The sequence below is a fragment of the Bufo gargarizans genome, chromosome 9, assembly GCF_014858855.1.
Source record: "Bufo gargarizans isolate SCDJY-AF-19 chromosome 9, ASM1485885v1, whole genome shotgun sequence".
Classification (NCBI taxonomy): Eukaryota; Metazoa; Chordata; class Amphibia; order Anura; family Bufonidae; genus Bufo; species Bufo gargarizans.
Window position 1 is genome coordinate 12307814 of NC_058088.1, and position 71791 is coordinate 12379604.

The following is a 71791-nucleotide window of genomic DNA, read 5'->3' on the forward strand; positions in this document are numbered from 1 at the left end:
ATTCCCAAGACTTTTTTATTTTTCTTTCTTGATTTTTGCAGGACGACTTGTAGTTTTCATTAGTATCATTTTGGAGCAAATGACGCTTTTTGATCCATTGGCAACTAAGTATAAATTAGCAATTTTGTCATTTTTTTTATTTTTCTTTATTTTTACTGGATTTTTTTTAAATTTAATAAATGTGTTTTTGTTTTGTTTTTTACTTTCTTCAACCACTTAATAGTCCCACAAGGGGACTATAACAGACAACATTCTGATTGATTTTCAAATTGCATTTCAATTTAAGTGCTATACTGACATTGACCAGCAGGCTGCGCCAGAAAGGTGCAGCCGGCTGGCAGCTACTCAAGGCTGGTTTGGGGCCTACATCAGACTGTAGCCAGCCTTCACACACATCGGCACACAGCGATCGCATTTGCGGTGTGCCAATGTGAGACAGAGGGAGTCCGCTCACTCTGTCAGCGCTTTACATGCTGCGGGCACCATTGCCCGCCATATGTAAAGCGTTAAACAGCCAGGATCGGCACCACTGCTGGTCTGGGCTATTAGAGCAGGAGCTCTTTAACTGGGCCATTGTAAAAAAGCAGCGGCTCAGACTAAAGCCCCTTAGTTATCGCCGTAAAAAGTCATATGGGTGGTCACAAGGGGTAAAGTGATATAAAAAAATCGGAAGAGTAGCTGATAAACTGAAAGAGGCCAAACATATTATGGGTGCATTCACACAACTGTATTTTTGGTCTGCATCCGATCCACATTTTTTGTAGATAGGATGTGCACCCTTTCATTTCAACGGGTCCGTAAAAAATGCGTACAGCACACCGTGTGCGGTCACACCCGTATGTCCATTCCATAGCCCTGCCATAGAGATAGAACATGTCCTATTCTTGTCCATTTTGGGGACAAGGATAGGCATTGTTAGGGCTCATGCACACGACTGTATGTATTTTGCGGTTTACAAAACACGGATTCACAAAAAAAATAAAAAAATGGATGTCCGTGTTGCACCCTTTTTTTTTTTTTTGCATCCGTACGAACGCTACGTTCTCTTCAAACAGCTGATCGGCGGTGGTGCCTGCAGTCGGAACCCCCGACAATACGATATTGATGACCTATCCTGACAATAGGTCATTAATATAACAACAGCAGACAACCCCTTTAATCTGTATAGCCTACCACGGTCTTTGATTGCCCCTGGGCTGCTTTAGGATGTGCATAATTTATGAGGAGGCGTGCACCTGGAGTAAAATTTTACTCCGCTCCCTTAGTGGAATCGTTTTCGACACCTTTTCCACCTGGAAATTGCATAAATGTTTGTTAATGTGCCAGGCCAATTGACCGGCCCCCACCACTCCTCAGTGGCAAGGACGGCCTAAAAAGAGTCCGGGGACTTGCTGCTTTTTTTAAGATAAGAATTGAGCTATAAGGTGTGTTTATAAGATCACAGATAAGGAGCCGTCAGCTGAGCTGCCTGACGGAACAGAGTGAAAATTCAGATCCTGCTACTAGAGAAACTCAAGGCTGCACAAAGACAGGGGTTCAACATTTTTAATAAAAACCAATAGAAAAAATTATTTTTAGTTCAAAATCAGTAGACTGCAATAATAAAAAAGCATTTAATGTATGTTTAAGTATGTCAAGAAATACTTTTACACAGAGAGTGTAGGTCAGGCTTGGAACAATCTACCAGCAAAAGTGATTGGAAATCGACAGTAAGTAAATTTAACCCCCTCCAGACACTTGACAAACTGCTACGTCACAGCGGGAAGTGACTTCCTGCAAATTGATGTAGCAGTACGTCATGATGAGCGGGCAGGCACCTGAGCTGTGTGCGCGAAATCAATGCAGGGGCCCGTCTGTGACTGACAGCATGGCACCCCGTTGTAACTGCCGGCATCACTGTAAACGGTGGGTTAACCCCTGATATGCCTAAGTACCGACCGCAGAGGAAGGGAGCTCCCTCTGCCTCTCCATCGGCCCCCTGTCTTCGCAGTGAAGGGGGCCAATGGAGAGGCAGATTGAGCCCCCTCCCTTTGTGGTGACTGCCATGGCAACCCCAGGCCTCACAAAGGCTTTGGGGCTGCCATGTATGGAAGCTTTAGAGGCACACTGGCAGTGTATTACACCGACAGTCAATGTAGTGCAATACAGCAAAAAGTGTTTTATAAAAAATAAATATTTAACAGTAAAAAAGTGCACCTTTTCCCTTCATCAAGCGTTTTTTAATTAAAAAATTTGCTACAAATACACATATTAGATATTGCCGTATTCGTAAAATATCCATTACCTACCCCCCCCCCCCCCCCCCCGCCCCTATATGAACAACAGAAATTTTTGGGTCACCTTGACACAAAAAAGGTTTAATATAGAACAATCAAAAAACCATACAGTATATACCCCAAAATGGTACTAATAAAAACATCAATTGTTCCTTCAAAATGAGCCCCTGCACAAGATGATTGGCAGAAAATTAGAAAAAAAATATGGCTTTCAGAAAATGGAGACATAAAAATGATTTTTATTTCAAAAATGTTTTATTATTTAAAACTGAAACAAAAAGAAATACAAATAGACATATTTAGTATCGTCACGTCTGTAACGACCTGCTCTATAAAAATAACACGTGATCTATCCTGTCAGGTGAACGCCGTAAAAATAAAAACTGTGCCAGAACAGCCAGTTCTTTGCCTCACAAAAAGCATAATATCGAGCGTTAAAAAATGATATGTACCCCAAAATAGTACTAATAAAACGGTCACTATATCCTGTACTTTCCAAAATGGGGTCACTTTTTGGGAGTTTCTCCTGTAAGGGTGCATCTGGGGTTTTTCAAATGCGACATAGGAACTTAAAATTATCCCAGTGAAATCTGCCCTCAAAAATCCATATGTTGCTCCTTCCCTTCTGCACCCTGCTGTGTTCCCATACAGCGCTTTATGACCACATGTGAGGGGTTTCTGTAAACTGCAGAATCAGGGTAATAAATATTGAGTTCTGTTTGGTTGTTAACCCTTGCTACCTTCCAGGAAAAAAATGGATTAAAATGGAAAATCTGCAAAAAGAAGTGGCATTTTGAAATGTCTCCTCTATTTGTCTCATTCATCATTTTTTACACCTGTTTTAGGCTTAGTAAATGGTCTAAATGTAAGACAGCAAAGAAGCTGTCTTACATTTAGACTGGTGCTGGATGCGCCAACGTTACGTAGAGGCCAGCGCTTCTTCATAACTTCGGCGGAACCACCTTCACCTGCATCTAAAACGCTGGCCTTAATAAATGTGCCCCCATATCTTTGTGCAATTTTGACTGGCAGTTTCCCCTTTTATTTATTGGAGTGGTTCTTCTCCTCCAGTCCCTTTGTCTACAGACATAAACCAGTCATTAACATTACCCTCATCAGTGGGCTGAGTAGTTGTGTGTAGGCACCATATCTGACCCGCCGTGCACCAGGCATCGGTTTCACCTCTATCTGTACGGCTGGGTAATTGTGCTGTCACTAAACGACGTAGGTGGCAGGCCTACATCACTGAGGCGCTCCAGGTAACTGCATTCACCGGCAGCAGACGGGGTATTTGTGCTTTTACGGGATACTGTACCTGTCAAGCCTGATCAGTACATTACAAAAGAGTTTTCAGCACTTCTATAAAACCATCTTCTTCATTAAATCTTCATAAAAGCAGTACAATGAGGTTTTATAGTACGCGTTTCAAGCTCGCTCTGAGGTCCTGTTCGCTGCATATTATGCTACAAAGCACAAATTCTATTTATGAGACCATAAACCACAAGTGCAAACTTCGCCTCCTCAACAAAACCAGGCGTTTCCTGAAGATCTTAATTATAAAACAGAGTTATTAGACATTAATTCATGCACCACTGCGTCTTCCGTCTATAGTTTCTATTTAATATCGTCCTTTCCTCAAATCATGTACAGGATTTAAATGTATCCTGCCCTTACTGAGCGGGTGAGGGGTGGAGTTTGCAAGTGCACTTGTGGTTTATGGTTTTATAAATGGGGAGGGGGGACATTTATTAAGACAAGCATTTTCTACACTGGTCTTAGGGTCCATTCACACGTCCGTTTTTTCTTTCCTGATCTGTTCCGTTTTTTGCGGAACAGATCAGGACCAGATCAGGACCCATTCATTTTCAATGGGTCCTGGAAAAAATCGGACAGCACAATGTGTGCTGTCCGTTTCCGTTGTTCCGTTCCGCATGTCCGTTTAAATATAAAACATGTCCTATTATGTTCCTGAAAAATCGGATCCTGGTACAATGCAAAGTCAATGGTTCCGCAAAAAACGGAAGACATTTGGATGTCATTCCGTATGTCTTCCGTTTTTTGCGGAATCCGTTCCTGGAAACACATAGCAAATATTTTTTTTTTTTTTTTTTTAAAAGAAATCCAAACAACTTTATTTGATTATTGAAATGTATACATGTTTCCGTTTTTTGCGGAATGACATACGGATGACATACGGATGACATACGGAAACATTTTCAGGAACAACGGATCCGCCTTATTCTGAGCGGCTGGAGGAAGCGCCAAAGTTATGTTGAGACGCAGGCAAGCGCATTTGGCGCTTTCTCCAGTAGGCCGTTCAACAGACTTAAATCTACACCAGTTCCCTTGCGTAGATTTAAAGGCTATGTACACCTTTGGGACAATTTTTTTTATGATTGCATTTTAGTCATTTTGGGCATATTTTTTTTTTTCCAATTGGTCTTTATTAAAAATATTGAGCTGTTCTGTCACAAAGAGTTAACAGTTTTTCTAGCTGTGTGAATGGTACTTTCACTTTGTGACCGTGTGAGGAATATGGATTAATATTTACTGTCAGCCATGTCCTCACACCCACCATTTGCTGAAAGATGGCAGAGGAAATCAAGCTCCACAGGGGGGGCCCTGCTTCAAAGCCGCAGCCAAATTGCATAAAACTCCTAGCAGGCCACATTTGGTTACAATTCACAACTCCACTCAGACAGCACGGATCCTGCAGGAAAACCCCCAGCAGGAGGTATCAGCCCTTGCCAGGATCAATGATACCTCCCAGAAATGTTGTCACCTACATTTCATAAGAAATTATGAATCGCCCGGCCATCGCAGGCGCAAACCAGATACATATTTGTGTCCCGGTGGCCACAATGAACATGCCCATGGTCTTTGTTTGAGGGTGGGATGCCAGGAAAGTGAGATATCCATATCTCCCCACAGAAACACAATAGCGGCACCATGTTTGGACTCTAGTTGTAGCCGGAACCCAGGCGGATCCATTGGTCCCAGAACCATCACCCCGTGACCTTCTGGACTGGAGCTTTAAACCCTAAAGGGTTTTGTGGGTCATTTGCAGCCAGTCCAGCAGAGGGGGGGGTGGACCCCTCCCAAAGGCCGGGAGGGGAGGGGCCGGCTACAGGTTAAAAGGCTTGTGCCAGCAAGCAGGCAGGTCCTCTGAAAGGGGGTCACATCGTGCAATGTGTTTGGAGGAACTTATCACTACCCAAAGGACTCATATATCTGGTAAACTGACTTATTGTTCTGCTTAACCCTGTTGTACCTATATCACCTGTATCTGTAACCTCAGACCACTGTATATATTCTCTGTGTCTATAGCGTTATATCTAGTGTGCCCTTACAGCGATTAAATATATAATTTAATCTTGTATCTTCGATCACGAATCCCCACTTCCGTGTTTCGGCCTAGTTATAAGCTACCGCTAGTTGGTTTCTCACCCTATATAACCCCGTTAGCGGACCGGGCTTATATCAAACGAGAAGCTGGTGGCAGATACCCGGGCTGAGACAGCGCTGTTTTCACTGCGGCAGTGACCAGGCTCTCTCAGCTTGTTGCCTCTCTGTGCCCGTGTGGACAGGAGGTGTCAGTGTAAACTGTACCAAGCTTACCTACCTGCTCCTCTGGAGGGCATAACGTCACGCTTTGGTAACAATTGACCATACTGCATCTCGTGAGCGTGACGTAGGTGACGTCAAGCGGGCACGAGGCGTGGTATTCGTCACAGCTGGTCATCTAATAACCCTTATCTCTAATTTACTAAGAGGTCATAAACACTTATTTAAAGGGACACTGACAGGGCCAATAAGCATATTGAGGTATATATATGTGACTACAGGTCTTATAATGGGTATTACAATCATATAAGTATCCCCCCTGTCCACATTATACATACAGTAAACTTTAAGTTTTATAACCTGCTCCAACGGTCTTCAATCTGCCCAAGGGGCGGCGTTTCACCTCTCTTGCGCCCAGCCAGCCTCCCCAACTGCCGATTTGAAGCGCCGCCCAGCTCATGAATATTCAGTTTGCTGGGCGGCTTCTGCGGTCCCCGCTCTGAAGCGCTGCGCTGAACAGTGCCCTGCGCATGCGCCGGATCTTGTGAAGTCGGGGACAGTAAGCGCCGCCCAGCGAAGTGAATATTGATGAGCTGGGCGGCGCTTACTGTACCGGACTTCACAAGACCCGGCGCATGCGTCGGGCACTGTTAAGCGAAGCGCTTCAGAGCGGGGACCGCAGAAGCCGCCCAGCCAACTGAATATTCATGAGCTGGGGTGCGCTTCAAATCGGCAGTTGGGGAGGCTGGCTGGGCCCAAGAGAGGTGAAACGCCGCCCCTTGGGCAGATTGAAGACCGTTGGAGCAGGTTATAAAACTTAAAGTTTACTGTATGTATAATGTGGACAGGGGGGATACTTATATGATTGTAATACCCATTATAAGACCTGTAGTGCCATATATATACCTCAATATGCTTATTGGCCCTGTCAGTGTCCCTTTAAGCCACATTTTTATCAGTAAGATAAGGATTGAGCTTTAATGAGTGTTTATGAGGTCAGAGATCAGAGATAATTAGCCCGTCAGCTCCCTGCCTTTTCTCAGCACTTTGGAAAAGTGGCGTCAGCATGAAAAAGTTGCACATTTTGCTGCCAAAATTCAGTGCAACAAAATTTGCAACTTTAATACGCCAAAAAGTGGTGTATATGACTTAAAGGGGTTGTCCTCCCAGGAAGCCCCCCTGACTTGAGCATCGGAGCATGAACTGCTCCAATGCTCTCCTTTGCCCTGCGCTGAATCACGCAGGGCAAAGGCATTTTTAGGAGTTCCGGTGACGTACCGGGGCTCTCAGGAAGCCCGGTTATGTCACCGGCAATGATGGGCGGGCTTTAGCGCTGCCCTAGCCAGTAAAACGGCTATGGCAGCGCTAAAGCCTGCCCATCAGAGCCGGTGACGTCACCGAACACACTGCCGGGCAGAAGCTTCCGCGCGGCAGTGTGTTATGATAAACAAAAGAGCCCGTGCCGTGCGCGATCTAGCACAGGGCAAGGGAGCGCACAAGGTGCATGAGATGCTCCAATGCTAGCCTCAGGAGGCCTGCCTGGGTGAAAATAAGGGTATGTCCAGGTTCAGCTCTAAATATCTTCCGGAATTTGTACTTTGTAGTATACTATGCTTATGAACAAGCGTTTAGAAGGAGCGCAAAACACTGCTTTGTAGTCTTTTTATGACAAGTTCATAAGGAGAGAGATGGTTTTATACAAGAGCTGGAGTCTCTCTTTTGAATTTTGATTGCTGTTGGTCAAGGCCCGGAAGGCTGGCGAGTTATGAAGTGGAGCAAAGGTGATGAGCAGCTGTTATTGCTGTCTTTGTTGTTCTAGTATAATCAGTACATTACCTTCTTCTATGGTGGAGTATTTGTGCTGTCGCTGGACCCTGCATGCAACAAGCCATTCATACTTCATTGGTGCACCAGACAATGGCAGTACGTTCTCAACGGGCAGAGTACTGCCCAATCCCCAGATGCCAGGTTTGTCAACCCTACTGTGTTCCAGCATGCAGCGGGAATCACCTTTACGTCTTTCAATGGCATAGTAATTGATCCCTCACTAGATGCAGTGTTTGAAAGGCCTATGCAGTTTCTGATGCAGCAGAGGACCCCAAGGCAAAGTAACAGATACTGATGGTTATGATAAACATTTCTATCCAGCTCTGACGGCAATCCTATGGAGCCATGGATGGAGGCGCGCTCTGCTGCATTCCTATCTCTACCAGTCAACTTGGCAATTATTTCCTCAAGGCTGGACTCTGGTTCCATGCAGGTTCCATTCCTCCTGAGACTCCCACTAGATACTCTTTCAGCAGTTTTCTGTTCATCCGCATGCTCATCTTTGCTGATGCATGGAGCAGTTTCCTGCTACCGTTTTTTCTCTTTCTAGAATTTTAATATTTTTTTTACCAGCATTGGTCCTGGGGCTTTTAACAAATCTGGGCCCCAGAGGTGGATTTCCCCCTTAAGGTCGCTCCCATTTTGGACTCTCCACTAAAGACCTTTTCTGGTTGGTGTCCTTACTGTTTGGTCTTTTCCGTTCAGCACATACCTGTGCAGGCAGGCCGTTTGACTCTTAGGCTACTTTCCCACTCGCGTTTGGTGCGGATCCGTCATGGATCTGCACAGACGGATCAGTTTAGATAATACAAACGTCTGCATCCGTTCAGAACGGATCCGTTTGTATTATCTTTAACATAGCCAAGACGGATCCGTCTTGAACACCATTGAAAATCAATAGAGGACGGATACGTTTTCTATTGTGTCATAGAAAACTGATCCGTCCCCATTGACTTACATTGTGTGTCAGAATAGGTACGTTTGGCTCAGTTTCATCAGGCGGACACCAAAATGCTGCAAACAGCATTTTGGTGTCCGCCTCCAAAGCGGAACGGAGGCAAACTGATGCATTCTGAGCGGATCTTTTTCCATTCAGAATGCATTAGGGCAAAACTGATTGGATCTCACAAACAGTGAGCCAAAACGCCAGTGTGAAAGTAGCCTAACTCAGCCTGGTGCTTGATCAGAGTTCGGGTCATTCTCTGCCCTGATATCTTGGTCTCGCAACCTTCGTCAGACAGACTGACTTGTCTTTCCTCCTTTTATGCATGGTCCTGGGCCGCTTTTCTGGTATGTCGGACCACTGTTTCCCCTTCTTTTCTGGCCTGCTTCTCTTGGCATCCATATATGCACCCCGGTTTCTGCAAATAGCTTTATCGGTTGTGCTATAGTTTTTTTGTATCCCCTTCCTCTGAAGCTGCTTCGGAACCTCCCATGGTCTTCTGTGTCCCCCAATGAAAAAAGAAAATAGGATTTTTGTGACCTGTAAAATCCTTTTCTCGCTGAGCTCATTGGATGACACGGCTCCCACAGCTGTTCTTGGATGGGTCTCTCAGTTTGTGGTTCTGACCCATCTGCAGTTTTTATATTCTGTTGGCTGTTGGTTGCGTACAAACTGATTTGCTCAGTGTCTGCAGAAGGGATATAGCTGGTGGGAGAAGCTAGCATTTTTTCACTTAGTGTCGCCTCCTAATGGCAGCAGCAATAACCACAGTCTCCTGTGTCCCCAATAAACTCAGGGAGAAAAGGGGTTTTATAGGCGAGTCACACAAACTCTTCACACAGCTGTTTGGTGGGGGTCCTAAGGATAGGTCATCAATATCTAACCACTGCATACAGCCTGTGCCAGAGAAACAGTTTAATGTTTTATACAGGAGTATATGAATATATTTGCTTTGGGAGTAACTAAGTGTAATAAAAAGTGTAAAACAAAAAAGCATCGTCCATTCCAGCACCTGGGTACCCAAATTCTGGATAGAGTCACTTACTCCACTGCAGGAAATGACTGGCCTCAGTGGTGACACGTCCTGAAGTGGCATCTGAATGAGCAGTGACGTGCTACTTGTGGACATGTCACCACCGAGGCCAGTACTTGGCTGCCGCTGAACACGTGAGCCTGTGCATACACAAGTTTACGGGACGGGGACTGGAGGATGCTGACCACAGCCAGGGACAGCACAGAGAGCAAGAGTATGATTTTTTTTTTTTTTTTACAGGTCCAACATGCACTGAAAGAAACAGGAAAAAAATATGCCCAAAAACTGGACAACCACTTTAAGGCCCGAAACAATGTCAGGGAAACCTTATAGGCTATGTACACCTTTGGTGTCAATTTTTTCTAATTATTGCATTTAACTTTTTTTGAGCTAAAGTTATTTTTTTCAATTGGTCTTTATTAAAAATATTGAGCCACTTTCCCTGTACAGCTTTGAGTTTATCTCGTAGCAGGATCTGATTTTTCACTCTGCTCCTTCAGGCAAGGGAGCTGACGGACTCCTTATATCCACTCATTATAGCTCAATTCTTATCTTGCTGATAAAAATGTGGCTTAAATAAAGTGGTTATGATCTTTTAGTAATTTAGAGATAAGGGATATTAGATGACATAAAGTGAAAGTACCATTCACACAACTAGAAACAGTTAACCCATTTGTGACAGAACGGCTCAATAATTTTGTTAATAAAGGCCAATTGCAAAAAAAAAAAATCCCCGAAGGTGTACATAGCCTTTACAAGAGGATGTAAAAAAAAAAACACATAGATTTTTACCTTTGGTTTAAAGATTATTTATTGTACATTTTTATGCGGGTAGCAGCTAGCCCTTGGCTGCATCTGTCACATGACCGATGTCAAACCAAATGTTGACGTCGCGGGACCCAGGATCTGCAGAGCTGGCAGGGCAGCGATAGAACCAGAACCAAGTGACAGGGTTTCAATATAATTACCATGTTTGGGGGGGGGGGGGGGGTTTAGAGAAGGTTCAAAGGGGTGAACAACCCCTTTAAAGTAACATCTAGAGACACACAAATGTGGGGGGGAAATGGCGCAAAAGGTGCAGAAAAAAAATGCCAAAAAATGTCTATGTATATAACCAGTCTTTGGGGCGATTTAGCTGCCCTGTACGAGTATTTTTTTATAGCCCATGATAGGGCAAGCCTCAGGCTGGAGATCACAGCTCTTGAGCTGGTCATATGGCTTGCTAAAACAGATTGCTTTTTGTGGACTTTATTTAGATATTGAACCATGGATTCTAACTCTCATCAGACAAAGGAAAATAGGAAACCAGAATAAAAAATAGCATGTTTATTATGTACAGAAATGCTGCGCACTATATACAGGCGGAGAGCTCACCCTGCGCAATGTGCCAGGGGGTAATGGTGCCAGTACAGGGTCGGGACACAAGATATCTACAGTTATATAAATTAACAGTCCAGAACGTGCAGAGCGTCTTCTTCAGGACGACGTGACCAGTTTGAGTCGCCATCTGTTTGAGTCACCTTTCACTTTCCAGTAAGGAGTTTCTGGGCCTTACGATCCGACAATGGAACCACCTCGAGATGATTAGAGAAATCTAAAAGTGGCCACTGCATAGCTCATAGATCTTCATATGACAATGGCTATAATCATCGATGCCTGCACTCCTACATGGGCAGCTCGGCTTGTACCCGTATCCCATTACAGACCATGCATTACACTGCATCTGACTTATCAAGAACAATGCACTGCAATAATGGATGCACAGGGGTGTATGAAACATCGGCTTGTTCTGAATGCAGCAATTCAAGGCTATATGCACCTTCACAACCAATGTTCGTATATTTTTTCAGTGCATAGAATATAAAAAAGGAAGCAACTTTGCCAAAGCTTGTCATTTTTTTTAAATTTTTACAGCACCTATGCAGAGCCGTTTCCGTGGTAACAGACGACAAACATACTGCGCAGTCAGATTCTGCAGTAATACTCCCTTCTAACTGTCCCCTGCTTCTTAATAACCTGCCAAAGGTAGGTCAACATAAAGCAGGGGTCAAATGGAAGGAAAGAGGGCTGCCGGATTAGACTAGGCAGGGTTCTTTGTTGTCTGTTACCGTGGAAACACACAGTCTGCACAGGAGCTGCAGAAACAAAATTGTACAAAACTGCAAAGCTGCATCATTTTTCATTTCAGAGGCACAAAAAAAGAAAGTGTTGTAAAGGTGTACATGACCTTTAAAGAGGCTGTCCTGATGCCCGCAGCCTGCCTCCGCTACGGATAGATTCAACGTCGCTCCAGTTCTGCGCGCCCCATATGTCCATCTTCTTGTTTGCCTCCTCCCGTACATGGTCTCCTGCTCCATAGGCTGCAGTGCAGGGATTAGTTAACAGTTTGGCATTACTGGACAACCCCTTCAAATCTCTGTGACCAAACTGGGCAGTGACCCTATTAAATTATGAGGAGGAATCAGAAGACAGCCAAATCCTAAAGACTGTGCAACCAAACACTCCAGGTAAAATGTGCGCCCTGTACGATACCTAATGCAGGGCTGAGGAGGCGTAGCATGACAGGAATACAATGACCCCCCACCTCACTATCAATTTTGTTCCTTTAAAAGAGTTTATCAGTGGGATCAGAGTTTTAATATAAAGACTAGAATGGGCTGAAAATGTAAAAAAAAAATATATATATTTCACCAATCTTCCCCATTAAGATTTCAAATGCTGCTCCACTTTTTTTCTATCTTTTCCAAAAATTATTTTATAAGGACATCACAAAGCTCATGGTCTACGGCTGAACAGATTGATTGTGTGTGGATTTAGCTCCTGAACTTGTCACGTGGATCTTGGAGAAGGTGCTTCTACGTGTTATGTGAGTACTCGGGGGTCCACAGTCCTGCAGAATACAACAGACTTCCTTCTTTAAGCCTTCATAAGGAAATTGGTCATGACCCTGTAAAAGCCTCTCCAACATCTTCAATGCGAATTAGAAAAAAGTTGCTACAAAATAACGAATATTACGTAATAAAGGGCATTATGTACACGGACTCAGCGCCTCCGCTTAGCCGGAGGGGGTCCGGAGTCCTGCACCGCAGGGTTTAGCAGATACGCGGTTGGGTTTACTTCTTGTCGCAAGATCCCACTGAGGATAAATTCTGCCGATGTGATCAGAACCGATGCTGGGACTGACTTGCAACGAGCAGCATCTTCAGGACAGGACACAACAACACATTTGTCCTACGAAAACATGGACAGAATATTAACATCATTACATGGTCTGAAGACTCGATATTCAAACTCATGGTGTTTGTGTCCTCCTTTACCTTGAATGAGCGAGGCATTTTAGGGAGGAAGGTTGCTCCACTGCAGCGGATGATATCCTTCATGTGGTCAGGTTCCGGTTTGACATTTGCAGTTACATGAATCTCATAGCCCTACAATGATAAATCCATTGAAGCAGAAAGTAGTAGCTATTTGGTCTAAACCCAAAAACCTTTTTGGAGCTCTACAATTGGCTAAACCCTCTGCCTGGAACATCTCTTAAAGGGGTTGTCTCACTTCAGCAAGTGGCATTTATCATGTAGAAAAAGTTACTACAAGGTCCTTACTAATGTATTGCAATTGTCCATATTGCCTGTACTTGCACAATATAGCAAAAAGTGCTGATCGCTCTGGTGGCTGGGAACACAGCGCCTTTTCCTATAGTGTGCAAGCACGTCCACCGCTGCTGGATTGCAGAGTGGTCATAACCCCCTGGAAACAAGCAGTGTATAATACAATGGAAAAATGAATCAAGTCCGAAAAGGAGAGAATATGGACAATCACAATACATTAGTGATTGGTTCTTGTTCCTCAATCTTTTGGTGCCTAACTTGTTTTCTTCCAACCAGGGCGTGGACACATACGCTGCTGTAGCACAGAACTTATTGCTGCTTTTGCACCAAAAAAAACCTCAATTTTTGCACAGGTAAGCAACCTTGTGAGTCCCCTATACTCCAAAAATGATCGCTCCATGCAAGGATACTTATGGCTGCCTGTGTAAGAGCTGAAAAATAACGGAGGCTGTGTACCTCTAAGAGTGGACGCCTCTTCGCTTTCTGCAGAGATTCTGACAAAGTAAAGTTGAAGTTTTTCTCTTGTTCTTTATCATTTACAAGAAATCCAGTTGGGGACAAGAAGCATCCGCTCTTCTTACACTGGGAAGATAAACTCAAGATTAAAGTTCTGTACAAGAATGCACACCCTTAGAAAATATGGTGGAAAAATATTTAAATCAAGGGTTAATTTAGAAAGAGAAGAAAAAAAGTTTGAGGTCCCATTCATTGCAATGGGTCCGTAAAAAATTCTGACAGCACAAAAAAAAAAGAATGTGTCCTATTCTTGTCCATTTTGCGGACAGGAATAGGCATTGTTACAACGGGTCCGAAAAATAAAAAGGATGCAAAACACATACGGTCATGTGAATGCACCCTAAAATAGTAACACATTTGTACCTTATCTATCCAGTCCAGAGTGACGATAGGGATGCCTCTCGCAAGGGCACAAAGAAACTTCACTGTTCTTCTGACCCGGTCAGTTACCAGGTGGGTACAGTCAAATACAGATTCTGCGATCTCACCACCCAGAGAGCGGATTGTCTCCTCGCCTGCTGTATCCACCACTCCAGTGAACAGAATCTGTGGAGAAGGAAAGTAATTATTCATTATAAAGAAAAAAAAATACTGTGAAGCATAAGACGAAGATCTTGGCCAGATACGAGTCAAGCGTACCTTAGGAGCAGATCCCGACTGAGCAACGTAAGGACTGGTGGCTGAAGTGGACATTCTGTTAGTACGTCGGGGAGTTATGGCCTCTGGTGGGTTACTTAAAGCTAAACTTGGCCTTTGTCGGGTGCTTCGAGATGGGGATGGATCAGGTGTGGAGATTTCCTGGAAAGTAAGATACCACAACAGATATTACTTCCCACTATGCTCTGGCACTTGGATATACTACATATTGGTGATGAGCCCATACATTCTAATACTGTACGAAGATGAATCTCCGTACAGTATTATAACAAATTGTTTAGCAAAGCGGCTTCGGATGTAGCATCTGAAGCCCGCTTCGCTCATCTCTAGTTAGCACTGGTGCCTTGCAGCACTATGTTCTCCCTGTGTTTACATGGGGTTTTCTTCCACACTCCAAAGGCATACTGATAGGGAACATAGATTGTGAGCTCCACTGTGCAAGTCAATATGTCACTGCTATATACGTGAGTAAAATAAATAATGTGATGTGTATAATATGTTATAACCATTTCTTTATCATAATCAGTGTCCCAGCTCCCATGTTTAGGACCAACTTACCTTTCCAGCCCGCGGGCTTTCCGTTGGTGTAACCAGCTTTCTTGGCCTCCCTCTTTTTGGAGTTTCTACCACCTCTAACTCTTCTTGTTCTTCTGCCTCATCTGATTTTTTCCTCTTTATTTCTACTTCTGCCTTTGCTGCTTGCCCTCGCTTTCTTGAAGCAACTGGAGTAGAAACCTCAGGTGTATCTTCTTTTTTAGCAGCTCGTCTGCCTCTCCCAACTGCAGGCTTTAATTTCTCCTCGTGTGGGGACAGTTTTTGACTCTCCTCCACTCCCTTGTTCACACCTTCTTCATGCAACTCTCGATTTTCATCAGATGCCTTTGCTCGTGTTCTTGACGATCTTTCAGACTTAGAATTATCCTCAGTCTGCTTTGACTCTTCATGCAGAATTGTTTTCTCATCATCTTTTACATTTTTTCTAGTTTTTCGATTAGTCTTTCTTCCAACGGTTTCTTCTTTGTTTTCCTCTAGGACACTCTCCTCAACCGGTTCTTCAGTCTTTGCCTCTTCCTTAGAGTCCTTCCTAGTCCTCCTAGACCTTTTAGTTTGGTCTTCTTCTAATTTAATTGAGTCTTCCTTTGAGTGTCTCCTTGTTCTTCTGGGGGTGGTTTCTTTTACGGTTTCTTCTTTTACCACACTGTCTTCTTCTCGATTTTCTTTTCTAGTTCTTCTTGATGTTTGCGTTTCACTGCTGGATGTACCCTGGGTTTCAGTATTATCTTCAGTTTTCTGTTCTTCCTTCAGATTCTTCTGTGTCCTCCTAGATTTTTTTACTACTTCATTTTCTTCTTTCACTTGTTCTGGCTTTGTGGTTTCCCCCTTAGGATTATTTCTCGTTCTTCTGGATATTTTATTACTTGCTGCCAAATCCTCAAGATTTTCTTGTTCTTTGTCTTTAGTTCTTGGTTCAGCATCTTTAACACTTTCACGCCTCACGTTTTTCCCCTTCTTGTCCCTGTCTTGTAGGTTTTCAGATTCTTCTTCAATTTCTTCCTTCAAACTCCTCCGTGTTCTTCTTGGTTTTTCATTCCCAGAAACTGAGTCTGCTGGACAGATTTCTTCAACCTTCTTGTTTTCATCTGTTACGCTGATCGTGGTGTCCTCAACTTTGTCCGACTGTGGTTCTGAAGGCTTAGTGCGAGATTTCCGAGTTGCTTTTCTTCCTTGACTTTGTTCTTGTGTTATCTGCTGTGACTGTGGCGATTCAGAGCTTTGCTTGCTTGTATCGGTCTTCCTAGTTGTCCTCACATTACGTCGTCCTCTACTTTCATCTTTTTCTTTCTCTAGATTATCAGTGAACTCTGTTTTATCTGCATCGTCACTCTTTAGCCTTGTAGCCACTCGTCTTTTGTTTCTTCCTGGCTTCTCATTCACATTGGTGTCACGTGAATCAGACTCCTTATCAGCAGAATTATCATTTGACTCCATAGGGTTATTACTTTCAATAACTGCCGAAGATGTAAAAGCCTCAGTGCTTAAAATATCCTTGTTCTCCAAAGAAGACTGATCACTTGACTCCTTGGATGTCTGCTCTGCTGTGTTACCTTTTTGGTGATCTTCTGCATTCAGGCTTTCAATTTCCTCAGGTGAATTTATCGGTAGGATTTCTGGGGCAGAACCTTCCTTAGCCTCCTCAGTGTTGGAACTGGACTGCTTATTTCTTCTTTGTAAACTTCATCGACCACTTTTACGGCAGTCTTCCTAGAAACTTGCCTCCTGCCACGCTTCTCATTAATTCCTGATGCCGATGGGTCATCCTCAGAGGTTTTACTGGTTGTCTTTCGAGAAGTTGTTGCAACATGAATTTCTTCCTTCACTGTAGTCTTGGTCTGTGATTCTGCAATTCTCCTCCCTCCTCTTCTCAATCCTCTCTCTACTTGCACTTCTTGGATCCCAGGTTCAGATATTTGTGGCTCTCCTGCACCCTTTTCACCTGGTTCCTCCTTTAGAGATCCGGGACCAGCAGGATCTTTGCCTGGACACTCTTCAATTTCTGATGAAGTCTGCTAAACAAAGGCATAGAAGGTTATAATGACAAGAGCTACATGTATCGGATGTATAAATGGAAAGTATAATGTCTGATAATCTGGCACTTGTATGAAGCACCAAACTTTAATATAATGTAGAACTTCACAACTGAAGCAGAAGACCAGGCAGACAGAACCCACGGCTCTAAAAAGTATCATATTGGGAATTCTTCTGAAAAGTCGTTATCTTTACAAGTTACATAATAATCCATAATATCTTATAATCCTGATAGGTTAAAAGCAATGAAACCGAGAAGTCACCAAAGATAAATTGGTTATTGTGAAGGATTAGAATTTACTCACCGGCACATTCTTTGCAGATTCCACTTTTTTCTTACTTCTACTTAGACCTGTGACACATCAAACAATACAACTCTGCTAAAAGGGTTCTTTATAAGATGTGAACAGTAAATGTATAGTTTGAGGCCTGATACAAAAAATTACACTTGAAATGGGGGTTGTTATTCCAAGCAGTCTGCAGGTGACATATGTCTTCACATGACATGTTCCTCCTACAGCAAGTAAGAGGAACTAATATAAAATAGTAAACCTGACATGTCACTACACATCTATCAATATTAAGGAGCATCCCGCAGCTACAGCTATATTGTGCAACAGCCACTTGCACTTGAGTCACTCCTCCCATGTGATAAAGTACAATTAAATATAATGATTTACACTTCAGTAGTTTAAGAGAGTCATTAAACTTCACAGTGCGCTTATATACTTATGAGGAACAGCAAACCTCGGTTCACTGGGCTGCAGGCATCTCCCTCCTACTTCACCAAAAGGAAGTTAGCAATGTCTGCCATGTTACAAATAAAGCGAAGCTGCCGCCCTGTTACAGTCAATATTTCTACAGGCTTTCTAGCTCACATGGCACTCCCCCCCTTGTGAGTACACTTCTATGTACTGCTCAAATCAGTACAGAGGCTGCTGTAATCACAGTACTCTATTACCTATAAAGGTCACTCTACAGACACACAGCTTGTAATCACCTGTTTGGGTGAGATATTCAAGTTACTTTAGTCATATCTTTTTTAAGCTCACAGTCTGCTGCTGCAACTGACATCAGCAGGGAGGAAGTAAAGGGCAACAGCAATTAAAGTCTTCTAACCTAGCCCCATACTGAAATGAGTGTGAAGCCAATGAAGCTAGCAAACTATGCTCTGCACTCCGAGTTTACGTACTGAGGTGCATATCCATAAGACGTTGGAAGGTACTGGAAGTACAATTTAAGTCATTTATCAATACATTAGGACAGACTCCGAAAAAGTCATGAGCTAGTGGATAAATTACAATTTTTGGCTCCCCTAAAATCTCCTGGAACTGCTCAGTACTTTAGTTCCATGATGGACACTAACCTTTCCTTAAAGGCAGCTTCTTTTTGCTTTCAGTAGACTTCTCCGGGGACTACTTCCTCTGCATTTGGAACACTTGGACCTGCCACCTGTGCGTTGTCATCTTCTGTGGCAACTGTATACACGTTGGTAGCCTGAGTGGCATCACCTGTGGTTTCATCAGACAAAACACAAGCTTGTGTACCACTGCCCGAACCTGGGACATCGAGACTGTAAGCCTGAGTGGCATCATTATCTCTGGCCTGTATATCCTCACTCAATGGCTGCTCTGTCGTCTCTGCTGGAACATTGGGTTCCTTATAATCTTTATCCGCAGTGGGTACTGTTGGGGTTTCCTTATCTTTATTTGATGAAGGCATTGTTGGAGTTTCAGCATCATTTGCTGCGGGCAGCTGTTGGGGTCTCCTTATCTTCACCTGCAGCAGGCACTGTTGGGGTCTCCTTATCTTCACCTGCAGCAGGCACTGTTGGGGTCTCCTTATAGTCACCTGCAGCAGGCACTGTTGGGGTCTCCTTATAGTCACCTGCAGCAGGCACTGTTGGGGTCTCCTTATCTTCACCTGCAGCAGGCACTGTTGGGGTCTTCTCATCTTCACCTGCAGCAGGCACTGTTGGGGTCTCCTTATCTTCACCTGCAGCAGGCACTGTTGGGGTCTCCTTATCTTCCCCTGCAGCAGGCACTGTTGGGGTCTCCCTATCTTCACCTGCAGCAGGCACTGTTGGGGTCTCCTCATCCTCACCTGCAGCAGGCACTGTTGGGGTCTCCTCATCCTCACCTGCAGCAGGCACTGTTGGGGTCTCCTTATCCTCACCTGCAGCAGGCACTGTTGGGGTCTCCTTATCCTCACCTGCAGCAGGCACTGTTGGGGTCTCCTTATCCTCACCTGCAGCAGGCACTGTTGGGGTCTCCTTATCCTCACCTGCAGCATGCACTGTTGGGGTCTCCTTATCCTCACCTGCAGCATGCACTGTTGGGGTCTCCTTATCTTCACCTGCAGCAGGCACTGTTGGGGTCTCCTTATCCTCACCTGCAGCAGGCACTGTTGGGGTCTCCTTATCCTCACCTGCAGCAGGCTCTGTTGGGGTCTCCTTATCCTCACCTGCAGCAGGCACTGTTGGGGTCTCCTTATCCTCACCTGCAGCAGGCACTCTTGGGGTCTCCTTATCCTCACCTGCAGCAGGCACTGTTGGGGTCTCCTTATCCTCACCTGCTGCAGGCACTGTTGGCGTTTCCTTATCTTCACCTGCAGCGGGCACTAGTTGGATTTCTGTGTGCGCTAGAGGTTTCTGTTCAGATGGACTTTCTACACCATATATCTGTGTGGCTTCAAGCTCCAGATTTAGGGATTGATCTTCAGCTTGGGTTGCATCACTGCCTCCTTCCAGATCTGTAGAGTCTCCTCCCTGCTGGATGCCTCTTATCCAAACTGAAGCTGGGACCTCTCTTTTAAGGTGCATCCATGTACCAGTTTCTTCAGACTGCATTGAGGACAAGCACTGGGAGACTGGTTGTGTAGCATCCGGGGACATGGTCTGATGAGACAACTGCTGGACTTGTTTTCCAGATTCTTTTTCACTAGTTGTAGACTGCATTGATTCATCTAAGCTTCTTTCGACAAGTTCGGGAGTCTCTTGGACACTGGGCCCTACTAGTTCTGCTTCAGTGCAAAAAGACTGAGTTTCAGCCAATGCATTCTCGTCGATTTCCTCCTCAGATGTATTCACTGCTAAAGATAAAAATAATGTCTACATCAAGCAAAATCTACGTTAATAATAGTAGAGACATATACAATGCATCCTGAAAATGAACTTTTTTGTATGTTTGACGAGGGGTCTGGCTTAAAGGGGTTCTGTAGCTTTTTTCTTACTGATGATCTATCCTTTCGATAGATCATCAGCATCTGATCCGTGGTGGTCCAACACCCGGGACCCCAGCCGATTAGTTGTTTAAGAAGGCAGCAGCGCGGGCCCAGTGATGGCACTGGTATCAATGGCCTGGGCGCGCCGACGGTCCTTAGCCATGCCCAGGCCATTGATACTAGTCGTGATGTCAGGGGTGCATGAGGGGAACAGCAAGAAGGCCACAGCGATACTGCCAGCGCCTCTGCCTTCTCAAACAGCTGATCGGCGAGGGTCCTGGGTGTCAGACCGACCCCAACTGATCAGATACGTCTCAGCTACAGAACCCATTTTATAGGAAAGGGGCATGGCCTGCCAGAAAGAAGCAAAGCTCAATGCGCCTAAATTGTGCCTCACAATTATGGTGCAAAGTAAGCCAACTAACAGTGGTGTAACTAGATAGACAGTCCAGAGATGCACCAAAGCATCAGCCACTAAATCTAAATCCCAGACAGCATTAGTAAATCTGACATGGTTTCACAAAAAACATAAAATAAAAACACACTATAGCAGCATATATAGTATTCTAATTTTGCTGCTTTTCTTTGTGTGTCCATTCAGTTTTTGTCAAGCACACTACTGCCTGTAGTAGCACAGACGACCAGCAGAGGGCACACTGTGTTAGAATGCAGCTGCCAGTCCAGAAGCGCAGTTCTCTAGGTTTAGGGTCTGCCATACTGGAGGCAATCTAACATGTCACCTGTACCCCTAGCCCCTTTTGCTGGCATCTTCAGGCAGCCATTCACTAGGTAACTATGGCTAACACAGCGGAGACCCCCTGCCCTCCATACAATTCTATACTTGTGGCTGATCACAAAGCTGGGCCAGCATCCTAGAAAGGAATTATAGCATGCATAAATAACGCCTATGGATACCCAATTTATGAAAAATAAAAGAAATTAAAAAGTGGCCAATATACGAGAAAAATGGAACTGAAATCTCACAAGATGATGTGGTCTAGATCAGGAGTGGTCTTTACTGGTTTCACCGTATTAGCAGATTTCTTTTTCAGAAATCCCACTTATTGGACAGATTTGCATTAGAGGTTCTGTCACAAAATCCATCAGATCTGCAGGGCCAGAAAAGCGCCGCGAGCGCATCGAATCCGACAGACACTACAACGAAATCCGTCATCAACGGGACCATCGTACACCACGATGCAAATTCAAGTGTGAACATAAACCTTAAATGTACTTACAGGTCACTGATGAAATCTGCAGCACGCCTATCGGATCAGCAGGACCTGCATATCAAGAAAGTAAAAAAAAAATAAAAAAAAATCATATCAACCACGACAGCAGAGGGCGCTCTAGAGGCAAAATATACAAATTACCAAACTGTAATATAAAAAACCAAAAGGTAAAAAAAAAAAAATCACCACTTGCATGCGAGAGGACACTCGCTCCTTACTGCAAGTATAAGGACCTAATGTCAGTGTTGTGACATCACATGATCACACTGAAAGCTTCAGGTCCTGCTGCCTACAGTGAGGAGCAAGTGTTCCCGGAAGTGGTTTTTTTTGTGTTAGTCGTGCCGGGGAGCACCAAGGGGGACCGTTAGTCGTGCCGGGGAGCACCAAGGGGGACCGTTAGTCGTGCCGGGGAGCACCAAGGGGGACGTTTGTTATCCAGGGGAAACTATGGGAAGCTTATGTATACTGAGGGCACTGCAGGGGTTGGGATGTAAAAAAAAAATATTAAAAATTCTACAGTTTTTTAAAGAAGACACAGTCGGCACTCCGTGTATCAGAGATGCTGGTGCGCGCGTCCAGGGTAAAAACCTCACGTACTTGTATAAAGAGGACAGGCACTCACTGAAGTAGAATAATTCTTATATTTAATGGTCACATACAGAAGGCAAGTGACGTGTTTCGGCTACTATGAGCTAAAACATTTTTTGAAAAAGGCTCATAGTAGCCGAAACGCGTCACTTACCTTCTGTATGTGACCAATAAATATAAGAATTATTCTACTTCAGCGAGTGCCGGTCCTCTTTATACAAGTTTTTCAGTTTTAACGGTTGTATATATCTGAATTTACCAGGAAACAAGAGACTTACATTTGAATGGATTGGGCTCTGCCCACGTGGAACTGAATATATATGCTTGTGTAGCCTCTTCCTCCTCCTCATCTGAAAAAGCAGATCACAAGAGGACAGATGTATCTTACTATCAACAGGAGGCTCCTCAGCAGGAAACTAACAAGTCAGTAAAATGCTTCAAGGAGTTTCCCCGTCTTATAAATGGAACCTATAATGAGCCTAAGAATTCAAAGAGGCTGCAAAGTCCGTGTAGCACTGCATTCCTGTTACTGCTTTTCACCACATGGTGGCGCTCATGCCACCCACTGTGCAGGGAACTGCCGCTGACCATTTGAAATGAATGGCCAGGAGCAGGAAAAGCGCTGAAGAGGACGGAGCGGTAAATCAGCTCAGCAGCCCCTTCATTTTCAAGATCAGAGGGGCCACACAGATCAATCATAAAGCAACACCACATCCTAAATATATGCCACCACCTCATAAAATGGTAATAACCCTTTAAAGAGCGCCTGTCAGCCAGAGCAATCCTATTGAGCCAGGCAAGCTGCCTGGCAGGGTTGAACCTGCTGATTACAATGATAACTGTTTTTTTATTATGAATTGGTGGACATAACCTTTAACAGGATCTCGTACCTGGTAATTCTGACTCTGCTTCTGGTTCCAGGTAGCACTGTGTGGGCATCATTTCCAAGTCAGCGCCTGTTAAAATAAAGAAATGTAAAGATCTCACATTAAATCATAAGCTGGCCATACATATTAAAAGGGCATCTGTCAGCAGTTTTGTACCTATGACACTGGCTGACCTGTTACATGTGCGCTTGGCAGCTGAAGGCATCTGTGTTGGTCCCATGTTCATATAAGCCCGCATTGCTGAGAAAAATTACATTATAATATATGCAAATGAGCCTCTAGGTGCAACGGAGGCGTTACCATTACACCTAGAGGCTCTGCTCTCTCTGCAATTTCCACATCCTCTCACTTTAAATTGACAGGAACAGGTGTGATCACGCTTACACTTCCTGGCCCTGTCAAAATGCAGAGGGCGCAGCCGCTGCAGAGAGAGCAGAGAATCTAGGAGTAACATCAACTCCCCCCTTGCACCTAGAGGCTCATTTGCATATATTAAATATCATATATTATCATATATCATTTTTCTCAGCAATGCGGCCACGTATGAACATGAGACCAACACAGATGCCAAGTGCACATGCAACAGGTCAGCCAGTGTCATGGGTATAAAACTCCTGACAGATGCTCTTTAATGTCAGGCAAACCTGCTGCTGTTCGGCGGGACCTGCTGGCCATCTCATGTGTATGGTGACCTCCTGGCTGCATATTTCATTGTGACGGATTCTTTTGTTCTCAGGGAGATAAGAAGAATCTGGCAGCAGCTTTCATCAGCGGGGTTTACCCTTTCACAGGTATATATTTAGTCTGTGAACTAGTGGCGCTCTCTGCCACGTGTAGTGCCCTGTACACTGCTGCTGCCAGCCAACCAGAGCTACATTTGTAAGCTCGGAAGTGAGGAAAGCCCTTCCAGCTCTGTGAATCAACACTGCTGTGGGCTCTGTCTGATGTGGAGAACGTCAGATGACAGATTCCCTTGAGCTACTCAGCTAGCTGGCAGAGGCAGCATACACATCCACCCTTCCGCAACTCTAAAATATTGCATCCAATGGTTTACAGACAAGATGAGAAGCTTACTTTCAGAGTCAGATTTCTGAGTCTCGTCCTCATCCATGCTGACTTCTGTAGGAATGTTCTTAGTTTCTTCAGCAGATGATCCAGATACTGCAGCAATTTCATTGACTGAAGATACTGAGGATTTCTGATCTGCTTCCTCCTGAGCGCCAGTGGTGTCCATCTCGTCCTGAGCGCCAGTGGTGTCCATCTCGTCCTGAGCGCCAGTGGTGTCCATCTCGTCTTCTTCTGCCCGTGCATCACTTTCTTCCACATCTGTGTCACTATCCAAGTGCAGGTCAGCAGGCTCTTTAGCAGTTTCTGTGTCCTTCACAGCACTGTCAGAGCTAACTTCAGGTGCTCGTACTATCTCCAAAGGTGGTACAACCGGTAATCGATCATCATTATCATCATCTGTATCACTGTCCACGTGTAATGCAGCTGCCTCTTTGGCTTTCACTACATCAGTATTGTCCTTTGCTCCTTCAGATATCTGCTCATCTTCATCAACATCAGTGTCGCTCTCCACACCTGTGGCCTCTTGGACATTTGTGCTTGCTGTAGAGGAGTCTTGCAGTCCATGTGTCATGTGTCTACTGGAGACATTGTCCTCTTCATCCACGTCTGTGTCACTGTCCAGGTTCAATACACCCTTTGTTTCCTTTGCACTTGTCTTAAGGGGTTCAGGTTTAGCTTCCTTCACTTCAGCAGTGAAAACCTCTTCTTCTACATCTGTGTCACTGTCCATGTGGAATCCTTCTTTCTTCTCGTCAGTGTTACTTCTGGAGTCCTGATCAGCTTTGTTCCCAAGTGGCTTGGGTTCATCTGCATCATCATCATCATCATCATCATCATCATCATCATCATCATCATCATCATCATCATCATCATCGGTATCACTGTCTAAACTGAGTCCAGGGGTCCCTTCGGTTTTACTGGGCTCGCCCATTGTTTTCTTTGCTTCGTCACTATCACTCTTAGACTTTGTAACATTCTGATCATCCTCAACATCAGTATCGCTGTCCGAGTCTCCTTCCTTTCTGCAAGTCACAGGTACACTTGCATTCTTCTCAGATTTCTCAATATATGCAACTTGAAGTGACTTGGACTTCTCCAAATCAGATTCTGCTTCATCTTCATCAACATCAGTGTCACTGTCCATGTGGAAAGCGGCTTCACGTGATCCTGAGGATCTACTATCGCCTTCCTCTTTGCTCTTGTTGGTTTGGATTTCAGATGTCTCTGCTGTATTTACATCTGATCCAGAAGTTGTTGTGTCTTCTTGAATATTTGCTGCAATGTCTAAGCTCACATGATCTACTTTCACATCAACGTTGGGTTTAAGTTCACTTGGGGTCTCCTGAACATTCTCACTTCGGGTCAATGCCACGTTATCTACTTCAACACATGGACTACTTGCTGGCTTATTTTCAGAGCACGGTTCCTTTAATGCCTTGTGTTGGAGCATCCTCTCACTGTCTACTGTACTTACAATCCCTACTTCAGGCTGAGACACGCTACCCCCAGACGTGGACGCCTTTTGTTCTTCTTGGTTTTCCTCAACTGCTGAACTTGTCTTTATTTCGCCATCTTCTGGTTTCCTGGGTATCATTTCTTCCTTGTCTACTGCTGTCCTTCCATCATGTTTGGACTTAGGTAAGGGCGTGGAGATGCTCTGTGAAGAAGGTACAAAAGAGCTTCTTCTTGATGTGTCTGTATCGCTATCACATCGCAGACTTAGTGAAGGAAGACGCATCTCTGACGTGGATGTATCAGTTTCCTCATCACTATGAAAGAAAATATGAGTAGCATCATTATATCTTATTTTCCATGTTCCCCTATATACTGAAAACTTCCCATTAGGCCTCATGCACACAACCATATGTACTTTGTGGTCCGCCAATTACAGATACCGTTCGTGTTGCATCTGCATTTTTTGCGGACCCATTGACTTCAATGGGTCACTGGTCCTCATTTTGCAGTCAAGAATAGGACACATTCTATCTAGGGATCGACTGATTATTGGTTTTACAGATATTATCGTCCGATATTCAGGATTTTCAAAGTTAGCGGTATCGGCATCTAACCTTGCCGATAACGAATTGCGAACATAGATCCGTGTACCCTCAGCAGCACAGGGGAAAAGGAAGCAGTGTCTCCCTCCCCCTGTGCCACTGCTGCTGCCACCAATGAGAGAAGAGAGGAAGAGGAGGGGCTGTGGCCACTGCGCCACCAATGATGTTAACTCACTCATTCATTGAAATTCAACAGGAGGCGGGAGCTGGCTGCAGAATCATATAGCCGCACCCGACCTCTATGGCAAGTAACTGCGATCCGCGGCAGTCAACGCCCGCCGCACCTGAGGTGTTAACTGCCATGGATCGCAGCTACCGCTCATAGAAGTCGGGTGCGGCTATATGATTCTGCAGCCAGCACCCGCCTCCTGTATTTGAATTAGTGGGCGAGTTATATTCAACCCCAGTATTAAAAACATTGGTGGTGCAGTTCGCCCCCCGCCCCCCCCCCCCAACCCCAGTATTAAAAACATTGGTGGCGCAGTGCGCCCCCCCAGTATTAGTCATTGATGGCAGTGGCCACAGGGTCCCCTCTCCCCTCCTCATTGATGGTGCAGTGGCAGCTTCTGATCGGAGCCCCAGCAGTGTAATCCTGGGGTGCCAATCGGTTACCATGGCAGCCAGGACGCTACTGATGCCCTGGCTGCCATAGTCAGCTCCCTGCTGCTGTGTGCACAAAGCACAGGGCAGCAGGGAGAGTGTAAAGTCCTATTCACCCTAATAGAGCTCCATCAGGGTGAATAGGACAAGGGTTCTAGCCCCTAAGAGAGCTAATAGTTAGTCAAAAATAAATAAAAAATTACTGTGTGCGCGCGCGCAGGTGAGCGCTGCAGTTTTTTTCAATTTACTGTGTGAAAATATTAAGTATAAATGAAAAAGAAAGATGGGGGTCACTGCGCCACCAATGAAGATAACTGACCTGTTAATACAAATACAGGAGGCAGGTGCCGGAATCAAATAGTCGGCACCCGACCTCTATGACAGGGAGCTGCGATCAGCGGCAGTTAACCCCTCAGGTACCGCACCTGAAGGGTTAACTGCCGCTGATCGCAGCTCCCTGTCATAGAGGTCGGGTGCCGGCTATTTGATTCCGGCACCTGCCTCCTGTATTTGTATTAACAGGTCAGTTATTGGAGACCATTTTGGACGCCATCTGGAGCCCTGTTATTCCTTGCAAACAAAGCAAAAAAACGTAAGCTGTATTCCTACGGTCCACAAATGGCTCTACCCTGTTAGGGTCAGTTCACACAGAGTTTTTTAGCGCTGATTTTGGAGCATTTCTGCTTCAAAATCAGCTCCAAATACGCTTCAAAACAGCCTCCCATTAATTTCAATGGGAAGCCGGAACACCGTTGCTGAATGTCAAAATAATTATGCTGACAGATGTAGCAGAGCTGAGTTTGTGAGAATTCTTGAAACCTATGTAAATGCAGCATAGCATCATAAACGGCCGATAATATCCAACTCTGATATGTGCATAGCCAAATGATAATTACACGAAAAGTAGGATCAGAGAAAGGGAAGGCTGCCGTCATCCAACTACACCCAAAGCCGCTGGTTCTGCTTTATTGTTGGAGTGTCAAATCTTACCTTTCAGGCACAATGGTGTCTGCATCAGGTGGGAAAGTGGTTCCTGAAGCCGATGTTTTGTGACCATCCCTGACGGATCCAGAACCTGCAGTTATTTAAGCAGAATACAAAGTTTTCATCTCTATGTTCATTTAGGCTAAAAGCACTACAAGTAACAGGCATTCATATGTCTACAATTCCCTGCAGCGGAGTACAAGTATTGATGTATCCCAAGAGGTGCAGGAGAGGCAATCTGTGTCTTCCTTGCACGGGCGGATGGACAGAACGCAGGTAACAGTAACAGAGAGGTAGGTGGCCATTAGATCTGTACACAGGTCCATACACACAGTGCATCTCCCCAGCATTGTCCTACCCATCCCTGATGCATCACTCTCCATGTATTTGTTCCCGGCCTGGCTCAATTCTTTAATCTGGCATCTAACAGACAATATTATGTTGGCACGCTGTAGCATACATATTCAGGATTACTGGGATAAGGGGTTAAAATTAAAGGGGTTATCCAGTAAATAATATTGATGACCTATCCTCAGCATAGGTCACCAATATAAGATGTTCATTGGTCACGTGGGCTAGTTGCGGGTCAGCCCCATAGAAGTGAATGGGACTGAGCTGCAATATCAAACACAGACACTACACAATGTACAGCAGGCGCTGTGCGTGGCAAGATGCTGGGATTCCGCAACTCTCTAAAGCAGATGATCGGCAGCGGTGCCAGGACTCGGACCACCATTTCCTGTATAACCCCTTTACGGTATGGTTACACAGCAGTGTTGGATTACTTGAGATGGGCACAGTGACCCCATTCATTTCTAGGAGATCACCACTACTCAGTGAAGCTGGCCACGACCAGTGTCGCCCCACCCTTAAAGAGGACCTGGCACCTCTCCTGACAGGTCTTCTACTTATAATTGAATTCCTGGTGGAAAAACTGTTCCGGTGAACAGCCTGTCGGATCCGTCCTGCCGCTAGTGACCGTGTGCCTCCGGACTGCCTCCGTCCCCATTGACTATAACGGGGGCGGGGGTGGAGTTCCGACGAGGCACGGCAGCGCACAGCAAGAGGCTGCCGGAATAAATGTCGGACATGTCGTAGTTTTATTCCGGCAGCCTCTCGCCGTGCGCTGCCGTGCCTTGCCACCACTCCGCCCACATTATAGTCAATAGGGACGGAGCGGCAGTCCGGAGGCACGCGGTCACTAGCGGCAGGACGGAACAGCCTGCCGGAGGTCCGTGCCGCTGGTGTGAAAGTAGCCTCAGACTGTGCATGGACACACCACAAACTGGTAACACCCAGCTGAACCTTCATCATGAAAGGGGTTTTCCAAGATGTTAATACTGATGACCTTTCCCCTGGAGAGGTCATCAGAATCTGATTAGTGGGGGTCTGACACTTGGGACCCCCCACCGAACACTGTTCAAGAAGGCAGCAGCGCTCTAAGTAGCACCAGGGCCTTCTCGCTGCTTCTCCTACGCTAGTGACGGCACGTTCAGCACCGGTGCCTTCTCAAACAGCTGATCAGTGGGGGTCCCGGGTGTCGGACCCCCACCGTTCAGATAGTGATGACCTATCCTGAGGTTGACCAGAGGACAGGTCATCAGTATTAGAATCTCAGAAAACTCTTTTAAACATTCTAGAAGCATTACCTGTGTAATGGAACAAAGTATATATATATATATAATATGCAGCACAATGTTTGATATTGATTATACAAAATTATTTCATAAAACAGACTTTAAAGTGGTTGATGGGTTCTTCGCAAAGGGCTTATTAGAGTGAGAGACAGAAAGAAAGAGAAAGAAAAGATATGAAGAGGGATGGAGGGAAAGATATGGAGAGAATGGGAAAGAGGTGGAGAGAAAGCGCGAAACTAGGGTTGCACCAGGTATAAAACTTTTGATACCCACATGATACTGCCCCCGGATTGTTATGATAGATGGCTGCCATGGTAAGCTCCCAGCTGCTGTGTGCACAAAGCACACGTCCGAAAAAGTCCAAACAATATTAGAATATTAAAAAATATCTCCTATGTGGTGAATACCATAACAGAAATAAGCAACACGCGATTCGCCATTTTTTTTGTCACCTTGTCCCCCCAAAAATAGGATAGGCTTTTTTTTTTTTTTTTTTGTGTAAGAAAATCTAGATTAGTACATCCATAGTCACAGGTGCACATCCATAAAGCTAGCATGCAGACAGCAAACAATAGAACTAGGGATTATTCTAGACTAAAGTGGCACAATACCTACTATACATAAAAAAATTGAAGCTTTGTGCACATTTTTGATCAAACGTGTGTCGGGCCCATCTACCAACGTCAAGGTGGCTTCTGCAGATGGGTACCTAACACTAACAGAACTGCCTCTTCTGAGCCTAACCTAAGCCTAAAATGTTCAGGGCAGTGTAGGAACCAGCGATATTTATACTCTGCTCAGAAGCCCTGGGCAGACGGGTAGGTGCTCAATCTAAAGGAGGGGGCTACCCTCCAAACACACTGCAAGAAAATTTAGGCTAGCACTAGTACTATGGATGTGTTAGGGTACTTTCACACTAGCAGCATATAGCCCCATTGACTATAATGGGGACGGGGGGCGGCGAGAGGCCGCCGGACTAAAAGTACTGCATATAGACAATGGGGACGGAGCGGCAGTCCAGCCGCACAACGAAATAGCGGCAGGACGGATCCGACAGGGTGAACAGCCTGTCGAATCCGTCCTGCCGCTAGTGTGAAAGTAGCCTTAGTCTAAATTTTCTTGTAGTATATATTGAAGGTAGCTCCCTCCTTTAGAAGCCCAGGGCTTCTGAGCAGAGTATATATGTAGCTGGTTCCTACACCGCCCTGGACATTGTAGGCTTAGGTTAGGCCCAGGAGAGGCAGTTCTGTTAGTGTTAGGTATCCATCTGCAGAAGCCACCTTAACATTGGTAGATGGGCCTGACACACGTTTGATCAAAAATGTGCGCAAATACTTTTTTTTATGGTATCGAAATTGAATCTAAATTTTTGTATCGTTACAACCCGAAGTGAGACAATACATGAGAGAGAAAAAGAGGAGGAGGGAGGATGGAGGAAAGGAAAAGAGAGAGAGAGAAAAAGAGAGGAGGGAGGATGGAGGAAAGGAAAAGAGAGAAAGAAAAAAAAAGAGAAAGAAAAGTGGTATGGAGAGATGTACATAACAAGACAATACTATTTAGCAATAGTATGGCGAGTATGGTGAGTACCTCCTTCATGCCACCGTGTCCGTCCCTCCTCCTCCTCCTCATTTTCTTCATCCCCAGAGTCTCTAGCCAGCACAATACCCCGGGCTATCCTCCGTATAGCTGCTCCTGGAGTCTTCTCAATCGCCAGAGCTCCCTGGGTAGCGGGCACCAGGACAGAATCATCCTCACTATCTTCCACCTCTGTCGCCTCTGCTTCTACTTTCACTATAGTGTAGCGACAGGCCACATCGGCAAACAGCAAAAAGTCGCCATCCGACAGGGCGTAGTGTACGTTCGGTGCCAGGGCCGTCTTGCCACGCCGCGTCTTGTTTAAGCTGTTGTTGTCACAAATGGTGTGACAGTCCCCTCTCACCTCCAGAACCGCGTGTTTCTTTGACACAGACTGCGCCGGCAGGGTGATATCACAGTTGGCATGACGGCCAATGACGTTCTGGCCGCGGTAGATGGGGAAGTCTGAGGGAAATATCAAGTAATGGACAAAGAGATCTTAAAATATTGTCAAAAACATAAACCAAAAATACAAAATCAATGACATACAAATATTCTGGTCTGAATAAAAGTCGCATGAAGGCGCCTCGCTCACCCTGTGTGCCTCCATGGATGCCAGCAAACATATGCAGATTGCCCACCGGTCTGTCTCTATCAGCCGATGGCTCTTCCTCGTCATCATTATAGTCAAGGCGCTGAGTCTGATCCATCCTGTGAAATACAAAGGTTATAGACTAAATAGAATAAAGCACCACAAGAGACTAAAAGGAACAGATGTATACAGCTCCCACTGGAGAAAGCAATGAATCTGTATGTTGTGAGCTCCCCCTAGTGGTGGCTGCGAGTACTCACACTTTTATTATTGTCTGTCATTTGACAATGCTTATAATAGAAGCGCTATCTGGAGCCCCGGACAACACCGAAGCAGCCAATAGGTGGGTAATGTTTGTTTTTGGGGATTTTTTTTAATACAATTTCCTGCTTAATTGAATCCATTTTATTCAGGATTTTCTATTAAAAAAATATAATGTTCTTAACACATTTAGATGGTTAGATGGCACTATTTTTCGCCCATAGAACTCAATGGGTTGCATGGAAGAGCAGGACCGGGGCAGACTAGATGGGCCAAATGGTTCTTATCTGCCGACACATTCTATGTATGCATAGCTCACAAAAACATTTTTTTAAAATCTTTTCTTATCATCTGTATTTCTGCAATATGAGAAAAACTGCAAGAAAACCAAAAATAACGTACACTAGGAAAACAAAGCCGAACACAGCGCTGGAACAAAATGGAGCAAATTAAGGACAAGTCTGTAACTGATCCGTATGTTCATACACCGGTGTGAACGGGCCTTTAGGATTGCAGTTACCCACGCAGCCGTTGGGTGGCTTCTCTCTCCACTAGGGGGCGCCACTCCACATACAACTACAAACCAGACTCCCTAATGGAATGAACTCATGATGGCAAGGCTTTGCTAACCACATGAGGGAAGTGAGAATCGCTCTGTCGTAAAAAAAAACTGGGGACAGTACCCTGCAAACTAGGACAAGTGTGCAAAGCTAAAAATGTGCACTACACGCCCCAGACACACGGTAGGCAGGATGTACAAGGCCAACCCGTGTGTAGATAGGACTCCTCCAGTCTCATTCCTCACATGGTCTGAGGGTTAATGGTTAGTCACAGAACACTGCAGGCAGACAAAGCATGAACCCGCACTGCCCAAGTATGTGTGGGGGAGGGGAAGGGGGGGGGGTTTAAAACGGACCACCCAATCTTACATACTGGGTGCCCGGTAATGTCAGCCAGAATGGAAAGAGCGCTCGAAGTGTCACAGTATGACATCACTCCAAACAGGGCTGGATTCAGGTTCTGTTCCTGCCGGCGGCCCCCGGACAGACTGCCCACCTATAGCCGTTACCGTGGAGACCTATCCACTGTTTTCACAGAGTGAGCACAGCGCCGTACATTACATAGTGGCCGTGCTTGGTATTGCAGCTTGATCCCATTCACTGGGACTTTGCTTCGCAAGGACCATGTGACCAAGGGACGCCACATCTAATGAGCAGGAGTCGGACCCCACTGTTCAGTCTGATGGCCTATCCTGGGGCAGCGTGGGTCATACTTACCTGATCCTTTGCGGCCCTACACGTCCCACAAAGGAGCCGGAACCCAGTAAAGCAGGGATGCCCAACCTGCAGCCCTCCGGCCGTTGCAAAACTACAATTCCCAGCTATTAAGGCATGCTGGGAGTTGTAGTTTTGCAACAGCTGGCGGGCCGCAGGTTGAGCATCCCTTCAGTAGAGGGTCAGGTAGCATGGGTCTGCCAAGGATGAACAATCCCTTTAAGGACCCTTACAGCCATTCTTACAGCATTTCAGTACAGGTAGGAGACGAGCAATCAGATTCTAGGTGGAATTGAGGTTTTTTTACGCGCTTTCACCTGACCATTAAACACCAGTGATTATAAAAATATTGCATTCTGGGCCAGGAGATATTATGCCCCAACCCCCATATCATGAGCTGTCCCTTTAAGAAACTTAGAGTTACAAAACATCAACTTGTACAATGTAGCAGAGTGATCTCCTGCCCCTCCCCCTCTGCCTGGCACACTCCTGCCTGGGCTACTTAGTTCAGTGCCACAGGGCACAGGTCCGAGCCCCGCCGCCCACCCTGCACACACCACACCGCTCACTCACACACACACGGGACGTTACACGCACATATATGTACGCAGACAATGTATAGACAAGCAGACATGTCCACACCTCACTTCCTGCCTCTCTCCCGTTGCTCCAATGCACTCCGCGCGGTCGCCCCGCCCACTTCTCGACAACTCTCCTCTGATTGGACGATACGCCAGTCACTCAATCCTACACGGGTTTGGATGCCGTTCAAAACTACGTGACGTCAGGCGGGTAGGCGTCGCTGCGCGTAATTCGAGCTTCTGATTGGCCGGTGAATTATAACTTCGCAATAAAGAATTCCGAGCGCTGTCCGCGCTAGAGGGGTAATTATGTGTATTATTTGTGTCCTCCGTGTAGGAGCCATTTTGATTGAGGGGTGGTATTAATTGTTCGCCTTGCAAATGGCCGCTGTCCTGTTTTCAGAAGTTTTTATGTATGTAACTGACACTGAACCACATGTGGGGGAGATTTTCTGAGAATTGTTTTCTTTTTCACTTTGTCCAGTCATACACTGTGTCACTCCCCAGCTGTCTGTAGCTTTTAGGGCATGCTGGGACTTTTAGTGTCACTTACTCTGGAGAGCCACAGGTTGGAAACGTCTGGCTAAATGACCATGGGGAAGACTTATCGCTGAAAGGAAAACTTTATGTTGCCCATATTAGCAACCAATTACAGAGCAGCTTTCATTTCTAATTCCGCTTTTGAAAGATAAAAGCGGCGCTGTGATTGGTTACTTAGGGTTTTCCTAAAGGTGCCCCAAAGTTCTCTGTGCGTTGGTACATGGCCGGTTGGTAGAATGGTTTGCAAGGACTTGATGAACATTTCCATCATAACGATCCAGGGAGCGTAATGGGTTCTCAGCAGGGGCGTAGCTATAGGGGGTGCAGAGGTAGCAGTCGCTACCGGGCCCAGGAGTCTGAGGGGGCCCAAAGACCCTTGTTCCACATAAGACACTGGCATTATAGCAAGTGCATACTGGTCAATTTACACCTCTGGCTGGAGGGAAGGGGTTAGGTTAAGAATTTGGCATGAGGGCTGCCCTTTCAATGTTTGCCTCAGGCAGCAGGAAGGCTATGTGCTCCCCTGCCCCTTGCCAACAAGCACTAAGGAATGGGGGCCCAAGCTGAACTCTTGCACCAGGGCCCATGAGCTTTTAGCTATGCCCCTGGTTTTCAGTGCGTATACTTACCAAAATGTAACACAGAGTGGGGATATTTCAAGTGAAAATCAAGTTCCAAACTAAAATTTGACTGTTTCCAAGATCTGGTCCTCTGACTTCGACTCAAAATAGCTGCCAGAGTTTTATACTTACCTATGGAGCTTCTCTCAGCAAGTCTAAAACGCCCCCCCCCCCCCCCTCTCCCTTTACCATCTTCTGCTTCTAGGTCACTACCTGGTCGGTGAACCACCGTTCTAGCAGGTACTGCCAGCTGGACAGTGGTGCCAGCACAGTTATTTGCCGGTAATTTTGTATTCAGTAGCTAAGGAGGCATGAGATTCCTCCTGGTACGAATGGCTAGATCTCAGACTGTTTAGCAGCTAGATATGTGCTAGATCTTGTTTTAAAGATAAGAATCTAAGCCTAGCTGCAGATCTCACTCCTGACCCAATTTCCAAAGCCAAATCGTAGGCTCTTTTGCAGCTAGCTCCACAATCACAGTCTTGTTTCAAAGATTAGATTCTTAGCTTTAAAACTGGGGCTACATGGCGACGTGCGTTACACAACATAAAGTCACAGTTAAATCTTATTACTAAAACGGTCATGCAACAGACCCAGCCTACAAGACCTTTCTCATATCTCTAGCTGCTATTTAGCCTGAGGTGTTAGACCAGGTTGAAGCATCCCCTCCGCTTCATCCATCCACTGTGGAGAAGGGAGCAGGACAGTGGATCCTGTTTTCCCTACATAACTGTATATGACTCTGTGAATTAGGATCACATTACCATATTTATTTCCATAAATCTGCTTGGTTATAGGAGTAGAACAATGAAAGTTTTGGAAGCAGTGTTTCTGTCAGATGAAAAACAAACGTCACCTGATGGTCCCCATTGCCTAAGGCTTGTTTCACACTAGCGGCAGGGGAGTCCGGCAGGCTGTTCCAGTGGGTGGACAGCTTGTCGGATACGTCCTACCGCTAGTTCATGTGTGCCTCCGGACTGCCGCTCCATCCCCATTGACTATAATTGGGGGCAGGGGCGTAGTTCCGGCGGCAGCACAGCAGCGGCGAGAGGCAGCCTGACTAAAAGTACTGCATGTCCAGTTTTCACTAAAAAAAGCACAGCATTTTACTGGACAAAAAAGTGGACACATGCTACACTATTTTTCATGTTTTTGACAGTCTGCTACAGAGGCTCCTGACGGAGCAAATGTAAGTGAAGCCTAACATTGACTTATGTGCACGTGATCAATCCCCCCCAATCAATCAGATAATAGTTGCTCTATGATTGTTACATGTTGTTATGTCGGGGGCTCATGCCCGCCTCTGCCCTGCTATTTCGAGTGCTCACAGGCGCCACTCCACTCACCATGTGTCTTTTTATTGAAACTCTCTTCCTTCTGCAGTACTGCAAGGGTTAATACCATCCTTCCCTCTGTGTGCTGCTGCTAGGCTGTTTCCAATTGACCAATTAGCCGACCTCTGCCTCTTTTCTGGATTTTGACCATCTGCTGCCTGCCGAGACTTGTGCCTGTTTACTGTTTTGATCCGATGCTGCCATCCCTGACCTTGGACCTGATTCACGTAATCTCTACCTGCCCTGGGCTTGTTAATGACTACAAGTTTTGTCTGATCTTTCAATGCTCCACATGTAACAGATTGCTCAGGCCATGGAACCTCCTGGCTTACCCAATATGGTCCTGTCTGAAGTACATAAAGAGCTGACCACTCAGTGCAGCCACCAGGAGCAACTGCTGTAATAACTACATATCCTATCTGCCCACCTGGACACCGTGTCCACTACTGTCCCTGTATCACAACCACAAGCTGCATCATCACCTCTAATGCCAGTCATGGTCTCTGGGGCCTTCAGTTTGCATCTCTCACTTCCTTCACGCTTTGGTGTGGATCCTAAGTTGTGTTGTGGATTTCTAAACCAGTGCATCATACACTTTGAGTTACTGCTTCACCAGTTTTCTACTGACCAGTCTAAGATAGCATTTCTGGTCTCCTTTCAGTCTGGTTAAGCACTTGCCTCGGCTACTGCTTTGTGGGAACGCAGTAATCTTCGAGAAGTCCTGGCTACCCTCCACCATGTGTTTGAGGAGCCTGGCTGTACTTCTGCAGCATCCTCTCTTCTGTGCCTCCGCCACGCCACCCTCCCAGTCAGCAGTATGGCATACAATTATTTACCCTGGCTGTGGAGCTATCGTGGAACAATGAGGCTCTGTTAGCAGCTTTTTGGAAAGGCCTGTCAGGCCACATAAAAGATGAACTGGCTAGTCCTGATGTCCCATCTACCCTGGACGACCTGAGTTCTCTGGCTACCCAAAATGGATATTTGCGTCAGAAAATATTCAGGGAATCTGCACGTGAGAGGAGAGTATGTTGGTTGGCACCTACACTTCTGCATCTCCACATCCTGAACCTATGCAACTAGACAAGGTCCACTTGGCTGAGGAGGAGTGTCTGCATAGACGCAGCGAGGACTTATGTTTGGATTGTGGAGCCAAAGGATACTATGTACGCACCTGCCCTCTCAAGGCGAATCTCCAGAGCCTAGGGTGGATTGGAAAGACGACCCTACCTGACAACCCTTCTGTGGTGAGATTCAGTTTACCGTGCAGGCCTTCCTGGACTCTGGCTCGGCAGGAAACTTCCTGCATCAGGTCTTGGAGACCAGACGCCTCATAGCTATCATGCCCCTGGAGAAATCCTTGGTGGTGACATCTATCAATGGGAAGGTGCATCCATAGAGTATGTCACTGTGCCCATGGAGCTTCAAGTTGGTATTCTTCTCCTTTTCTTGACTGGAAAATTGGGGAAGATTTTGCGTTGGGGTCCTACCTGTCCCTCTCACTGTCTGTCCTCTGTTCTGCCTGTCTGAGCTCCACCAATTCCTCAGAATCTTAAAGGGCCTCCAGTTTACACTAGCTGCTTGAATGTCTTCGATGAAGATGAGATTTTGCCTCTACATCGTCCCTATGATGTCTCATCATCTTGGTGCCTGGGACTACTCCCAAACGTGGCTGTGTCTACCTGCTATCTGTACCTGAAACACAATCTATGGATGACTATATTAAAGGAGTATTCCGGTAGGTACCAGTTTTCCCCCATCCACAGGTACAGGGTTCCCATTCTCATGATCGGTGGGGGCCCCTGCGGTAGGACCCCCACCGATCTGATTGTTATAGGGGATAACTTGTACCTACCGGAATACCCCTTTAATATAATCAGACATAGATTGTGTCTCAGGCAGAGATAGCAAGTAGACACAACCACGTGTGGAAGTTGTCCCAGGTGCCAATTAAAGCCTTCTTCACCGGTTGGTGCCAGATTCTTCTTTGTCAAGAAAAAAGATGGGTCTCTCTGGCCGTGTATTGATTACTGTGGACTAAACAAAATTACAGTAAAAGACAAGTACTATCTACCACTAATTTCAAAACTCTTTGATAAAGTTTGGATCTCCATAGAGGTTACAGTCTTATCCAGATCAGTGAGGAGGATGAGTGGAAGACCGCTTTTAATACTCATAAAGGCCACTATAAATATTTCATCAATTAAGGCTTTTGCAGTTTCAAGAATTTGTTAATGATATTTTCTGCGATCTCCTCCATATCTGTGTAGTAGTTTACCTGGAGTCTGAGAATTGTTGGCAATCAAGTTTGCTCTTGAAGAGTAGTGTCACCTGCTGGAAGGGACCTTTCACCTTCTCATTATTTACAGTGACCATAATAAATTAACTTACCTGCTGACAGCCCAGTGCCTCAATCCTCTCCAAGCTAAACGGTCTCCTATCTCTACATGCTTTAATTTCATTCTGCATTGTCACCTGGCTGACAAAAATATGAAAGCGGGTGCTCTTTTCACTTGATCCAGCTGACTGTACAGAGGAGCCTCAGCACATTACTGACCCTGCCGCACAGGGGTCAAGTCCTGGGAAAAAAAGTGTGGGAACTCACCCAAGATCCACTGCAACCCCCCCCCCCCTCCAAAAAATAAAAAAGCACAGAAAATCTAGCATGCTGTAATTTGTGTCGCTGCGGACTAAAAAATAAATTAAAAAAATAGCACTTTTAGAAAAGTTTGTCCTGGGATTCGATCTCATGACCTCTACACAGCAGAAGCAAGGCATATGCCCTCACAGCTATGAAAGCTGTCTAGCTTGCTACTTAAAAAAAAATATATATAAGACTTCTACTGTAGGTAACTTTGCCCACTGTGTATGGATGTAGCAGAGCTGGGTGTGTTGGGGCAGCTGTCATGTGTATGGTTGTACACTAGGTATCAGTACACTAGGTATAAGTAGAAGTCTTAGTTTTTTTTTTTTAAGCAACTACCTCAACAGATTTTATGGCTGTGAGGGTAAATGCCTTGCCTGTAATGTGTAGAGGTCATGAGTTCGAATCCCAGGACAAACTTTTCTAAAAGTGTTTTTTTTTTTTTTATAAGACTTCTACTGATACCTAGTTTACTGATACCAAGTGTACAACCATACACATGACAGCTGCCCACTGTGTATGGATGTAGCAGAGCTGGGTGTGTTGGGGCAGCTGTCATGTGTATGGTTGTACACTAGGTATCAGTACACTAGGTATAAGTAGAAGTCTTAGTTTTTTTTTTTTAAGCAACTACCTCAACAGATTTTATGGCTGTGAGGGTAAATGCCTTGCCTGTAATGTGTAGAGGTCATGAGTTCGAATCCCAGGACAAACTAAAAGTGTTTTTTTTTCTTTTTCTGATACTTCTACTGATACCTTGTGTACTGATACCTAGTGTACAACCATACACATGACAGCTGCCCCAACACACCCAGCCCTGCTACATCCATACACAGTGGGCAGCTGTCATGTGTATGGTTGTACACTTGGTATCAGTAAACTAGGTATCAGTAGAAGTCTTATAAAAAAAAAAAAAACACTTTTAGAAAAGTTTGTCCTGGGATTCGAACTCATGACCTCTACACATCAGAGGCAAGGCATTTACCCTCACAGCCATAAAAGCTGTCAAGGTAGCTGTTTAAAAAAAAAAAATAAGACTTCTACTTATACCTAGTGTACTGATACCTAGTGTACAACCATACACATGACAGCTGCCCCAACACACCCAGCTCTGCTACATCCATACACAGTGGGCAGCTGTCATGTGTATGGTTGTACACTAGATATCAGTACACTAGGTATAATTAGAAGTCTTATATTTTTTTTTTTAAGCATTTACCTAGACGGCTTTCATGGCTGTGAGGGTAAATGCCTTCCTCTGATGTGTAGAGGTCGTGAGTTCGAATCCCAGGACAAACTTTTCTAAAAGACATTCTAAATGATCTCGTAGTGAAGGAGATGATGTCATTAGGGGGCGGGGCGCCATGAGAGGAGTCGCAGGCAGCGGCACTGCACAGACAGCTTCCTCTCAACTGAAGCCGCCCCTCCTCCCTTAACCTGCCCTGCACAGTGCGCTCCGTCTCCCCCTGTGAATCTGATTCAGCTGTGTTCTCCTGGCTTGAGGCTGAAAGGGAACGGCGTTCCTGCCATGAAAAAAGTGCAGGAACGCCGTTCCCATGCGTTCCCCCTCCACTCGACCCCTGCTGCCGCATCAGTTCCATTGCTCCTGTCCAGCTAAAAGACATCCCACCTGGCAAAACATTCTTGTGGCCAAGAGAAAACAGGTCCTGAACTGGGGACTTCTCTCTAAAGTTGCAGGTTATCCTGGTCTCTGCAAATCTGATTACTTGATGTAACTGGTGGCCCTACATTATCTAAAGACATTCAAGATGTCGTTGCTACCTGCTCTACCTGTACTCAGAACAAGGCTTCCAAGCAAAAACTTACTACACCCCTTACCTATCCCTGATGTCCCGTCGCAGCATATCACCCAAGATTTTAGCACTGACCTGCCTTCTGCTTCTTATCTGGGTGGTGGTTGATCAGTTCTTGAAGATGGCTTACTTTGTACCTCTGCCTGGTCACCCATCTGCCAGTCAACAGGCTAAGCTGTTCATGGAGCAGATTTTATGGTTACATGGGTTGTCTTTGCACATCATGACCGATTGAGGAGTCCAGTTTACTTCTAAATATTGGACAGCTATCTACAAGCTGTTGGATGTCAAACTAGACTTTTTCTCTGCCCATCATCCACAATCCCATGGTCAAGTGAAGCACCTCAATCAAGTTCTGGTTAACTACTTGTGACACTTCACTTCTGTACGTCATAATGACTAGGCTACTTTACTTTCCTGGTCAGAATATTCTTCCAATAATCATTTAAGTCAATCTTCTGGTAAGAGCCATCAATTAAGGGTCCCTCTTCCTGTGACCGTCTCCCCTGAAGTTCCTGCTGATTCCACTATCAAGAAACGAAAACTTCCCTGCTACAGGTCTCTGATCATTTGAGGAAGTCCACTGATTGTAAACGCAGGGTTACGCTCCAGTTTGCTCCTAAAGCTAGGGTCTGGCTCTCAACAAAAAAACATCAGACCCACACTACCATAATACAAGTTGGCACCCAGCTTCATTTGTCTCTTTAAGGTACTTAAACAGTTGAATCCAGTCTATTACAACAAACACAAATCAACAGCACTTTGCAAACACAAAGAATAAAGTAAATACAACTGTGCCATACTGACTGTAGGAAATGTAAAATGTTCATGCTACATTATAAATGTGAGATTCAGGGATGTAACTACCATAGTGGCAGACCATGCGACTGCAATTGGGCCCAGGGCAAGAGAGGGCCCAGTTGGGATTATCTCTTCTTCTACTGGGGGTGAAAACTCTACTCTACCCTTTAAAGAAATAATTTTTAGCAAACAAGGCAGTGGAAAAAACGGCCCAAGGGTCATTGAAAGGGGTTTAGGCGGAACCCTTCTGTCATGTGTGGGAGGCCTGGTTTGGTCCTTGCTATAGGGCCCTTACTTATCTATGTACGCCACTGGTGAGATTCTTGGCAAATACATTTTGTACAAAATTATTTGTGCCTGTCCGCCAACGACAAGGCGATACACTACACTAAATGCCAGCCTCCACTGGTGCCATACTGGCCTCCATTAAATTCAGGAAATGCAGGTTCCACATGCATGCTGAGCCCACTCTATATTTTACCTTTCTATAGTGAGTATGGCACTATTGTATTTAGTATTTTAGTAAGTAGAGGGGTGGAGCTAAAGGGGGTGTATGGTATTTAAGGCACCTGCCACCTAAGAAGCCTACATCATAGCCCAAGTCTCCCAGTGGGTCCTTATTGAAGGCACCACTGCCTATCTATCATATTAGTCAGAGTCTTTACCTTGAGACTCTGCCCAAGTGATACATGTGATTTAATCCCCTGATGAACCAGTTTTTATGTTGTTACTGGGGAAACGCTGAGTCGGGATTTCTTTTTTTGTACATGTTTTCTTATTTTCTAATTTAAATTGCCTTTGCTTTGGTAGACCTGTAGCAATCTTCTCAGCATATGGTCTCTGCCTGCGATGTGTGATCTGCCTGTTATATGTTATTATGAAGGATATGAGTAGGTGACTTGCAGGTTAGGCACGAGGACAGGGAACCCCTACCATTAAGGGGTGTCCCTGGGCTGAGGATTAGGAAGGGCCTAATAGGGAAAGAATAGGAACTTTTGTGTCCGATTTTCTGGCCTTGTTTTCCCCCCCTGCTAATTATATACCTCAGATCATCATCTACGATCCTCAGGGGCCAAACATACCTACTAAAGCGCTGAGATCTCCACTAACCGTGAGTAGTATTCAATGATATTATCAATTTTGCTGTTGGAGATAACAAGTGTGCTATTTTGATGTACTTGATCTGAGCTTTTATTTTAAAAGTATTTATTAAATGTTATATTTTATATTTGTGGGAAGGTGTTTAAAGTGAAGTTTTCATTATTGTATTTACTTTATTAATTGTATTTGCAGAGTGCTGTTCTATTGTGTTTGTTTCTGTTTTTGTGCTTTCAACCATGGTGACGTTGACATGCGCATTGGGATGTGCTGACTAACCCCCATTTTCGTCTTCCAGTCTCTTTACATATACCACATTCGTTCCACATTTCCCACCTCAAGCCTGTGGTATTTAATCACTATTCCAGAGGTCTTGTTCCTTCTCCTCCTCCTGTCAGTACCGAAGATGTGTTTGAAGTCTCCGGCTAGCAAAGTGATGTGAAGCCCAGTACGTCACCAGCAGTAAACAAACAGACCTTGTGCTGCATGGTGCAGCAAGGAAATATAGAGTAAAAACAATAAAGATCAGCTGATATCCTGGTTCAGCCTTAACCTGGACAAGCCCTTTAAGAATTATGGAGGGAATTGTGCTCTTAGGAACTTTCAGGGTAGCAGAGATTTTTTGCACTCTTCTCCAGATCTGCGCCTCCACACAATACTGTCTATGAGCTCTACAGGCAGTTCTTTCCTCCTCATGGCATGTTTTGTTCTGTGATATGCATTGTCAGCTGTGAGACCTCATATAAACAGGGCTGTGTCTTTCCAAAATCATGAATTTACTACAGGTGAACTCCAGTTAAGGTGCAGAAACATCTCACAGATGATTAAGGGAAATGAGATGCCCCAGAGCCAAATTTCATGTGTCATAGTACTGGGTTTGAATACTTATGTCCAGGCCAAATTTAACTTTTTCCTTTTTAACAAATTTGCAAAAAAAGAAAATCTAAAATTCTGTTTTCACTTTCACATTATGTGGTATTTAATGCAAATTGATGGGGGAAATGATATTTTTTATTTTATTTTAGCACAGGGCCATAAAATAACAAAATGCAAATTGATGGGGGGGAATGATATTTTTTATTTTATTTTAGCACAAGGCCATAAAATAACAAAATGTGAAAAAAGTGAAGGGGTCTAAAGACTTTCCCAATGCATTGTACAATCGCTGCTAGTATACACTTATGGGAGCTTTATGAAACTGTCTAAAAGATAAACTTGAAAAATTGGCAACAAAGACACTTTTCTTTTAGACAAAAGGGGGTAGGGCTGCAGCTGTCGATTATTTTTGTAATCAAGTATTCTACCGATTAATCGAGTACTCTAATAAGAAAAAAAAACAAATTAAAAGAACATTTTCCTTTATAAACCCCCCCCCCGTGCCATCAGGTTCCCCTCATGCCATCAAGCTCCCCCTCCCAGTGCCATCAGGTCCCCCCCCCCCGTGCAATCATCTCCCCCCAGTGCCATCATCTCCCCCTCCTAGCCATCATGTCACCTCCCCAGTGCCATCAGGCTCCCCCTCCCAGTGCCATTCGCTCTTCCCCCCCCCCATGCCATCACCCCCCTCTCCTAGCCATCAGTCCCCAGTGCCAATGAAATAAAATACTTACCTATCCTGTAGGGGCGCTGCCGAGACTCCACAGCTCTTCCAGCCTCTTGTTCACGCGCTGCACTGTCCTCCTGATTTCACACAGCGTCAGGTCATAGTGCGCGCTTACGTGCACTACATCCTGACGATGCAGCAAGGTACCGGCCGGCGGGAGACGCAGGGCACAGGCTCTTGTGTTTACAATAACACACTGCCGGGCGGTAACTTCCGCCCAGCAGTGTGTTCGGTGACGTCACCGGCTCTGAGGGGCGGGCTTTAGCTCTGCCCTAGCCGTTTTACTGGCTAGGGCAGAGCCAAATCCCGCCCATCAGTGCCGGTGACGTCACCGGGGTTCCTGTCAGCCCCATAGAGAGCCCCGGTACGTCACCGGAACTCAGAAAAATGCCTTTGCCCTGCGCGATTTAGCGCAGGGCAAAGGAGAGCATCTGAGCATGAACTGCTCCGATGCTCATGTCAGGGGGGCTGCCGGGGTGAAAATGGAGGGATGTCCAGGTTCAGCTCTGAACCTGGACAACCCCTTTAAGCTGAAATACGCCTATATTAGGCGTATTTCAGGCGCAGATTGTGGCGCAATCACCGGCAGCTTAGGGGTTTATTAAGACCGGCGCGTAAAACGCTGGTCTTAATAAATGTGCCTCAAAGTTTTCATAAACCTGTCCCTTTGAACTTGCAAAATGTTCACATACATAGGAGGCGATCTCCCTGCCACCCGTATGTAATAGTATAGTAGTACGATGTAAACTCATAGCGCAGCAGAAATGGCCGCATGAGGCAGATTTTCTGCTGCGGATTTTGCTGCACATTTCATGCATTGTAAAAGGTGTAATCCGAGGTGGAGATCCATAACCTCACCTGCTGCAGATGTACAACCCGCACTGCAGGTGAATATACCCATACGCTGTGGATTTCCCATCCATTTTAACACGCTGCCGATTTGCCAAGTGCAAATCCGAGGCTGTGAATCTGCAGCATTTCTGTCCCATGGTGCAGATGTGCAAATCTGCAGCATGTACAGTACATGTGAACATACCCTAATATGTCACTTTCTCTGGACCTAATTCCAGTAGGAGTGTGATACCCGCCGAATAGTAAAATACCCTTCAGCTGCTTTCCGTAAAGGGTGCACACACTAGAGAAAGTGCGCAGATCCCCCTCCCCAAAGATAACATAGTAATTGTGGCCTTGGAAACCACCGGTACTGTTACCATGGTAGTGGCCGGGTGGGGGAAGAGCAGGAAATGTGTATTATTATTTTTTTCCATTAAATTATCTTTTACTTGACGCCGGCCACACAGAAGCGACCGTCTGAATATATGCTCCACCAGTCTGAGGACGTCCAAGTCGACCCCAGATTCTGGGTGACCACGTACAAAATGGGGTGCACAGCTCTGAGATTGCCACGTGTGACTGCCTAGCGGGGTGTGCATGTATAGAGGCGTAAATGGGGTCCGCTCACATCACCATACGGATTTTTTAGGTGGTGGCGGCCATGATTTTTCCCCAAAAAATTGTTGCACGACGACATCAATCACGTGATTTGTATGATGACCCAGCGCCCACACGTGGTTTCACAAAGATTATAGGCCATGCAGAACCCCCCCCAAACCCCTATTAACAGCACTGATTGGATAGTGTGAGACAGGGACACCCCCACAACTGATATTTAACTGCAGTGATGGCCAGTTTGCCGTGTTCGCCAGCGAACATATGCTGGCTGCCATCTTTTTTCACAAGTCCGGCGAGGCACAGGTAAGCCCTTACCTGTGCCTGTGAGCGAGCCGGTCTGAAAACAAGTGCGGTCAGTGGGAGCAGGCAGTTCTGAAAACAGTGGGCCTTCATCAGGCTGTTCTCGGAACTGCCTGCTCCCGGTGACCGCATTTGTTTTCAGACCGGCTCGCGGCACAGGTAAGGACTTACCTGTGCCTCGCCAGACTTGTGAAAAAAGATGGCAGCCTGCATGTGAACTGGCCATCACTGTCCATCTGGACCTACATTGCAGACTGCTGGCAATTCAATTATGGAAATCTGAATATATCTGCCTCATGCTTGCAAAGTCAAGGGTGGGATAGGGGCCAGGGTTGCCTGGAAATCAGGTCTCTTGCACAGGACCGTGTGTCCCCCGTGGCCGTATTGCGGCTCGTATACGGCGGGTCCACAATACACTGGACACAGGCCGTGTGCATTCTGCCTCACCGGTACAGACCCATTCACTTGAATGGGTCCGCAAATCCGGAGGTGCGGAACGGAAGCGCTACGAAGTGCTTTCATGGGGTTCCGTTTCACAAAAAGATAAAACTTGTCCTATCTTTTTGCGGAACGGACAAATTGCGGACCCCATTCAATAGAATGGGGTCGCAATCCGCGTGCGGCTCGCCCACGGTCAGTGCCCGTGCATTGCGGACCGCAATTTGCGGTCGTGTGCAAGAGGCCTTACTCTGTTGCCCAGAGTCCTGTCTCCTTAGGTGTTTAGACGTCTTGTAGAAAAGCGACAACCCTAAAAATCCTCTGTTCTTCTGAGATCTGTATTGAGCCGCCCTCTTACCCCAGTGACAGACTGATCCAGCGGGCAGGAGCCTTCAGCTGGCATACACTCTCATTTTCAGGGCCTGGTCATTTAGGGAAGTGAAACGTTGGAGCGATTTCTAAAGATCCGTTTTTTCCCCTGAACACAGTGTAATGGATTCTATTTACGGAGCCTAAAATCTGACAACCAGCATAGCCAATGAAGGGGGTGTATCAGAACTGGTGCACAGTGGAGTTGTCACCCATAGCAACCAATCAAGGCGCTGCATTCTTTTTCCAAAACGAGAGGTGCAATTTGATTGGTTGCCGTAGCGATTGCTTATCCCTTTGCAGTAAGTGGTTGCCCATGGCAACCAGTCAGATTCTGACTATCATAGTCTACTGCTGGATTGGAAATGAAAGCAGCAATTTGATTGGCTCTTAGGGCAACTTTCTTTTCTGGCCTAAATGGAGTCCAAAATGTCTGCCTTCAAAATTGATTTTTTCTTTGCCATTTTCATTTTATAAGGTACTTTAAAGGGTCACAAATTTTTCACAAAACTTTTGATACGTCATCGATTGGAGGGGGTCTGAGTGTAGAGACCCACACCGATCTCTAGAACAAGGGGCGAGAAGTGCACGCGTATCTCTCTCCTCGCTGAATCAGATGGGCTCCATGGATGACTAGAGACCCATCTCGATTCTGTCCTCAGCAGCGAGGAGAGAGCGTGATATCGGATCGGTGGGGGTCTCAGTACTCAGACCCCATCAAATCTCAACATTTTAAAATATCCCCAAGACATACTAAGGGGGGGGGGGGGGTTTATCAAAACTGGTGTACCACAGCAACCAATCGGATTCCACTTTTCAGAGCTCCCCCCAAAAGTTTTGTGAAAAATTAGTGACCCCCTTAATACGAGACAAATGTCTGTTTAATATAATACTAAACCTTTAAGGCAGTTGCCTATATTTAGCACCATTCCGTGTCCCTGGCCATGTCTGGTATTACAGCGCAGCCCTGGTCACTTTGATAAACCTGAGCTGCACCACCAGACCTTGCCAGGAGTGGCGCTGTTGCAAAAAACTAAATAGCATACCCTATGGTCTATCCAATGACTGTGTAAATCAAGGTATCATTAACATCAACGCAGGGATGCTCAACCTGCGGCCCTCCAGCTGTTTTAAAACTCCAACCATACCCTGCTGATAGCTGTAGGAGTTGTAGTTCTTCAACATCTGGAGGGCCGCAGGTTGGGCATCCCTGCGTCAATGTATTGTTAACCATTATGAGCCTCTTCAGGCTCTCTAGAGATATCTTTTGTGTGTTTTTGCAAGCTATTGTTCTCTGTTATCAACCATTTCACGTAAGAGAAAGGCTGACCGTATGGAAGGCCAGCAAGAAATCCAGAAGAACCTCTGGCCTCCTATGAAGGACTGATACGAGCACCTGAGATCGCACCAATTGGGCTGTGCATGAGTTGCCCCGCTCCGAAGACAGCAAATAACGACATCATGACAACAGACAAAACTTAAAAAAAAGGTTTTATTCTTTTTTTTCTGTCACAGGCTTGTCATCTTTTCAATATGAAAAAGCAACAGTAAAATAAAAAATAAGTATGCCATGGGGAACTTAAGAAAGAGAAGACAAGAATGACGAGAAGAACAAAGATAAAAGTTACAGGAAAAAATTAAAAATAACGAAACGTTCACTTCTCACTTTCACTTTAAAAAAACTTCTTCCCCTCAATTCCTTCTCTGCGCTAGCAAGCCAGTTATTTCTTATCGTCTAAATACAATCGTTTCCTTATTAACTGCAGGCCGCCCTGAATACGGCCAACCGAGATAAAAGATCTCAGGCCGGAGAAGAGAGTGGCCGAAATCTTCAAAAATATTCAATGCGGAGGGCAGTAAGTGCATTCGTTAGCTTTAGATCCCAGTTACTGGTTGAAAGACGTCCGCAGAACTGGACAAGAGATGGCGCCGTACTCATGACTGCCGCCTGTCTATGGAAATGGCAGTGACCAATTATGCTATCACAGTAATAAGTTAAGGAAACGAGTAGGAGAGAACGCTAGTCGAGGATCAAAAATATTCACCACTGCAATGGGACCTAGAAGAGCATCTCAATGTCAGGATGCTTTCAAACTCTCCCATAAAGCCCGCAGGCATCACAAAACCCATCTGTGGCTGAAGAGACCAGCACTCGGCCACAACAAGGTTGAGAATTTTATGGAAGCTGTCGGACATGTTTGATGGAACTCAAGATGGTGATTAAGTTCTACCTGTAATTCAAAGAGCCTTCAAAGATCTATCAACCTATCTGAAACCCTACAGCATAGGTGTAATCCTGCTCAAGCTAAAGGCCTGCCCTTTGACCATCAACATGACTGAGGCAACAAATATAAAGAAGGGATAGAAGAGCAGAAGAATAAAACACTGAAAGATGGAAAAAAGATGGAGGAAAACAAATGATAGACTTTACTTTCTCAGCCTGAGAATGAAGGAGGAGAGATGAGGAAGAAGGGAGGGGTAGTCGTGGTGTTGGTGGTGGAGAGAGAATTTAAGCCTCCTCTTCAGCTTCTTCATTGAAATCTTCCTCTTCTTCTGCTGTAGCATCTTGGTATTGTTGGTACTCGGAGACGAGGTCGTTCATGTTGCTCTCTGCTTCTGTGAACTCCATTTCGTCCATGCCCTCCCCTGTGTACCAGTGGAGGAAAGCCTTGCGACGGAACATGGCAGTGAACTGCTCTGAGATACGTTTGAACAGCTCCTGGATGGCGGTGCTGTTGCCGATGAAGGTGACTGCCATCTTAAGGCCGCGTGGTGGAATGTCACACACGGCGGTCTTGACGTTGTTGGGGATCCATTCTACGAAGTAACTGCTGTTCTTGTTCTGGACATTGAGCATCTGCTCATCTACTTCCTTCATGGACATGCGGCCACGGAAAACGGCTGCCACAGTCAGATACCTGCCATGTCGTGGATCACAGGCGGCCATCATGTTCTTGGCATCAAACACCTGCTGTGTGAGCTCTGGCACGGTCAGTGCACGGTACTGTTGACTGCCTCGGCTGGTTAGTGGAGCAAACCCTGGCATGAAGAAGTGGAGACGTGGGAAGGGAACCATGTTGACTGCCAGTTTGCGGAGATCGGCATTAAGTTGACCTGGGAAACGTAAGCAGGTGGTTACCCCGCTCATAGTGGCGCTGACCAAGTGATTGAGATCCCCGTAGGTTGGGGTTGTCAACTTAAGAGTGCGGAAGCAGATGTCGTAGAGGGCCTCGTTGTCTATACAGTAGGTCTCATCTGTATTCTCGACCAGCTGATGCACAGAGAGTGTGGCATTGTATGGTTCCACAACTGTATCAGATACCTTGGGGGATGGCACCACACTGAAGGTGTTCATGATACGGTCAGGATACTCCTCCCGGATTTTGCTGATGAGGAGTGTGCCCATACCAGAACCAGTACCACCACCCAAGGAATGTGTGAGTTGGAAGCCTTGAAGACAATCACAGCTCTCGGCCTCCTTCCTCACTACATCTAACACAGAGTCTACCAGCTCAGCTCCTTCTGTATAGTGGCCCTTAGCCCAGTTGTTCCCAGCACCACTTTGTCCTAGGGAAGGAAAAGAAACGTCATGTTAACATTTGTGAAGAACCTTGAAGGCAAAGTAAAAAGAATTACAAAATGCTCAAACTGTGCCACACCCTAGGGGCGCAAAAATAGCTACCAATACTAGTGTGTGTAAACTGGTAGTCAAGGTTATGTTGTATAGGGTAATGGACCCTCCACACCAGAGGACTTTATGTAAGGCTTCCTCTAGATATATTGGTAACCAAAACCATTAACAAGCTTCTACTGTCTTATCAGAACATTCTGTGTGTCTACTTACCAAAGACAAAGTTGTCGGGCCTGAATATCTGTCCGAAGGGCCCGGATCGGACAGAGTCCATTGTTCCTGGCTCCAGATCGACAAGGATGGCTCTGGGGACATATTTGCCACCTAGGAATAAAACAAGACCACACTTAAAATTACCAAAGTAAGTAAGCAGTAACAGTCAGCTTCATGGGGTAGTTTAGTTCCATGTTTACAGGTGCACAGCCCACAAGGAGAACATCCCCGGGTAATGCCATGTGGAGTGAAACACCATACTCCAGAAAAGGGAGGAGGACTTGCGAAGTTATCAACTGATTGACCCGGGAAACTGGATCTTAGTAGATGCTGGACATGGCCAATGTTAGATTACCAAATTTTATTGCATATATTGAGGAATATATATGGGACCTAACATTTAAGATCCAACTCCTACAGGGCAGATTTTGTAGGACAGTAGGACAATATTTCAGGAGCCTCCCTGGATGCAGAGCCGCAAGAGGGCAACCTCAGTACCTGTTGCCTCGTTGTAGTAGACGCTGATCCTGTCCAACTGCAGGTCGCTGTCTCCATGGTATGTCCCTGTTGGGTCGATTCCATGCTCGTCGCTGATCACCTCCCAAAACTACAAGACAACAAGAAATAAATACCATGAGAGGGTTATACATACAAGATGCTTCGCTGACGGCAGTGGCAACCTTAGATCTTGTGATGGCAGAAAACGGGAAGTGATAACCATATCCGCTTTTCTGCTTGCTGAACAATTCACTATTCTTTTGACCTAGATGCAACCGAACCCCGACATGAAAGAAAATATCAGCCTGATAAAATGTGAGCATTTATGGAGACTTCAGAAGGCTGAACATCTCTGAAGGAGTCTTGTGCCTTCCAAGAGCTTACAATAGTTTCCGTTCTCTGTAGGAAAGCCAATCCTCCCTCCACCCTGCTCTCTCGCCTTGCCTCTTCACTTGCACATTATGACTTGCTTCCCCTCCCCCCCAATCCACATCGACAGAGGAAATTGGAGAACAATAAAGCCTTACAAATGGCCGAATGGAGGAGTGGAGGACAGGACGTAACGTGGCTATTTACCCCAAATGATGTCATGGGAGCAGAATGACAATGACGCCATCTGTATGAGTAGTAGAACAGCTATGAAGTATCATCTAATTCCCCCATAGTCAGGGTATCATTATAATGTACCGCACTTTAATATTATCTAATGATTGAATATCTGCAAACCTCATATCCAGTCTGTATATATATATACCTACCCAATAATCCATGATGTAATATCTGTCCATCTATTATCTATACCATGTCTTTTCACCTATCTACCAACCAATTTCAAATCTATCTAATACCTAGAAAATATATAGCTAATATCTGATAGAAAAAATATATCTATTGCATATCTGTCTGCCTCATATCCATTATGGTTTTTTTTTAGCCATCCTCTATGTTGTCTATTATCTGTCTATATATTTATTGCATATATCTATAATTTATAAATTAATTTCATATCTATATATATATATATATATATATATATATATTATTATTTTTTATCCTTCTTCCTCCTATCTGTTAAATATATATCCATCTAATATCTATCAAAAATCCATCTACCGAATATCCATTTAATATCTATGTATCAAATAACCATCTAATTTCTATCTAATATCTATCTACCTAATATTCATGAAATATCTATCCATCCATCTATCTATCTAATATCTATCAATGTAAAGATAAAAGAATGGTGCAATCCTGATCTTCCATATAGAAGATGCAGTGTTCCTTGATAAAATGGCTTCAGCGTATCCCCGGATGTCTACGGTGTGGGAGGGGGAAGGAGTCTTACACCCCAGGGTGTGGCACTGCAGCTGTACCAAGCTGTCATCAGCAGACAACTTACAGTGAATGCATAAGGCACATCCGCTATGTGCGCCAGCATCAGCCGTGCTGCCAACCCGTTATAATAGGGAGGTCCTCGGTCCTATTTATAGTCCCTGTAACTGGATGAGACGTGGACTGCAAAATGGGTGGAAAGGTCTGAGACAGCAGGCGAATCCCAAACCGTGCCTAACATTGATTTGTAATTCGATATTTTTAATTTATGTTTTATTTTTCTATTATTTTCTGTTACATAATGCTGCCCGGTCGCCCTGCAGATGGCTACACACACACCCTTCCCCTAATCCCCCCAGTAATAGCATTACTGCCCAGCTCTGCTGCACTGCAGATAGCGCCTACCTCACAGGCTGCTGAGGGTTTTTTGTTTTTCCCTTGGGTTAAATATTGATGAGGATGGGTGACACAGCTTTAGGGAAGGCTATCGTACCTCTCCCAGTGGGGTTTTAGGAATTTTACAAACTCACAAATGTAATTTTAGGGGAACTCCCTCCCGTTATACAGGCTGTGTGAGAACAAAGAGTGGAGGGGCAGGGAGGGCGGAGGAGGAGGAGGGGGCAGAGAGTTGGCGCCATAGAACGCTGATCCTCTGAGCTAGAGGGAGAAAAGGATCCTGAGAGATCAGTGATCCACCCCACATCCCGGGGCTCCGGCAGGAATTGGAACAAAGTGTCAAATACAATATTAGAAAAACACAGAAATAAGCAAATGGAAACATTCTAAACATCAAATAAATAGATTTTTCTAAACCATCAAGATTTAACCCAAATATTTAAATATTACTATATAACGCCCATATCATGATGTATTTTCTTTCCCTCTTTATTATATATCGTATCTATTTTTTTTTAATTTAGTCTATTATTTTTATTGTAATCCCTCTACATGCCAATTTTTAGAATTAATTCCATTCTCCATCTCAGTCCCAGCACCGCATGTGGGCATTTACAAATTTAGCACATACAGAAAAAAAAAAGTGTATAAATATATATAATTGTTTTTTACTTGCAGCAAATTTAGTGTCAATGTGACTCCCTCAAAAGAATGTCGGAATTGAAAAAAATATATAATTTCACATTTTGCTCTCCAATTCTGCTCATTTAAAAAAAAAAAAATTGTAAGCTAAAAATGCAAAAAAATAAATAAATAAACCCACCAGCAGTAGAGCGCTGCCCCAGCCTACCAGCATGTATCCTAATGCCACCTTACCGCCATTTCTACACCCTGTCCTGGATTGCCCCCACCCAAATGTATTTTTATTTTTTCTATATAATGTTATGGAGATGATATAATCGCCCACGATACAGTGAGTTCTATCGCCCATACAGAGGAGTCTCCTAGTCCACACCCCAGTCACCCTCGGGCACCCCTAAGCATCATGTGGGCTCTGTGCCCGGGGTTACCTTGGCGCCGATTTGGTTGCCGCACTGGCCGGCCTGGATGTGCACGATCTCCCTCATGGCGGTAGGTGGGCGGCTGGTCGGAGGAGATGAAGGCTGGAGGTTGCGACGTTCTAGAATGGAACGTCCGAGACAATGGCGAGCACAACGAGGCAGTCAGCCGGGGACTAGAGCGGCGGGGCGGGGCCAGCGCGGCGGGGGCGGGGCTTACTAGGGGGGCTGCAGGGAGGATGCGGTGTCACCTCTGCTGGGGAACAGCTCAGACCTGATACAATAGAAAGGTCTATTAGTCAATAGGTGGTCACAGAGGAAGAATAGAGCTGGAGTGTCACTCCTATAATTCCTAAATGATCCCATAATCCCTGGATCTGTACCTGCCCAAAATACATGGGGGGGACAGACAGACAGCAAGGTGATACTAGACAGACGGATGGAGAGCAGATAGGACGGACGGAGATAATAGATACAGGGATAGATAGGAGATGGATGGATACATAGTAGTAGCTAGATACAATGATAGAAATAGAGATAATAGATAGATAGATATATAGATAGGTATGAGCTAGACCAGGCATCCTCAAACTGCGGCCCTCCAGCAGTTGCAAAACTACAACTCCCAGCATATCCGAACAGCCTACAGGTATCAGCCTACAGAAGGGCATTGTGGGAGTAGTAGTTCTACAACAGCTGGAGGGCCGCAGACAGCCAGATGCCTGAGATAGACAGACAGATAGATAATTGATAAATGATAGATATTGGATAAACAGGTAGAGATAGGTATCTCTAGCGCCTCAGATAAAGGCCACATGTACACAGCAGTATCCATTATGCATGCTGCAAAGTGTGGATTTGCAAAATACGGACGCGGTTCGTGTGCCGCCTGCATTTAATTTTACTGGACCCGTCGACTTCTGTGGCTCCACGGTCTGCATTTTGCGGTCAACAATAGGACATGTTCTGTCTTTCTTGCAGAATGATCCGCGTGCTTTCCGCATCCGTATATGTCCGTTCTGCAGAAAGTTTAGAGCATGTCCTATTGTTGACTGCAAAATGTGGACCTTGGACCCACAGAAGTCGATAGGTCCGCAAATAAAACGCGGGTGCAGCATGGCAGTGTCTGCACTTTGCGGACCGCAAAACGGATACGGCCGTGTACATGAGGGTGAGCCGACGTCTCATTTATGTGTGAACGAGGAAAAAAGATTGTTCAGGTAGAAACAGAAATGCCATAGATAACACCTGCTCTGATGATCCCGGCCGGTGGGTGTAAATCTCCGGAGGATTCCGCCTTATACGCCGCACTGCAGATTGTAGTGATAACCAATGTATAGTCAGTGTATATAGCAGTAGATGCATGTAATATGTAGTAGTATCAGGAACCTGTATAATATATAATATATAGTAACATGTATAATATAAAGAAATGCACAGACTGTGGGGGGCGCGTGGGAGCATTACTACAATACATAAGCCTTTATATCTGCGTTTGGAGCCTCTGTTGCAGATTCTGTCAAAAGACCAGACAAAAAAGCCGTGTACGCAGCACTTGTGTCCGGTAAAATGGATCCTGAATGGATCCCATCATAGTCGGTGGAGTCTGTTCAGCTTCTCCCCTGTGGGGTGACAGGAGGAGGGGGGAGCAGGGTCACTAGTGGGGTGACAGAAGGAGGGGGAGCAGGGTCACTAGTGGGGTGACAGGAGGAGAGGGAGCAGGGTCACTAGTGGGGTGACAGAAGGGGGGAGCAGGGTCCCTAGTGGGGTGACAGGAGGAGGGGAAGGAGCAGGGTCACTAGTGGGGTGACAGGAGGAGGGGGAGCAGGATCACTAGTGGGGTGACAGGAGGGGGGGATCAGGGTCACTAGTGGGGTGACAGAAGGAGGGGAGCAGGGTCACTAGTGGGGTGACAGGAGGAGGGGGAGCAGGGTCACTAGTGGGGTGACAGGAGGAGGGGGGAGCAGGGTCACTAGTGGGGTGACAGGAGGAGGGGGGAGCAGGGTCACTAGTGGGGTGACAGGAGGAGGGGGGAGCAGGGTCACTAGTGGGGTGACAGGAGGAGGAGGGAGCAGGGTCACTAGTGGGGTGACAGGAGGAGGGGGGAGCAGGGTCACTAGTGGGGTGACAGAGGAGGGGGAGCAGGGTCACTAGTGGGGTGACAGGAGGAGGGGGGAGCAGGGTCACTAGTGGGGTGACAGGAGGAGGGGGGAGCAGGGTCACTAGTGGGGTGACAGGAGGAGGGGGGAGCAGGGTCACTAGTGGGGTGACAGGAGGAGGGGGGAGCAGGGTCACTAGTGGGGTGACAGGAGGAGGGGGGAGCAGGGTCACTAGTGGGGTGACAGGAGGAGGGGGGAGCAGGGTCACTAGTGGGGTGACAGGAGGAGGGGGAGCAGGGTCACTAGTGGGGTGACAGGAGGAGGGGGAGCAGGGTCACTAGTGGGGGTGACAGGAGGAGGGGGGAGCAGGGTAACTAGTGGGGTGACAGGAGGAGGGGGAGCAGGTCACTAGTGGGGTGACAGGAGGAGGGGGGAGCAGGGTCCACTAGTGGGGTGACAGGAGGAGGGGGAGCAGCAGGGTCACTAGTGGGGTGACAGGAGGCGGGGGAGCAGGGTCACTAGTGGGGTGACAGGCGGAGGGGGAGCAGGGTCACTAGTGGGGTGACAGGAGGAGGGGGAGCAGGGTCACTAGTGGGGTGACCAGGAGGAGGGGAGCAGGGTCACTAGTGGGGTGACAGGAGGAGGGAGGAGCAGCGGTCACTAGTGGGGTGACAGGAGGAGGGGGGAGCACGAGGTTCCACTAGTGGGGTGACAGGAGGAGGGGGGCGCAGGGTCACTAGTGGGGTGACAGGAGGAGGGGGAAGCCGGGTCACTGTGTGGGTGACAGAAGGGGGGAGCAGGTCACTAGTGGGGTGACAGGAGGAGGGGAGAGCAGGGTCACTAGTGGGGTGACAGGAGGAGGGGAGGCAGGTCACTAGTGGGGTGGACAGGAGGAGGGAGGGAGCAGGGTCCCTAGTGGGGTGACAGGAGGAGGGGAGCAGGGTCACTAGTGGGGTGGACAGGAGGAGAGGGGGGAGCAGGGTCACTAGTGGGGTGACAGGAGGAGGGGGGAGCAGGGTCCCTAGTGGGGTGACAGGAGGAGGGGGGAGCAGGGTCACTAGTGGGGGGTGACAGGAGGAGGGGGGAGCAGGGTCACTAGTGGGGTGACAGGAGGAGGGGGAGCAGGGTCCTAGTGGGGTGACAGGAGGGGGAGCAGGGTCACTAGTGGGGTGACAGGAGGAGGGGGAGCAGGGTCACTAGTGGGGTGACAGGAGGAGGGGGAGCAGGGTCACTAGTGGGGTGACAGGAGGAGGGGGAGCAGGGTCACTAGTGGGGTGACAGGAGGAGAGGGGAGCAGGGTCACTAGTGGGGTGACAGGAGGAGGGGGGAGCAGGGTCACTAGTGGGGTGACAGGAGGAGGGGGGAGCAGGGTCACTAGTGGGGTGACAGGAGGAGGGGGAGCAGGGTCACTAGTGGGGTGACAGGAGGAGGGAGGAGCAGGGTCACTAGTGGGGTGACAGGAGGAGGGGGGAGCAGGGTCACTAGTGGGTGACAGGGAGGGGGGAGCAGGGTCACTAGTGAGGTGACAGGAGGAGAGGGAGCAGGGTCACTAGTGGGGTGACAGGAGGAGGGGGAGTAGGGTCACTAGTGGGGTGACAGGAGGAGGGGGGAGCAGGGTCACTAGTGGGGTGACAGGAGGAGGGGGGAGCAGGGTAACTAGTGGGGTGACAGGAGGAGGGGGGAGCAGGGTCACTAGTGGGGCGACAGGAGGAGGGGGGAGCAGGGTCACTAGTGGGGTGACAGGAGGAGGGGGAGCAAGGTCACTAGTGGGGTGACAGGAGGAGAGGGAGCAGGGTCACTAGTGGGGTGACAGGAGGAGAGGGAGCAGGGTCACTAGTGGGGTGACAGGAGGAGGGGGAGCAGGGTCACTAGTGGGGTGACAGGAGGAGGGGGGAGCAGGGTCACTAGTGGGGTGACAGGAGGAGGGGGGAGCAGGGTCACTAGTGGGGTGACAGGAGGAGGGGGAACCAGGCCTGTATAATGTACAGTAACCTGTGTATATATATATATAGTCAGTCAGGTCCATAAATATTGGGACATCGACACAATTCTACCATTTTTGGCTCTATACACCACCACAATGGATTTGAAATAAAACAAACAAGATGTGCTTTACCTGCAGAACGTCAGCTTTAATTTGAGGGTATTTACATCCAAATCAGGTGAACGGTGCAGGAATTCTTTCCCTGGTGAAGAAAACACCCTTCACAACAGTTGGCCACATCAAGAACACTCTCCAGGAGGTAGGTGTATGTGTGTCAAAGTCAACAATCAAGATAAGACTTCACCAGAGTGAATACAGAGGGTTCACCACAAGATGTAAACCATTGGTGAGCCTCAAAAACAGGAAGGCCAGATTAGAGTTTGCCAAACGACATCTAAAAAAGCCTCCACAGTTCTGGAACAACATCCTATGGACAGATGAGACCAAGATCAACTTGTACCAGAGTGATGGGAAGAGAAGAGTATGGAGAAGGAAAGGAACTGCTCATGATCCTAAGCATACCACCTCATCAGTGAAGCATGGTGGTGGTAGTGTCATGGCGTGGGCATGTATGGCTGCCAATGGAACTGGTTCTCTTGTATTTATTGATGACGTGACTGCTGACAAAAGCAGCAGGATGAATTCTGAAGTGTTTCGGGCAATATTATCTGCTCATATTCAGCCAAATACTTCAGAACTCATTGGACGGCGCTTCACAGTGCAGATGGACAATGACCCAAAGCATACTGCAAAAGCAACCAAAGAGTTTAAGGGAAAGACATGGAATGTTCTGCAATGGCCAAGTCAATCACCGGACCTGAATCCGATTGAGCATTTCACTTGCTGAAGACAAAACTGAAGGGAAAATGCCCCAAGAACAAGCAGGAACTGAAGGCAGTTCCAGTAGAGGCCTGGCAGAGCATCACCAGGGATGAGACCCAGCGTCTGGTGATGTCTATGCGTTCCAGACTTCAGGCTGTAATTGACTGCAAAGGATTTGCAACCAAGTATTAAAAAGTGAAAGTTTGATTTATGATTATTATTCTGTCCCATTACTTTTGGTCCCTGAACAAGTAGGAGGCACATATGCAAACTGCTGTAATTCCTGCACCGTTCACCTGATTTGAATGTAAATCCCCTCAAATTAAAGCTGACAGTCTGCAGGTAAAGCACATCTTGTTCGTTTCATTTCAATCCATTGTGGTGGAGTATAGAGCCAAAAATGTTACAATTGTGTCAACTGTCCCAATATTTATGGACCTGACTGTATATATTAACCTGTATAATGTACAGTAACCTGTGTAATATATAACTATCATATACAGTACAGACCAAGAGTTTGGACACACCTTCTCATTCAAAGAGTTTTCTTTATTTTCATGACTATGAAACTTGTAGATTCACACTGAAGGCATCAAAACTATGAATTAACACATGTGGAATTATATACATAACAAAAAAGTGTGAAACAACTGAAAATATGTCATATTCTAGGTTCTTCAAAGTAGCCACCTTTTGCTTTGATTACTGCTTTGCACACTCTTGGCATTCTCTTGATGAGCTTCAAGAGGTAGTCACCTGAAATGGTTTTCACTTCACAGGTGTGCCCTGTCAGGTTTAATAAGTGGGATTTCTTGCCTTATAAATGGGGTTGGGACCATCAGTTGCGTTGTGGAGAAGTCAGGTGGATACACAGCTGATAGTCCTACTGAATAGACTGTTAGAATTTGTATTATGGCAAGAAAAAAGCAGCTAAGTAAAGAAAAACGAGTGGCCATCATTACTTTAAGAAATGAAGGTCAGTCAGTCCGAAAAATTGGGAAAACTTTGAAAGTGTCCCCAAGTGCAGTCACAAAAACCATCAAGCGCTACAAAGAAACTGGCTCACATGTGGACCGCCCCAGGAAAGGAAGACCAAGAGTCACCTCTGCTGCGGAGGATAAGTTCATCCGAGTCACCAGCCTCAGAAATCTCAGGTTAACAGCAGCTCAGATTAGAGACCAGGTCAATGCCACACAGAGTTCTAGCAGCAGACACATCTCTAGAACAACTGTTAAGAGGAGACTGTGTGAATCAGGCCTTCATGGTAGAATATCTGCTAGGAAACCACTGCTAAGGACAGGCAACAAGCAGAAGAGACTTGTTTGGGCTAAAGAACACAAGGAATGGACATTAGACCAGTGGAAATCTGTGCTTTGGTCTGATGAGTCCAAATTTGAGATCTTTGGTTCCAACCACCGTGTCTTTGTGCGACGCAGAAAAGGTGAACGGATGGACTCTACATGCCTGGTTCCCACCGTGAAGCATGGAGGAGGAGGTGTGATGGTGTGGGGGTGCTTTGCTGGTGACACTGTTGGGGATTTATTCAAAATTGAAGGCATACTGAACCAGCATGGCTACCACAGCATCTTGCAGCGGCATGCTATTCCATCCGGTTTGCGTTTAGTTGGACCATCATTTATTTTTCAACAGGACAATGACCCAAACACACCTCCAGGCTGTGTAAGGGCTATTTGACCATGAAGGAGAGTGATGGGGTGCTGCGCCAGATGACCTGGCCTCCACAGTCACCGGACCTGAACCCAATCGAGATGGTTTGGGGTGAGCTGGACCGCAGAGTGAAGGCAAAAGGGCCAACAAGTGCTAAGCATCTCTGGGAACTCCTTCAAGACTGTTGGAAGACCATTTCAGGTGACTACCTCTTGAAGCTCATCAAGAGAATGCCAAGAGTGTGCAAAGCAGTAAATAAAGCAAAAGGTGGCTACTTTGAAGAACCTAGAATATGACATATTTTCAGTTGTTTCACACTTTTTTGTTATGTATATAATTCCACATGTGTTAATTCATAGTTTTGATGCCTTCAGTGTGAATCTACAATTTTCATAGTCATGAAAATAAAGAAAACTCTTTGAATGAGAAGGTGTGTCCAAACTTTTGGTCTGTACTGTATATAGTAACCTGTGTAATATATAACTATCATATATAGTAACCTGTATAATGTACAGTAACCTGTATAATATATAACCTGTATAACGCACAGTAACCTGTATAATATATAACCTGTATCATATGTATAAAAACCTATATAATGTACAGTAACCTGTATAATATATAACCTGCATAATGTACAGTAACCTGTATAATATCAGTAACCTGTATAATGTACAGTAACCTGTATAACATATAGTAACCTGTATAATGTACAGTAACCTGTATAATATATAACCTGTATAACGCACAGTAACCTGTATAATATATAACCTGTATAACGCACAGCAACCTGTATAATATATAACCTGCATAACGCACAGTAACCTGTATAACATATAACTTGAATATTGTACAGTAACCTGTATAACATATAGTAATATGATGCAATCCCCTGCACAGCTGTACACATCACACACCTTACTGTGCACACAATATCCCTTCCCTCAGAGGGCCCTACTATGCATATCACACTCCGCCCACACTTGTAGCTAATCTTATTGGTCAAGAGAAAGTCACCTGACCACACACGTTCCCAGCCGCTGACTGAAATGATTGGCTGCGCTGCCACGGGGGCCAACCTTAATGTCAGTCAAACTGATGTGGGCGGGGTAAAGAAGAGAGGGGTGATGGGAACTGTAGTCTGAGAGCAGCCAGCGCCCTGCCCTGAGCGGACACGTGGTGGACTGTAGATTTGTACTAATAGCGGCAGTAATGATGATGTCCGTGCTGTGTCTGAGGCTCCACAACCGGTTGCGACCCCGGAGCGTCTGCTGTAGCCGGTGTGCTAACCTTGTCTCCGACCACAGTCACTGTAGAACTACAAGTCCCAGCATGCTGTCAGCTGTGTCAGCAGCCCTGACAACGTGTCCACAGGTTGTCAGGCCTCCAGCTGGTGCTTCATACATTGCAGTGTGGCATTCACTCCCTGTGGGCGCCACCCTCCTGGAGAGAGGGGTTACTGGCACCTGTCATGTCAGTATCAAAAGGTTCTGGGCAACAATTGGTTAACACAACTTCCCATGAGCTGCATGTCCCAGCATGTACTACTGTCAGCAGGTCCATGATGGGGCTTGTAGTCCTCTTGCTGCTGCAGAGTGGCAGGTTGTCTAATTATAACCCCCCTGTAATGCGATACTGCGGAGGAGCCGCTCATTGTAGACATATGGCAGATTTATGAGCGTACTGCGCCTTTAAGACAAGTACAGGGACATGAAGGCTGGCGCGCTCCATATTTATAGGCACCTGGGCAGTGCCCGAGTGATCGCCAGGGATCCACCCTGACCTCGAGATGGGGATCCCGAGCAGCCCCCCCTCCGTATAGAGGGCAACGTGTGGGGTCCAGCCTCTGAGACCACCACTGACGCCCACATCTCGGTGCCATAGGATACGCAGCTCAGCCTCTATCTGCTTGCAATGCACGCCAGGCTTCTGTAGGGAGGGGCCCTCCTTTATTCTAGTCGACTGGTGGTCCACATACATATGCTGAATATCCTCTGTACTTCCAGTCATAGGATGATAAGGCGTCATCCAGGACGGATGTAACGTGGGCGCAAATCCTTCACACAACTGCAGGTCTAATGACCCGAACCATCAGCATCGTGGATCCATATAATGCTGAGAGTTTGGGTTATTAGACCCTCAGTCGAGCTGGGATTTGGTGCTGTAATACCAGGGGTGGACTGGGAAATTAAAGTGGTCCCATGCTGTGGGCGAGTCCAAAGTGACAGAAGGCGGCGCATCACAAGTAAATAGGACCATCAATACCGTAGTGCAGCACAAAATACCGCCCCAGCAGAACCAGTTACCACAGTGCAGCACAAAATACCGCCCCAGCAGAACCTAATACCACAGTGCAGCACAAAATACCGCCCCAGCAGAACCAATTACTACAGTGCAGCACAAAATACCGCCCCAGCAGAACCAATTACTACAGTGCAGCACAAAATACCGCCCCAGCAGAACCAATTACCACAGTGCAGCACAAAATACCGCCCCAGCAGAACCTAATACCACAGTGCAGCACAAAATACCGCCCCAGCAGAACAAATTACCACAGTGCAGCACAAAATACCGCCCCAGCAGAACCAATTACCACAGTGCAGCACAAAATACCGCCCCAGCAGAACCAAATACCACAGTGCAGCACAAAATTACCGCCCCAGCGGAACCAATTACCACAGTGCAGCACAAAATACCGCCCCAGCAGAACCAATTACCACAGGGCAGCACAAAATACCGCCCCAGCAGAACCAATTACCACAGTGCAGGACAAAATACCACCCCAGCAGAACCAAATACTGTGCAGCACAAAATACTGCCCCAGCAGAACCAGTTACCACAGTGCAGCACAAAATACCGCCCCAGCAGAACCAAATACTGTGCAGCACAAAATACTGCCCCAGCAGAACCAGTTGCCACAGTGCAGCACAAAATACCGCCCCAGCAGAACCAAATACAGTGCAGCACAAAATACTGCCCCAGCAGAACCAATTACCACAATGTAGCTCAAAACACGGCCCCAGCAGAACCATATACCTGAGGACGGAGATACAGCTAAATACAGGAGGGCGCATGCGGCTACTGGCCAGGTACGTGGGTGCCTGGTGCTCCTAGCTTTAATTACTGCTGAGAGCATCCGATCGTTATGCATCCAGCTAGCGGCCGTGAGGACTCGGGTGGCCCCCCTGGGATATTTCCCTGTAAGTCTATGGCCTGTCCGCCCCTGTGTAATACAGATGCAGAAATGCGCCCACGTTACGGCTGTCTGAATAAGGCCTAAGGCTGAGTTCACATCTGTGCTATGAATTCTGTGTTCTGGTTCCGCCATAGGAGCAGAAACACAGAATTCATGCTATGACAGATCCCTCATGTGGTGCAGACCAATGGCTGTCAACCACATTGACTTATAATAGTGTCCATCTTTTACCGGAAAAAGCGGTAAATATGGCGAAATTAGCTCCATATTCACTATACACGGATCTGCCATAACATTAAAAGGTGACGTGAACAGCATTGATTATCTGGTGACGATGGCGGCTGTCTGGGGATATATTGGGCAGGGAGTGGACAGGCCAGTTCTTGAAGGTGATGTGTTGTAAGCGGGAAATACGGAGCAAGCGTAAGGATCTGAGGGACTTTGACAAGAACCAAATTGTGATGGCCAGACGACTGGGTTAGAGCTTCTGCAAAATGGAAGGACTGGTGGGGTGTAGTACCTGATATGCAGTGGTTAGTGCCCACCAAAAGTGGTACGAGGAAGGACAACCGGTGAACAGGAGACAGGCTGATGGGTACGAAAGGCTCATTGATGTGCGTGGGGAATGAAGGCTAGCCCGTCTGGTCTGATCCTCCTGAGATTGGGCAGCATAGATTAGTGAAAAAGTTACTGCTGGCGATGGACATCATGGCTTCCTGTGCACATGGCTGCGCAGCCACAGACTGGTCAAGTTGCCCATGAGGAACCATGTTCACCAATGAAAGTGCCTACAAAGAACACGTGAGCATCAAAACTGGACCACGGAGCAATGAAAGAAGGCGGCCTGGTCTGATGAATCACGTCTTCTTGACATGTGGCCGACCGGGTCCGTGGGCATCAGCAGGATGTACTATGGGAAGAAGACCAGCAGTGTGATGCTCTGGGCAACGCTTGTTGCAGGATCCATGCTGGCTTCTTTCCCCAGTGCAGGACACAGTATGGCGGGGGGTGGAGCGGTCAGTGCAGGAGGCATCACTAAGGGCCGAGCTCCAATCTAAATGGACTTTTTGCAGGTTAAGTATTCATGAGGCAGAATGAGGTCTAATGGAAACCTGCGTATTGTGATGCATATGCAGGAACAGCTGGCGTCCCACAGGGGCTCTTCTGATGCAACCCGGAGTGATGAGCTTCTATATCCTGTCAGTGGATATACCGAGGGGGGTTGGGGGGGGTGTACCCTCCCCGAGGACGTGTTATACAGAAAGTATATCCTGTCCATTGTCTGTTAATATACGCAGAGATAAAAGCCCTCTCCAGGCGCAGATGTAGCAGTAAGAATTACATTAAATGATCGTCCATGGTGATCTAGAACCAGTTCTAGAAATCTGGGGTCAGGGCCGATAATGGGATTTTTTTTCTTTTATACAAGATGTGATCTTAAAGGTTTGTGCACTTTTTTTTTATTTTTTTTATCATGTGATCATTTCTCATGATCCGAGGGGAGCAGGTCACGGCGGCGGCGGCGACCAACAGTAAGTATACATCCAGGGAGTGAGGGTGCTGGGAGCAGGTAAGTAGGCTTCCCTTTGTAGGTCTGCTCCAGCAGGGGGTTTGACAAACACTTACTCAAAGGTTACACAACACATTGAAAGGGCATCTGTCAGCAGTTTTGTACCTATGACACTGGACGACCTGTTACATGTGCGCTTGGCAGCTGAAGACATCTGTGTTGGTCCCATCTTCATATGTGCCCGCATTGCAGAGAAAGATGATGTTTTAACATATGCAAATTAGCCTCTAGGTGCAACGGGGGCGTTACCATTACACCTAGAGGCTCTGCTCTCTCTGCAACTGCCGCTCCCTCTGCACTTTGGTTAACAGGACCAGGCATGATCAAATATACACTGCCTGGCCCTGTCAATCAAAGTGCAGAGAGTGAGGCAGTTGCAGAGAGAGCAGAGCCTCTAGGGGTAATGGCAACCCTCCATTGCACCTAGAGGCTAATTTGCGTATATAAAATTTCATTTTTCAGACACATATAAACATGGGACCAACACAGATGTCCTTCAGCTTCCAAGCGCACATGTAACAGGTCAGTCAGTGTCAGAGGTACAAAACTGCTGACAGATGCCCTTTAAAAGAAGAGATGAAGATGCTGGGCCCCAATATATAACCTGTAACTGAGCCGTCATATACTGACTTACAAATATGTCATAAAACGCACCACAATTTGGCGTATAATATTGCAGCAGGTTTTAGACTTATTTCTGAAGCAAATGCACCAAAAACAATCCACCGCTCCTTGCTCTACCTGTTTTTTTGGTTTTCCAGCTCAACAAACAGGCCGCGGCTTAAAATGTTGGTGCTACATTTCTACCAAATGGAGGTAGAAAGTAAGACAAAAGCATCTGCGCAAAATTTACCATCCAACATGAGGCACTGGGTACGGCCAAAAAATTGTACAGATTTTGTTACGAAAATTATAGCGGACATCCTGCCGGATCGCTGCACATTTCTCTCTCACGCTTAAATCCATGGCAGATACTTTCAATACCGCATGTCAAGATATGTGCCGAGGCCATCGATTGGCGTGCAGCGGTGACAAACATGATCCGCTGTTTGGCAGAAGCATCGAAGCTGTAAACAAGCACCGTAACGACCCAGCCCTGATCTGGTTACGGCAGCGCTGCTCCCATTTATGTGAATGCTGCAGTGATCAGGCAGCCACTATACAATAGACAGAGCCGACGAGCTCCTTCAGGGGGCCGCTTCCACTGTGAGAACCACTGCTGAGAAGCTGATCGGCGGGGGGTGTCAGGAGTCAGACTCCCGCTGATCTCATATTGATAATAGGCCATGAATAGAACCGTCCCGGAGAAGCCCTTTAAACGTTGCTGTGTCAAATGAATGAGACTTGTAAGGCTACTTTCACACTGCCATTTTGGCTTTCCGTTTCAGGGATCTCACCAGCGGTCCAAAACGGATCAGTTTTGCCCTAATGCAGGGATGCTCAACCTGCGGCCCTCCAGCTGTTGTGAAACTACAACTCCCACAATGCCCTGCTGTAGGCTGTCCGAGAATGCTGGGAGTTGTAGCTTTGCAACAGCTGGAGGGCCGCAGGTTGAGCATGCCTGCCCTAATGCATTGTGAATGGATAAGGATCCGCTCAGAATGTATCAGTTTGCCTCCGTTACACTTTGGAAGCAGCGTTTTGCTGTCCGTCTGAGGAAACTGAGCCAAACGGATCCGTCCTGGCGCACAGTGTAAGTCAATGGGGACGGATCAGTTTTCACTGACAATAGAAAACGGATACATCCTCCATTGACTTTCAATGGTGTTCAAGACGGATCAGTTTTGGCAATGTTAAAGATAATACAAACGGATCCTGTTCTGATCGGATGCATGCGGTTGCATTATTAGGTGCGTATCCGGCAGTGTGAAAGTGGCCTAAGATATAGTGTGTGCAACCAGGCATTTCATATACAGAGCCGCACACCCAAGTGTCTTGTGGGCGTCTAGACAGTTATGAGATAGAGATGTTTCAGTGGTGTCCATGATGGATTAAAGGGGCTCTCTCACTTCAGCAGATGGCATTTCTTATGTAGAGAACTCTAATACAGGGCACTTACTAATGTATTGTGATTCTCCATATTGCCTCCTTTGCTGGCTGGATTCGTTTTACGACCACTGCTGCAGCACAGATGAGGTGGTCGGGACGGGAGCTGCTGTGCATGCGTGCCTATGTACGCTTCCACAGTCTGATGCTTGTTCCTATTGTGTGCAAGCACGACCACAGCTGCTGGATTGCAGGGTGGTCGTAACCTCTAGAAACGAGCAGTGTAAAATTTGATGGAAAAATTAATCCAGCCAGAAAATGAGGCAATATGGACAATCACAATACATTAGTAAGTGCCTTGTATTAACTTCTCTACTGATAAATGCCAGTTGCTGAAGTGAGACAACTAGTGTTTTAAGTTCAGCGTCTAAAGTTCTGGTTATCGAAGTATCCCGTTATGGATTCCGCTACCATTGACCATAACGGAATTTAGAATCCATAACGGGATACTTCGATAACCTGAACTCAAACTTTAGACGCTGAACTTAAAACACAAGTTCGCTCAACACTAGGGACACCCCTTTACATGAGAGTGCACATACAGCCAAAGTCCAGGGTGTTTTGTACTTTAAGAGTTAACAGCCATGGTAATTGGTCAACAGTCCGCGCCATCCAAAGTGCAGTTCGGGACGGGATGGTGGGCGTGCGTCACATTTGTGGAGACCTGTGAACATTGCAGCTCGCAGGGTTCACAGTCATAACAGCCTGGTGCTCGAGGCTGAAGGTTAATGGGGTGATCTCATGACCTGCGCTCCTCACCGATCTAGTGTCTGATCGCTGGCGGCCATGAGAACAGGGGTCCCGTCTCTCCCATTTGAATGGAGCGGTGAGAGCCTACTACAGGGATCAGCAACCTTCAGCATTCCAGCTGCCGTGAAACTACAACTCCCAGCATGCACAATTTCTTGACTGTTCTTGTAACTCTCACAGAAGTGAAAGGAGGATTCTGGGAGTTGTAGTTTTAGAACAGCTGGAGTGCCGGAGGTTGCCGATCCCTGGCCTAGTACGAGTGTTCAGCCATCTTCATCAGCCCCCTAGATGTTGCGGTAGTGCTCCTGCTGCTACATTTAAAAAGGGTGCACAGTACCCCCCCCCCCCCATTCTGGTGTTCGGTGGGGGTCCCACCATTCAGAGGCTTGTCAGGTTTCCTGTCAATGGGTGATAAGCAACATTTGTAGGAAAACCTCTTTAAGGCCTCATGCACACGGCCCGTATTGGGTCCGCAATCCGGAGCTGAGGTGCGGAACGGAGGCACGGAACCACTACGGAGTGCTTCCATGGGGCTTCTGTCCTTGCCTCCGCACCGCAAAAAATAGAACTTGTTCTATTTTTTTATGGTGCGGACGGATCACAGACCCATTCAAGTTGAAGGGATCTGGATCCGTTGCGGCTGCTGCACGGATGGGGCCCGTGCATTGGGGACTGCAAATTGCAGTGCCCAATGCACTGAACGGCCGTGTGCAAGAGGCCTAAGGGTCCATTCACAGGACACCGGCCATGTGTGTTCCGCATTTTGTGGACCACAAATGGCCGGCCTTGTGATAGAAATGCCTATTTTTTGTCCATGGCTGCGGATAAGAATAGGACATGCTCTATCTTTTTTGCGGGGCTGCGGACAGCACACCGTGTGCTATCCACATCTTTTGCAGCCCCATTGAAATGAATGGATCCACACCCGTTCCGTAAATTTGCAGAACGGATGAGGACCCATTGATATGGACGTCTGAATAGACCCTAAAGGGCATCTGTCAGCAGTTTGTTCCTATGACACTGGCTGACCTGTTACATGTGCGCTTTGCTGCTGAAGACATCTGTGTTGGTCCAGTGTTCATATGTGTCCGCATGGCTGAGAAAAATTATGTTTTAATTATATGCGAATGAGCCTCTAGGAGCAACGGGGGCGTTACCATTACACCTAGAGGCTCTGCTCTCTCTGCAACTGCTGTGTCCTCTGCACTTTCATTGACCGGGCCAGGTGTGATGGCGTTTACACTGCCTGGTCCTGTCAAAGTGCAGAGGGCGCAGCAGTTGCAGAGAGAGCAGAGCCTCTAGGTGTAATGGTAACGCCCCCGTTGCACCTAGAGGCTCATTTGCATATAATAAAACATGACTTTTCTCAGCAATACAGACACAGATGCCTTCAGCTGCCAAGTGCACATGTAACAGGTCAGCCAGTGTCAGGGGTACAAAACTGCTGACAGATGCTCTTTAATTTAGTGTTTGAGACAGGAAGAAGCCCATAGTCACTGGGGACCGGGACAGTCTGGAAAGTGCTCTCTGTACGTCGTTGCAGGATCTGTTGGCGCTATATAGAGAGTGGGTGAACGTGTAAGATACATAAATGTTTATTCAGCCATCATGACGTTGATATAAGGCATTTATCATCTACAGGCACAAATGTCACAGTTATAGGTTCACATCCCAATGAGGACAATATAACAGGTATAAACATGGGATTCTTCAGAAGCCACAAGGGGACTGGCACCAATAGGGTCAAGATCTAGGGGGGGCATACAAGGGGAGAGGCAGCACGCTCTCTGTGGCATTAAAGGTCTTGAAGCCTAGTATTTGTGTTCAGAATAGGGGGGTTTTAAAGGAGACTATAAGGGCAGATCTCTCCCTCGTCAGGATTTTGCCAGGGCTCGTTACTAGTGTTGAGTAGGAGAATCAGATTTGTAAATAGGTCAATTCAAATCTGCACTTCTCCTTCTAAATCTAGCATTGGTGTGGCCAAGACTGCTGCGCTGCCCCCTGCTGGCTGAACGCTCCATGTGATTCCTAGAGGTGAGGTATAAACGTAGATGAAACGTTTCATTCGCTGAGGTCGGACATTACTGGCACTGAAAACGAGCCCCGTGGCCATTCAGGATTTGGTAAGCCGTGGGATCTGCATAGCTCAACAGGAGTGACGTCTAGATGTAGGACTATGGTAATAAAATAAAAACGTACAAAACATTAAAAAACACAGAAGCGTCAACTCAAAATACGTGCAACAATGGGAGGAGAACAGTCGCCCCCGGAACAATAGTGACGAGAAACATGGGTACAAATCTTCATCCAAACGCGGAAATCACCAGAGGAGACGCGGTCGTAATACACGTAGTGAGGAGGTGGAGAAACCTCAGAGGCACCATGAAGAGAAGGGCGATGGATGCCGCATCGAGGGTCTTCACTCAGCACATGCGTCCAGGCCTCTTCTTCATACTCTAGAAGACAGAAAGAATCGGTTAGGGTACTTACACTAGCGGTTTTCTTTTCCGGCGCTGAGTTCCGTCCTAGGGGCTCAATACCGGAAAAGAACTGATCAGCTTCATCCCTATGCATTCTGAATGGAGAGCAATCCGTTCAGGATGCATCAGGATGTCTTCAGTCACTATATGGCGTTTTGGACGGAGGAAATACCGCAGCATGCTGCAGTATTATCTCCGTCCAAAATTCCGGATCAGTTGCCTGAATACCGGATCCGGCATTAATTTACATAGAAATGTATTAGTGCCGGATCTGTCCTTCCGGTCTCCGCATGCGAAGACTGGTAAAAATATATATAAAAGGATCCGTTTCTCCGGATGACATGCGGAGAGACGGATCCGTTCTTGCAATGCATTTGTAAGACGGATCCATCTACAAATGCTTTCAGTTTGCATGCGACAGAACCGCTTTCCGGATCCCCCTGCCGCAAGTGTGGAAGCAGCCTTAGAGTTGGTGTCCAGATGAGAACTGACCCCGCAAACTGGGGGGCGGCCTGAGATTACACGTGAAGAACACGGGAGTTTGGAGCGTTTTTCTGAATTCTTTTAAGGCTTAAAGGAACATTAAATCTGGAAAAGCAACGGGGCGGTGGGAGCTTATGGAGAGTGCGGCAGGCAGGAGAGAGTCCTTCACGTCCTGGCCAATGTCTCTTGGGCCCTGTTCACATGTTCGGAGCCTACATGTGGCACAGCCATGATCAAACAGTGAAGCGGGCAGTGTTCGGCGCACCACAGGGTAATGGCGTACGTGCAGATTAAGAATGTCTCAAACGAGGAGGCTCACCTTGTGTGGTTGTGCTATACGTGGGCACACCTCTAGTGAGAGCTCGTCAGGGGTTACTTCCATCCCCCTTTTTAGATGGGCGGTGTGCTGCCAGGGATGCAGGTGCTTCATATCAGGGATGCCTGGGGGTCCCACACGCCCATGAGGCATCTTTTTACAATGGGAGCCTATCGAATACATGTGGAGAAATCCTAGGCCTCCGGCACAGGCTCTAAACGGGATGGAGCTTAGTTCTGCTGCCTGCCGATAGCCTAATGTGTATGGGGAGCACCTGACTCCAGCCAGGATCGGCCATGTTGGATTTTAACAACCGATCCTTTTGTTCTCTCAGATTAGTGACACCAGAGGTATCTTCCAGTGGCTTTCTCCTCCCTCCCCCATAGAAAACACACAGAAGGTTGGCCGAGCGGAGCGTGTATAAAGAGTCAGGAGCGAGAGATATTGGCCAAATTATCAGCCACCTCTATCTGTCTGCAGGATTTTCTGCAGGTTCCTAAAACAAGCCGTCTTGTAGAAATCCTGCAGACACAGCGGTCAATTCCTTCTGATCAGTCCCGTTAACTGGGGGGACAACCAAGGAGCTTAATTATCTGTATTATTCTGCAGCCAGCTCACAGGCGGGAGGCTCCTGCTGCAGCCAGCTCACAGGCGGGAGGCTCCTG

The 71791-nt window shown here is 46.5% G+C and overlaps 3 protein-coding genes across 5 annotated transcripts in view; all 3 read right to left on the reverse strand.

Annotated features, from left to right (window-relative positions):
* Positions 1 to 10954: 10954 nt before the first annotated feature.
* On the reverse strand, positions 10955 to 33643 carry MDC1 (mediator of DNA damage checkpoint 1). Its single transcript, XM_044306389.1, has 17 exons — positions 33585 to 33643; positions 31456 to 31571; positions 30873 to 31325; positions 27655 to 27739; positions 24014 to 25776; positions 22943 to 23008; positions 22331 to 22402; positions 21471 to 21515; positions 18757 to 20100; positions 17316 to 17362; positions 16699 to 16991; positions 14983 to 16660; positions 14407 to 14565; positions 14131 to 14313; positions 13708 to 13833; positions 12961 to 13071; positions 10955 to 12874 (listed from the first exon to the last, which is right to left on the reverse strand). Coding segments are annotated over exons 1-17 (6732 nt in total). The 5' UTR covers positions 33587 to 33643; the 3' UTR covers positions 10955 to 12685.
* A 14411-nt stretch (positions 33644 to 48054) lies between these two features.
* Positions 48055 to 53883, reverse strand: TUBB (tubulin beta class I). The gene is made up of 4 exons (XM_044305209.1): positions 53725 to 53883; positions 50924 to 51032; positions 50426 to 50536; positions 48055 to 50148 (listed from the first exon to the last, which is right to left on the reverse strand). Exons 1-4 carry the CDS (start codon positions 53779 to 53781, stop codon positions 49091 to 49093), a joined length of 1335 nt encoding a protein of 444 aa, XP_044161144.1. The 5' UTR covers positions 53782 to 53883; the 3' UTR covers positions 48055 to 49090.
* A 15543-nt stretch (positions 53884 to 69426) lies between these two features.
* FLOT1 (flotillin 1) overlaps positions 69427 to 71791 on the reverse strand; it is a 17540-nt gene continuing 15175 nt past the window's right edge. For all 3 annotated transcript variants that reach the window (XM_044305640.1, XM_044305641.1, XM_044305642.1), the window contains one exon: positions 69427 to 70303. Coding sequence is in view for 1 of the 3 variants with exons in the window: in XM_044305642.1 (XP_044161577.1) it covers positions 70271 to 70303 (33 nt within the window). In the remaining 2 variants the exon portion in view is untranslated. The remainder of the gene's footprint in view (positions 70304 to 71791) is intronic.

What these genes read in the sequence shown, in the direction of transcription:
- MDC1 (XM_044306389.1), bottom strand. An exon ending in GACACCATTGTGCCTGAAAG is followed by an intron (nt 25,777 to 27,654) that starts GTAAGATTTGAC and finishes TTTCTTTCATAG; the next exon opens with TGATGAGGAAACTGATACAT. An exon ending in AAAGCCCGCGGGCTGGAAAG is followed by an intron (nt 14,566 to 14,982) that starts GTAAGTTGGTCC and finishes CTTACTTTCCAG; the next exon opens with GAAATCTCCACACCTGATCC.
- TUBB (XM_044305209.1), bottom strand. Translation starts at nt 53,781, where the DNA reads ATGAGGGAGATCGTGCACATCCAGGCCGGCCAGTGCGGCAACCAAATC. An exon ending in GCAACCAAATCGGCGCCAAG is followed by an intron (nt 51,033 to 53,724) that starts GTAACCCCGGGC and finishes GTTGTCTTGTAG; the next exon opens with TTTTGGGAGGTGATCAGCGA. An exon ending in GCCCGACAACTTTGTCTTTG is followed by an intron (nt 50,149 to 50,425) that starts GTAAGTAGACAC and finishes TTCCTTCCCTAG; the next exon opens with GACAAAGTGGTGCTGGGAAC.